Source organism: Camellia sinensis, chromosome 1 (genome assembly GCF_055761805.1).
Source record: "Camellia sinensis isolate YWXY chromosome 1, ASM5576180v1, whole genome shotgun sequence".
Taxonomy (NCBI): Eukaryota; Viridiplantae; Streptophyta; class Magnoliopsida; order Ericales; family Theaceae; genus Camellia; species Camellia sinensis.
The window spans coordinates 7,195,403-7,267,491 of NC_138961.1; the positions used below are offsets into that span (position 1 = coordinate 7,195,403).

The window sequence follows — 72,089 nt, forward strand, 5'->3', positions numbered from 1 at the left end:
TAATATTTAATGTAAATATTTTATTTTTTAGATATAATTAAAAAGTATAATATTTTTGAAAAAAGACTTCATAAAATTCATCAAATATGAAAAATATTTTAAAAAATACAAAAATTTAATACATTTTCTTATTTTATTGTATTCAATGATTTTTTAAAGATTTTTTATACAAAGATTTATACTTTTCAAGTATATCAAGATTAAGTGTATCTAAAAATTAAAAATTAAAATGATTAAAATATATTTTGAAAAATCATTAAAAATACAAAAATACAAATTGTGAACTCAAAAAACTATTTTTGAAAATTCCAAATCAAATAGGGTGATTAATTTTTATTTTATGGTTTGTGAAAGCAAGTTGAAAGTAATTTAAAGAAATTAATTAGCACATGTCGAATGGAGAAGAAGAATTCCTCTAATCAGTCCCATTTCATAGGGCTCAAAATTTAGTTTGATTTGATTTGATTTGGTTATGTAAAATTTAAATTAATTGAGTTCATTCACGAGAGCATCATGACTTTTTATTTAAGTCTGGTCCCTTTGTTATCTTAATCCTATTCTGATTAAAATTATATATATATATATATATATATATATATATATCTATATACTATAAGAAGCTCTTTCACTTAGGAAACAGTGTCAGCATGGATTGTTATTTTGCGTCTCCTGACGAAATTTTCCCTATGTTGCTATAGACAATTTGAAAACTCATTAGATTTGTTGGTAAATTCACTTCTTTGTTTAGCCACCCTTTGGCATGATGTAAGGCATGATTACATTTGAATGAAATTACTTCCTTAAATTTTTTACTTTGAGAATATTACATCTCCAATTTTGTTGTGTTATTGTAATTTTTGGAGTTTTGGAGGGTGTTTATAAAATTTGAATACCTTTAGTTTTATAGAACATACAATTTTTGCTTTTCTGCCTGCCCTGATTAAAGAAGTTATTATGGTCAAAGAGAACACCACCTTGTAAAGTTATATAGCCATTTCAACGGCAAACCATCAAAGAGATGAAGAGAAGAATAAGTCAGAGTCTGAAGTCCATTTAAACCATAAAAATCCATATTCGATTCCAATAAAAGAAAACCTTGTAGTTCTATAAATGTCTATTCCAAATATAAGGCATCATAAAATTCATCTAACAATAAAAAAAAATAAAAAAATAAAAAATAAAAAAAAGGAAATTGTACAACAAGACAGGAAAATCGTCACAATTTTCCATAATTCGAATTGTTACTTGCAGAGATACACTTCAAAATAGTTATAAGATTTAATGGCCGTTCTAAACACAAAAATTCAAAAGGTTCATCTTTTCTTTTGTTTTGGCAACAATCAAACAGAACATAAACAGATTTGGAGAAACATAACTGGAAAATTGTCACACATTTCATAATTCAAATGGCTATGTTTGCAAAAAGACATGGTCCCATTAGATCCGCGTGATCTAACCAAAGAGAAAAAGCAATCAGTACCAAATGTTTAAAAAACAAACATCACTTATCAGCTAAAGTGATAACCCTAACAATTAACCATAATGATAATTGATGACACATTCAAGGAAAAATTGCACCTTGTGTGATTCAGCTCATGAAGGGAAACAAAAATTTCAGACCAACAGAATTCTCAAAATCTGTTATCTACAGTCCTAAATCTCAACCCACAATAAAATGAAAGAGTCGAAAAAATTTTGGGGCAAGAAAAAGGGAGGGAAAAGCATATATATATATATGTATATATATATATATATATAGAGAGAGAGAGAGAGAGAGAGAGAGAAACCCATGCAAAACCCTGATAGAATAAACAGTAAACAGGAAAGGAATGAAGAATAGAAAGGAGAAAAATATTGAATTAAGTCTAAAATATAGAGGCTTTTCCCAAACTAAGCCTCTATACTAAACTATTTCCCAAACTAAGCCTAGTTTGGTCGAATTTCCCAAATTAAGCAGAAGTGCGTTTACAAAACACGCTTTCAGCATGTTTTTGACCCAGGCGGACAAAATAAACAAAATCATGAAAGCGTGGTTAGAAAACACGACTTTAATTAAGAAACCGCTGTTGCTATTAGCGTTTTTAGACTTAAATAATAGCGCGATTTGGAAACATACTTTGAACAGAAAACGTGATTTGTAACCACGTTTTTAAACCCTTCTTCTTCAAGCTTCAATTCTCACTTTCCCTCTGTTAAATCTCTCTATCCCCATTTCGAGAGCTCATTTCAAGGAAAACCTGAGTTACACTCACTGTCTGATGAAGACCCAAATGCGCAAAATGGTTTGAAGCCGAAATTGAGATCTAGGTCTGGTTCTTCTGTTTCGAAATCGTCGAATTTGTCTACTGGAATTGGGAATTTCTCACCTTTGAAGGAAAGCCCAGATGGGAAAATGGGTTCGAAACCAAAATCATGATTTGGGTCATTCTTATCCCCTTTTGATTCTCCATTTTTTTTTTTGGATTCTCCATCACCACCTAAGAAGAGTGCAGCTATTAGCACCTACCTCTTTCCTTTGGCCCCCCCATTTCTTTAAACCCCCACCCAACAAAATAAATCCCCCATTTTTTTCTTTAAACCCCTACCTTAATACCAACTATACCCCTCATATTTTTGACTCCTCATTATCATCATCTTCAAAGCAACCTCCCAGCGAAACCCTAATTCCATCAAATTCTACAATTTCCTTCAATTCAAACACACACACACACACACACATAGATATATATATATATATACAAAGATATGGTTGATGTAGCAGATAAATTAACTTATTTTCAAGCAATCACAGGCCTCCAAGACCTTGATTTGTGCACCGAAATCCTCTCCACCCATGGTTGGGACCTCGAACAACCCATCTCCAGTTTCACCTCAGCCGACAACAATCCCTCCGCCTCTTCCACCACTACCACCTCCATGACTGGACGCCATTGTCGGCGTCAAAGTAGTAGTAGTTCGTCCCTTCGTCAGTCAGTAGCACCGAAATCATCACCGATACTCTGAACTTAGTAGCGATGTAGATCTTCACTGAAGCCGATCTCTCTATTTTCTCTCTAGACTCTCTCACTGAGGACGACGACGATGAGTTTAGATTTGCTAGAGAAGATGAGAGGTTTTTATATTGGTATGGGTTTGATGAATAGGGGAGAAGAAGAATAATAAGGAGGATGAGAGAGACACATAATGGTAGCAAAATCGCCGGAGATGGAAAGCGAGTTCGCTGGCGGCAGTGGCAGCGGTGGTCACTGGTGGAGATGGTGGTGAAAAGGTTGGTGGGGTAGGGTTTGGAAAATTAGGGTTAGGGTTAGGGCTTGGGAAATTAGGGTTAGAATGTTAGGGATGAGGATAAAAATGTAACTTTATGTTTAGACAAAATTAGAATTAAAAAAAATAAAAAGAATGGAGGGTCCAAAGAAAAAAGATAGGTGCTAATAGTAGCACTCCCTAAGAAAACAGGTTGTTTATGGTTTTCTCCCAAAAGGGTTTCCAGGAAAAATAGCAAGGAAATTGGTGTTGGTGTTGGTGTGGATTGGGGGAGGAGGGGTTCTTGTCGGATTTAAAAGCGTGGTTACAAATCATGCTTTCTGTTCAAATCGTGTTTCAAAATCGTGCTATTATTTAAGCCTGAAAAAGCTAATAGCAACAGCGGTTTCTTAATTAAAGTCGTGTTTTCTAACCACGCTTTTATGTTTTTTTTTTATTTTGTCTGCCTGGGCCAGAAATATGCTGAAAGCGTGTTTTGTAAACACACTTCAGCTTAGTTTGGAAAATCTAGCCAAACTAGACTTAATTTGGGAAATAGTTTAGTATATGGGCTTAGTTTGGGAAAAGACCCTAAAATATATTTGCCATAAATTCATTCAATCATAGCTAAATTCATTGAATCATATGTCATCACTATAGTAATAAATATATTTGCTGTATATCAGATTGGTTGTCATGTTCCCCCATTAACCAAAGATTCTCATTTTTTTTGAATTTCTCTTTATTTTCCTTCACAACTGACTCCCATATTTTAAGGGGAAAAAAAAGCTCCAAAATAGCTTCAGCTGTTGTTTTTACCTTAGAAAGTAAGGAAATATTTGTAGCCAATTAATATTTGATTAAGTCTAAATATTTACAAGGAGAGTGAATTAGATCCCAAAAATTAGAATCTCCCATGCCACTATTATTCCTGTGTAACAACATTCAATAATTCAGGACATTCAAAAAATAGAAAAGGAGAAAATAGAAAGCAAACCCTAGATTGAGAGTTTTAAAAAGCTGTCCATCCCAAAATTAAGGACTAGTTCATCTGCAACTTTAAATAGACCGAAAATGATTAACCTCTAGTTTGTTTGTAAAAGGAGAGACAAATGGGAAGAAATTGCCACATAACTATTTACATTAAAATCTTTCTTTCAATTTTGCTTGTTTAATTGCCACAAACAGTTAAACAAACAAAAATGCTAGGATTTGGGCTTCATATAAGCAGATTAAAATGAAGTTGAAAAGGAAGACCATAATCATGGAATACATATCTAAATTCAATGGATAAACATATCATTGCATAGAAACCTAAATTCAAAATTCTGTTTCAAGGAGATGCAAATAGTGATTTGAATTTTCCATTTTCAGATTCTCAAATCAAATAATCATACGCTTCAATCAGATTGTACAAAAACAAACCACGCATGAATTGATCAAATACAAAAACATTAAGACCATAATCATCAACAATTAAATACGCATCTATGTTCAAAATTGATTGCAGAATTATAGATCTGAAAAAAATTATCGAATCGAACAAAAACTAGGAAAAGAGCAATCAGATGCTAACCCTTGGAGTTTTTTTTTTTTTGAACTGAACCCTTGGACTTTGAAGATTGATTCTTCTGATGCACTTCGATGATTGTGAATTTGCGAAACGCGGTTCACAGACTTCGATCTCCAAGCTCGAAATTAGAATCAAACGCCAAGCTCGGAGGGGTAGCAGCTAGCGGTGCTTGTGTGTTTGAGTGAGACGCCAATGGAGAGAGGGAGAGAGAGTGAGACGTATATAAAAATCTGTTAAAAAAAAAATAAAAGGAATATATGGACCCTATATTTGAGTGGGCAAACACATAATTATTTGTACGGCAGTGATAGGTAGCTCGAAACCGAGCGGTTCGAAATGGCTCGAATTCAAAAACGGCCTCGTTTTTTAGATGAAGGTGAAGCAGAACCAGAAGCAGGGGAGGGAGGAGGAGGAGGAGGAAGGCGGAAGGAGGAGGGACTGGAGGGAGAGGAGGAGGAGGGACTGGAGGGGGCCCAACATTTGGGGCTGGAAGCGGGGGCCGGGGGGCGGAGGCAAGGCAGAGCCGGCGATCACTGGTGCTGCGATGATCGGCGGCAGCGAGGCGACGGCGGTGGCGGTGGCGAGGCGAGCAGCGACGATCCTCTCTCCCTCTTTCTCCTCTCTTCTTCCTCCTCTCTTCTTCCTCTCTTCTCTCCCTCTTTCTCCTCTCTTCTCTCCCTCCTTCGAGCCAATTCGAGCCATTGGATTTGAGCTACGGCTCATTTCCGTTATTTGTATTAAAAAAAAAAAATCTAGAGTAAAAAATTTTAGACAAAAAGATTTAAGTATAAGTTTATAAATTATTTTTGTATTAAAAAAATTGGATTGAAGTTTTCACGACATTCATTAACATGTTGTGTAAAGTTATAATATTTTACAATATGCAATATATGTCATCTTAAGTGCAAATATTTTACGGCATATTTTTGTAAGTCGTAAAAACATACATTTTTTACGATATACTTTTACATGCCATAAATATATGAATTAATGACATACATAATATGTATGCTGTTATTGAAAAAATATTAACGGCTCGCAAAAAAAAAAAAATCATAGAATGTACTAAGTACGACATGCATTCGATGCATGCCATAAACATGATGCCGTAAATAGTTAATTTTGTTATATTGTGTAAAGAACTAATATTTGCTTATATATATATATATATATATAACAAATATAAATCTAGACATTATAAACGAGATCACTTATGCTACATATATATAATTTTTATCTCGAATTTTACCAAAAGACATCAATATCTGATCGAGATTTATTGTGCACATGGACCCTATTGTCACGACCCAAACCTGCCTCTATAGGTTTAGCACTGTAATCGGCCAATAATCCTTGGATTACCAAAGGCCTCTGAACAGATTAACACATAATCAGGGGCTGTGGAAGCAAATATATAAACATACATAACTCATAGAACTATGCAAACATATATGGGACGGATAATTAAAAACCTTAATAGCATACATGTGACGTCATTCTCATATACCGATAAAACAAAAGTGGGACTTAGCCCAATGCACAATTAAATAGTAACTTGTTCATATACCAAAAAGAAAACAATGACTTAGACACTTGGTCCACAAAACTTGACTTCTCAAAATGAACCTCCTCGGGAGACATGGTGACTGGCTGACCCAAAACTCTCCAGGCAGCAACTTATGCCTGGTCACGCGCCTTCTCACCTACATACATGATATAAACAGTGAGCGGAAGCCTAGTGAATAATAACAGAGTAAAGGGTTTAAATGCATGACGTCCCTTATTAAATTTAGGAAACAAAAACATATTCATATTCATATTCTTGTTCAAATCATATACAAAATTCAGAGTTCATACTTAATCTTACACGGTACATCCATTAGCGCTAACAGATCAAATACAGAGCATTAAGGATCATACTTTCCAGTTCCATAAGGAACGTCCGGGCTGGGAACAGATAACTTGTCAGTTCCCTAAAGGAACCTCCAGTGTAACGCCCCCAAAATCATATTATAAATACAACTCATAAGCAGAAGAATAACATAAATAAGATACATTCATCCATTAGAGTTCAAAGTTCGTTTACAAAGTGTTAACACATGCGATATATATTCACCAATGTTCATCCTGAATCTATGGCATGTATTACAATGTTGAGAGAAATGAAGCAAAACATATAGTCAGATGCCCTATAGGCTTACATCTTTCCAAGTCATTGCTTGGTTACACAAAAGTGAGCCTAACTCAATACAATTAAAGCCCTTGGCAAAAATATATATATAAATAATTAAATATATAAATAAAAATACAAACAAGGTAAAGAAGTCTTGCTTCCCAAAAGTCCCTCCAAACTACTGTCTTGGCGGAGGCATGTCATCAGCACCTGAAAATGTTTTTTCCAAATAAGGTGAGCCAAAGCCCAGTAGGAATCATTTAACACAATATATGAGGTTTAACAAAGATATAGAGACAATGTGCATATACAATGCCTATGACAAAATATTTACATTTTTCATAATCATATAGTACCATGTTCATATCTTATTCCATTTTCCTTCAATTCATTTCAATCCATGAGTCAATCTTATTATCTTTCAACAATCCAACTGAGACTACAACTCAGTTGTTATCTAATCAACACAATTACCACACTAACACTTCAATCTGCCATTTTACGGAAATTTCGTCTGTGAGATCGGCACTCATGTATACACAAGATTTCGGGACTTTCACCTTGGACACTCCGACCAACTTAATTTCAATGGAGTCCATCCCCTATCTCTTCCCAAACAATGGAGTATATCCCCTTTCTTCTCCCAAACATCATACATATACAATGTATTTAAACATAATCATATTCAATGACAATCAACAATAGATTAGTTTCAATTCACCTAATCCTCATGCAATTTCTACAACAATCATAGTTATCCTCCACCGATAACCCAATATTGATATTTCTAAACAGATATACAATCTTCTCAATAGATAAATTATTCAAATTTGCATGGGTAAGAGACAACACGTGTCCAACTCCACCTTTTATATCAATAATCATCCAATTTCACATTACCAATATTAATGTCAGTTATTTATACAAAATAACCATTTGATCCAAATAGGGAAAAACTCTCATTTTTTCAAATATCAACCCAAGTACCAAAATCAACTATTTTGACACAATATAACCTCTCTTTCAAACTCCATATCCAACTATTTCACATTCATCAAAACCCCTCTTTTTATTTCACACTTAAATCCTAAGTTTGTTCAAATTACTCTCAAATCCCACCATTGTTACACAATCAACAAATAGCTAAGTTAAAAACCATATGAAGGTGTAGAAAATCCCTACCTCAAGAAGAGAAGACGAGCAAAGCAAGGTTGAAACTCCAAAGATACCGAAACCCACTTTTGTTTGAATGAAAGGAGAGCCCACGATGTGCTCTATCTTTTTGTCAAAGGCACTAGGGTGAAGAACCCTATGGATCTGGGTGAAATAGAGGAGAGAAGATGAGTTCTAGAGAAAGAAACTGTCACGCCCCAAACCTGCCCCTAAAAGTTTGGGCATGACCTATTCAGAAACGGACGTGTAACCTGGTATACATAATCTACTGGGCCTTAATGGAAGCATAAAATACAAACATAGTATAGATACAAACGTACTCCATTGAGCTATTTCTATATATGCCAGGATCTCATACATCACATACACCATCAAAGGCAGACGAAGTTTAAAACTATATCCCTGGACATCGGTTATATCCACATACGTTTACAGTTCCAGCCCCATGATTGGGCGTATACAAAAAAAAACATGAAGTTATGTACATCAACCTTAGATGGACACTTAGATAACAAGCTAACATTATAACAACTTCACAATATGAATGGCTTTGTATAGTGCCTGGACACGTAAAGGTTGACAAAAGAAAGCGACGTCATGGTTAGGACTGACCACTTGATTGATGACCTACAAAAACAGACATAACAGAGAGTGAGCCGGGCTCAGTGAATAGTAATACATAAATAAAACAATGCTTAACTGGAAACATAATACATAACAATGCATATAAAGATGCAAAGTTCACATAGTTAGTCTGATTCTCTGCTAAGTACATGGCGGCCTTAGGTCCAATCTTGCAACATAAACATGATGGCTATAAGCCCTTGAACATATGGCATGAAGCCCTTGAAACATGATGGCACAAGGCCCTTGAAACATGGTGGGTAGAAACCCTTGAAACATATGGCGTAAACGCCCTTGAAACATGTGGCATTTAAGCCCTTGAAACATATTGGCGTGAAAGCCCTTGAAATATATGGCACGATGCCCTTGAAACATATGGCACGAGGCCCTTGATACATATGGCATTAAAGCCCTTACATCATGAGAATAGGCAGGGTGATCATATATTTACATTTCTTTAATCATTCGCATGGTGCATAATCAGCATAATCAACATGTACAATAGAATGCTAATGGCATTCGTTAGCTATAAGTAAACGTACTACTACTCACAGTGTTGAGATGACGTGTTACTTCCTCCCGGAGTGTGTCCTGCACACATTCAAAGCTTGCACATTAATTCCCTTTTCCTTCTTAAGTCATTTCCTAAGTCATTACACTTTGCATGAATTTACAACCATTTTAAGATCATCAGAAAAATATTCTAAAAATACCAGAGAGTCAAGCATGCAAAACTGAGTGAACCATTTTTCCAGCCCGAGCCGCACGTGCGGCCGGACCCTACGCTTGAGCGGCCATGCACCGCACGTGCGGTCCTCCCCCTCCGCTCGAGCGGCCGAAGACAGTATGCATTCCCAATTTTCTCTTCTTTGGCCGCACGTGCGGCCATGACCTCCGCACGTGCGATGGTGACTCCTGTTTTGGGGCAGCTCGGTTTCAACCCAAATTTTAACATCACCAAGGCAATTTACATGCAACCAAAGATGAAATTCATGCAATATATTAGCCTAACATCACCATAACATGAATCATCATTTGAATATCACAAGGTAAACATAATTAAAAGCTTGATCAAGTCACTATTCTTTCAAGTTTCATCCTTTAATTTAAATTCCTTATGTTCATAAAACATAACACATTGTATACATATATATTCCAAGGAGTTGGCATAAAAACCAAAGATTAAAGTAGAATTTCATCCAACACTTAGATTAGGTTTCAAAACAACCAAAGGAGGAATATACCCTCTTTAACCAAACATGAATCATGCATAATTAGATCTTACAACCCATGAACACAGCTTGATTACACCTACTTGGAGCCTTATTTCTTTTAGCTTCATAAACATATCCAACCCACACACACCATTTGAGTAAATAAGTGAATTCAAGCTTGAAGATAAAATTCTCCATTAGGTAACCCAACTAATTTAACACAAGAGACCACCACACACTTACTCCTTAAAGACAATAATGTGGAGAAGTTCTTACTTAACTTCAATAGAGGAAAATCAAAAGATCAAACCTACCTTAAGTTTTAGGATCTCTACAACCCCTTTCCCTTCCTCACTTGCTCCCTTGGAGACCTTTTCTCTTCCTTTCAAACCCTTATTTCTCTCAAAGTGGTATTTCACGTTTTTGATCAAGGCTCAAGAGGACATAGGTGTATATATTCATAAATAAAGGCATATAGGACAAAATTCAATAGTTTAATCATTCCGAAATTGAAATTTCGTAAACATGCTTAATATTACTTAAAAATTATGCTGATCACAGATATATAATCAATTTCAGATAATGAAGCTGTCAAGGCCTCCAATTTCTAATTCAACTGTGTGAATAGTGACAGATAATGTTCTTGTGAAACAGATAGACACCCTAAAACATAGAGTTCGTTTACTTAATCTTAATTTCTCGTCAGGTTTTACAGCAAGCATTAAAAGCACAAAATAAGGACGGAAAATATATCAGAAAACATGTTAGAGGGTCAGGTTATTACAGAAACTCAAGATCTAGGCTTTTGCAGAGTTTTAGAGAGAGAGAGAGAGAGGAGTGAAAAAGTAATGAAAAAGGTCATCCTCGCGATCTGTTATACACGCAGTCCGCTTGAGCGTGAAAAGTGACAATTGAGTGTCAGACATAATGTTCCGCTCGAGCGTAAGAAGTGACGCTCGAGCGTCGAATACACTCTTCTAGCATTTGCAGGTCTGTAAAAAAATACTGAGAGTTTGCAAATCCTGCTCAAGCGTAAGAATGGCTGCTCGAGCGGAGAAGAAAAATTGTAAAGCTCGCTCGAGTGCAAGAATGGTCGGTCGAGCAGAGGAGTAAAAATTTGGGCAACATGGGTTTAGAAAACCAAGCAACCAACCTATTCCAAACACACAACTACAATCCAAATGACTAATCCAAGGAACAACAAGGGTAAAAAGAGATGTATAACAACATTGAACCATGAAACCCGAGTTCGGAACATAATAAAATGTCGAGTCAAAACCGGAGTCGCTATATCCGGGCCGGGAACAAATAGCTAGTCAATTCCATAAAGAAACCTCCAGTACTGGGAGCAGATAACATACTTGCCAGTTCCATGAAGGAACCTCCAATACTGGGAACTAGTAACATACTTGAGCCACAGAATTGTTGCCACAAATACTTGTCAAAAATTAGATGATCATTCATTGTATAGAACATAACTTTTTATAAAACAGATCTTATTCCATCACACAAAAAATATATAAAGTTGAACATAACTTTACGAAGTTATTACTCACAGTTGGCTCCAATAGCAGATTGATAGAATAGATAACTGGATAGCCTATGGCACGCGATCTACACAATCACAGAATAGATGCACGTTGAAACACATTTTCAGTATTCATTTAATTCATTACATTTCGTTTGTAGTGTGTTTGTAGTCATTAATCTCCTTATTGTGTCTTAATTATGGCCTAGGAATGCCTAGGATGCAATAAGGATGCCAAAACATGTTGTTAACACTTAGTTAGTTATGCTGAAAACAGGGGTCTCGCTCGATCGCAATTTCCTTCGCTCGAGCGGATGTTCAAAAATGTGAGTGGCCGCTCGAGTGTAACTTCCTTTGCTCGAGCGGTCCATAAACTCTGCAAAAGTACTGGTTGTTTGATTTTCTCGCTCGACGCACGCTCGACGGTCGCTCGAGCGTGAGACTGAGGTCCTCGCTCAAGCGGTCTGCAAAAATCGTAAACTTCTGGGAGCATGCATTTTACGCTCAAGCCAACTTTTGGTCGTTCGAGCGGAAGTGCAAGATCATAGAGTAGTCGCTCAAGTGCAGGTTCTGTTGCTCTAGCAGAGAGACAAAATCTGGAATTTCCAAATTGCTCTTCCAAGTTCAAAACTCAAATTTAAAGCTACAAACACATCTTTTTGGACCCAAAGTTAAAGGAAACATGTGTAAATTTGCAAAACATCAAGAATTAAAAACTCATTTCACAAATTCAAGGCCCCAAAGTAGGTGATTTAGCCAAAAACAACCTATATGTATATAAATATATATATATATATATATATATATATATATAACCATGCATGAAGTGATATGCAATATTTTCTTTGAAAACATAGTCAATTGGGATGTTTGGCACTAAAACATGATGAATTTGTCGAACATAGCCAAAGTAAGAACTTGCATGTAAGAATTTCTTAGAAAACATGCTCAATATTCCATGAGATGCACATACATGCATGAATTGGTTCCCAATTCCATCATTTAAGCTCAATTCCACGTTAATTCACTCCTTTCACTTGACTACACATACTTAACACCTCAATTACATAACTAGAGAGTTGAGGTCTTACCTTGAAGTCTTAAATTGCAAGAATTCCTAATTGTTCCTCCCAAAATTCAAGTCCCTAGCTTAAGCTCAAGCCAATTCCTTGGTCTTCCTCTTATCTTTGGTCTCAAACACTAGCTCCCTCACTCTCTCGTTTTTTAGTTCAAGAATGAAATGAAGGTGTCGAAAAATGTATTCTAGAGCTCTCACATGCCTTATATAGGCTTGATTAGTGGTGATTAATTAAGGCCAATCAAATGAACATTAATTATTCTAATTTAATCATTCTGAATCGGATTTCAATTGAATCTACCATAATGTTCTAAAAATTCCAACTAACACAATATTCAAATCGATTTCGTGTTCGGATGCCAATAAGACCTTCAATTCACAGAACAAAACAGAAACATGAATAGATATTCCTATGATAGACAGATATAAACACAATTAATGCCATGCACATGTAAGTAACTTAGGATTTCATCTTAATTACTTATTGGACATATTTAATCATGGCTTAACAATTAATCATGGGTCTGGATTGTTACACCTATATTACACTCATCTAATCTCACACATACATTCCCATTTTTGACAAATTCTTTACCCATTTTATGGGTGAGTAGATTTATTGATTTTAGATTGACATTGAGTCTTTTTAAAGTGTCATTTACTTGTCAAAGCAAAAGCAGCAACATTATTGATGAAAGTAATTAGGCCCATTTCTGTGCAACCAGAAAAAAATATTAAGATTTTATATTATTAATTTAAATTTGGTGTGAATTTGAATCGCAGTCAAATTAAATTTTTGATATTTTTGTAGTTTATTTTTTTTAGGCAATTAGTTTGTGGATAAGGAATTATAGATGGTGAAGTCATTAGTAGCTTACTGACTAACAGATTTTTGGACATTAAAATAAGACTAGGACAGTTCTTGGATTAGGATTGGGTCCTTTTAAGGTTAATTGATTATTCCTAGTACAGTTAGAAGTAGCACCACTAGTCAATGATTTCTTAGTCAATGTTTAATAGTATTTTGGAAAAATTACTGTTCAGTGTATAAGAAGAAAAAAATTACAAAAATATAGTGGGTGTGACTCAAAAAACTCTAGGGTGCAACTCATAAATAACTGGGGTGCAAAGTGGCACCCCTCCCATGTTTTTGTAATTTTTTTTTCTTCTTATATACTGAATTGTAATTTTTTCTAAAACTTTTATGATGAAAAATGGTCAAATGAATAATGATATCCACTACCAAGCTAAAGAATAAAGTTTGTGTTCGAGGAGCGAATGCCTCGAAATTATTATTATTTATTTTTTTAAGGGTGGTTATGTGTAGGAGTGGGTTTAAGGTTTAGGGTTTACAGTTTTAGGATTTAACATTTAGGATTTAGGATTTAGGATTTGGGATTTAGGATTTAGGATTTAGGATTTAGAGTTTAGAATTTTATGATTTACCATTTAAGGTTTAGAATTTAAGATTTAGAGTTTAAGGCACACATAACCACCTTTCAAAAAAAAAAAAAAAAAAAACATGATTTGAGGCATTTGAGCCTTGAATCCTCGAGGCCTCTAGCACGGTTGCAACCTAAATTATGGTGGAACATGACTGTCGTCAGTATCATTCTTTAATCAATCCACAAAGAAACAAAGAAAGAAAGCAAAATCTCTGCCATGAAGAAAAGGGCTTCAAATCCTCTATCCCACTAGCTTGTACCAATTTTCTGTCGCATTATTCTTGTGCCACCACATGTAAAAGATAAAACATTATCAAATTTACATTTCAAAAAAATATGGTATAATTATACCAAAATTGTTATTGAATTATAATTTATTAATTAGTCAGATTGGTATAATTTATCCTAAGACTATGTTTGGATAATAAAATTTGAGTAAGAATTTATGAAATGATTCTTTTGCACTTTCTCACCTCACATTACGCCTCAAATCCTTAATCTAAAGAGAATCGTGAAGTAAAGTAAAAGAAAAAGGAAAAGAGGAAGAAGTTGCTTCACCTCTAAGTTGTGTACCCTGTTTAGTTTTGAGTTTTTAAAAATTATTTTTGAGTTTTGAATTTGTATACGTTATGTTATGGTGGATTTTTTTCATATTTTAATTATTATTTTTAGATACGCATAATCTAAATGTACTTAAAAAATACAAAATTTGTGAAGAAATCTATAAAAAAAAAAAAAAAAAAAAAAGAAGCAATAAATACAAGAGAAATACAAAAATATACTAAATTTTGGGTTTTTTTTTAAAGTAATAAGTTTTTCAAAGATTTTTTTTCGCAAATTTTGTACTTTTTAATTGTAACTAGATTAGATGTAACTAAAAAAAAAAATTATTTAAAATATTAAAAAAATACAGTAAAAAAAAATACACAGAAAACAAAAAAACTAAAATTTCTGAAAATGGGCCATAATCAAACGAGAGAGAGAGAGAGAGAGAGAGAGAGCAGTGATTTCAGTGATGAACTATGTGAGGGTGATGCTGAGAGAAAACGAGAAAGAGATGGGAGTAGGGAGTCTGATGAACTATGCAGTAGAGAAGTCCAAGGAATTGTCGGCGGTGGTAGGGAAAATGGGTGGGAATTTGATGGGTACGACGGAGGAGAAGTGGAAGGAATTGGCGTAGGAGATAGGAAACATGGGTTACTTTTTTTTTTTTTTTTTTTTTCATTGTCAAATCATCGAATCCAAACATTGATTCAAAAATGAAGATTCATCCACATGAAAGATTTTCACATAATTTAGCTTAGGGATTGATTTTGCATTACAGCAGAAGAGAAGACACACAATTTAAAAACAAAAGATGCTTGGCCAAAATGCCAAAACCAAAACCATATATATACATATTCTTGTTATTAGACCAACAGGATTGAACCACAGCTTCAAAAAGAAGAGAACAACAAAAGAAACCCAATCCCTGTCGAAACCCATAAGACCAAGTTGTTCATCTTCCACCCTTAAGACGATGGTTGCGGAAATAACTAGCTGGGTCATTCTCAAAATCTGCCCTAGGGATGTGAGAGGCCCCTCCTGATCCTGGTGCTACCATTAGTTTATCGTTACCCTTTTGTTCTTCTGAGCCAGATGATGATGCTAGCATAGCTAGGCCCGACCCCACAAGAACCACCCCTGCAACAGCAGCAGCAGCAACAGAAGCCACTGTCTTCTTCGGAGTCCCACTTTCACCATTGGAGGAGCTTTGGGTGCTCTCACTACTGCCCATTATGCCCAATAGTAGTTGTTCACTCTGTTTCTGTCTTTCAATTGCTATGTTATTTGTGATGAATTGGGAGAATGTAGAGAGTGGTTGGTTTATAAAGAAAAATATTCAGAGGAAACAAAGAATCAACCATGTTGATTATTTATTTTTATTTTTTTTAAGTGAAAAAAATTGATGTGACATTTAATTTTTTAAGTTGATGATAAATAATCATTTTGACTTTTATTTTTTTAAACTAAAAAATTAATTAAAAAAGTCAATTGTCAAACGACCGAGTTTTCAATAAATTTTTATTTTGAAAAATTAGAATTTACTTTGACAAAAATCAATATCAATTTTTTTCAAAAATTATTTTTGATCCAAAAAAGATAAAGTCACATAAAATAGTGAATATTATATTATTTTTTTACCGAACTATTTTATAAAAAATTTCATAAATAAATTTCGAAAATTCAACAAAATATTTTGAATTTATATGATTAAAAATTGTCAACAATAATAGTGATATCCACTACCAATCCCTTTTTCTTTTGCTTTTTTCTTAGGTAGTTGTCCACTACGAAACTGAATCATGGAGGAATGGTCTATCGTTTGTACCATTGTTTATGTATAAGTTTAAAGAAAAAAATATTTAGATTCATTGTAAACTTTTGAATAAAATTTTAAATAATTATAATATTAGTATGAGAAATTAAATGGAAAAAAAAAAAAGGGAATTGAGAGGACATATAGGAATTGTGGTATTGAAGGTATTAGGCATTTCTGGATTTTTTTTGCACTTTCAACTAACAGTTTAAAATAATTATATTTTTTTATCTTATTATAATGATAACATATACCACACTACCTCTATCAATTTCTTTATCCCATCTATTTATCTTATGGTATAAGTTATCCTGGATTAATTAACTTTCAATCCTCTACCTCTATCAACTTTCAAAAAACTTTCATTTTTAATTTATCCGGGAGAAGAGTTACCGTATAACTTATTTTTATAATTATATATATATATATATATATATATCTAATCCTTTATCTCATCTAATTTCATTTTATAACTTATCTCTCACAATCTTATCAATAATCTCATCCTAGTTAATACCATAAAAAATAATTCAACAGCCAAAGGTGACTTCCAAGTTCTTCGACTCTAAGCATAGGGAAAAGGAAGAAAAACAAGATAAGAGAAAAATAAAAGATGAAAAAGTTGATTCTCCTCTCCTTTTATAAAGTGCAAAATAATCCGAGTTGTGTTGTGGTTGCTTTCCTATTCCTAGAGAGAGAGAACTTGATTACAGTAGCAGAGTTAGAAATTTAACATAGAGGGAGCATATATTAATTACAATTTTGAAATTTTTTTCTCATAATCAACAATAAGGAGATATTACAAAATTTAAACATTCATTAACAAAACTTACGGATCAACAATTCTACGAGTAGTAATATATTTTTTTCCAACCAACAATAAAAAAATCTCCAATTTGAGAATAATCATATAAAAACAGAAATTAATAATTCAAGAGGGAATGGCAAGTCGTCACTTGGGGGAAGATAAAGAAATAGCAATATAGATAGTTTCGTCAAATGATGGAGTTCATACATTTTCTTTTTTAAACATAAGAAAGTGGTACTTTTTAAAAATAAATAAAAAATTCAAGATAGTAAGTTATGGTTATTTTTTTGAAAATTTAAAAATGCTAGGGTAATTAAAAATTTAAGGGGGCACTAATATAATTTTATAGGGGTTAATGGGATATACTCTATACATATATGGGTACTATAATAATTAGGGCAAATTACATATACACCCCTCGAAGTTTGGCTAAATTACAGATACCCCTGAGGTTTGAGAAATTACGAATTCCCCCCTGAATGCTATATTTGCATAAGAAATTAGGGGGTAATTTGTTATGAAATATAAACCTCAGGGGGTAAATTGTTATGAAAATACAAACCTCAGGGGGCGGGATGTAATTTCCGAAACCTCAGGAGGGTATCTGTAATTTAACCAAACCTCGAGGGGTGTATATGTAATTTGCCCTAATAATTATCAACAAATGAAGAGGGTCGTGTGCCCCTCCTAGGCCTTACTTCCCTCTGCCCCTGCCCTGGCTATTTACGATTTTGATGGGTTAGATGGTGGCATAGGGGAAGAATTTTTAGCTTGAGGAGCAATTTGATCATTTGATCCAAGTTAAACCTTATGCCATCCCCGCAGTGGCCCTTCTCATCCTCCTCTATTAGAGATATATACATTAGTAGTAAAATCCATTGTACTAATATATATTATATTTAATTATACCATTTTACAAACTTATATTAATATTTCTTATTATAATATTGAAAACTTTAGCTGTGTTAACAAAAGTGATGAAATTATTGGATTATGCTTAAATATTTTGTATTTAAAAATGTACAGGTATTAAATGATACAATTACAATATTTTACCTAATTAATTTACATAACTACCTTCATTCTTTCAACGTATTGTTTAAACATAAAGTAAGAATATTTGGGTTGGTTTGGAATGTTTTAAAAAAATGTACTTTTTGACTTATTGTCTTATATGGGTTGGGTTTGGGTTGGGTTTGATGTGATGGATTTGAGAGGTGATGTGATTTAAATAAGATGACGTGACTTAAATATGATAGTGACTTTTTAAATTTTTGTATTATTTAGTTTATGCCAAACCAACCCTTAGATTTAGGTGATGTTTGGACATGGTTAACAAAGAGTAAACAAACATTTTAGTTTAAAAAAGACAAAATAAAATAAAATAAAATAAATAACAACATTATTTTCATCCCTAACTGTATAAGCCAAAACATTATGAAATTTATATTTCAAAAAACTATGGTGTAATTATATCATAATTATAGTTTAATTATAATTTATTAATTAATTGGAAGAGATCAGTATAATTTATCCTAAGATAATATTTGGTTAAAAAATTTGAATAAGAATTTATAAAATGATTCTTTTATACTTTGGGCTTTCTTTTACCAAATACTCTTTGAATCCTTAATCCAAATATAATAATTAAAAAAAAAATCATAAAGTAAAGGAAATGAAAACGGAAACGGAAACGACGAAGAAGTTAATTCACATGATTTTCATAAAGTAAAGCAAAAAGGACATGGTTTTCATAAAGTAAAGCAAGGAAGAAAAGGAAAAGGAAAAGGAAAGGGAAAAGGGGAAGAAGTTGCTTCACCTCATGCCAGGATTCTCCCCATTGCATAGTTATAATGGAAGATTTTTATTATATTATTCAACGGTTGTAAAAATCTTATTTCAATAAATATAATAATTATAAATTCACATTCCTATTTTAGAGTCATAGGATATGTAATGGACATCTTCCATTGCAAATTTAGCATGGAGAGGATCGTGATCCCTTCAACTCTGCTTTTATATTGCCCTAAATGATTCAACTTGTATTAGCCTGTTTGGTTTCAGTTTTTAAGAATTGTTTTTTGAGTTTTAATTTGTATTTTTTTAATTTTATTGAACATTTTAATATTTTAATCATTTTTTTATTTTTTTAGATGTACCTAAAATGTAAAATATTTGTAAAGAAAATTATAAAAAAAAAATCAATAAATATAACAAAATATGAAAATGTACTTAATTTTTATATATTTTTTTTGTATTTTTTGCATTATAAAAATTCACAATATTATACTTTTACTACAACATTTTTTTAGTTTAGTGACATTTGAAAGTGCCACAAAACTATTCTTTTAATGACATTTTTTAGTCTTGTGACATTTTGAACAAGTGCCATTTATACCCGTACTACGGTAGATATTTGCAAGTGCTACTGCACTATCATGGCTGAAAACTTTCAATGACATTTTGATGTCATAATGGATACTATTTGGGACACTATTAAGAGCCATTAAAAAAAGAGTTTGTTGCACTTTAGTGACACTTGTAAGTACCATTACACCATAATGACTCAAAACTCGCAGTGACACTTTAATGTCATGGTAGACACTATTCGTGACGCTATCAAGTGCCATTAAAGAAGAATTGCAATCTTAAAAATACCACGATACGAATTTTTAATGACGCTTGTTATGTCACAATTGATATTTATAACTTCATAAATGCCACTAAATCCAATTCATTTGTGCCATTAAATGGATATAAGTGCTGTTGGAACTTATTTTAGTGACACTTTGCAAAGCTACTATTACTACTATAAAATGCCAATTATATGTTCTTTTCATTGACACTTTTAAAAGTTACAACTAAGCATGCGTAAATGCCTGTAAAAATTGAATCGATTTTATAAATAATTGAATATTAATTGCCACATCCCATATTAATTTGACATCCATTTATTTTGTAATATTTTCATAATAATAAATAAATATTACCACCATAGGATCATCACATCAAAAACAAAAAAAATTCAAACCACAATCAATTATTTATTATTGAAATATAAATTTATTTATATTGCAATAAAAATCCCTTGCCAAAATTATAAAATATTCTACCATACCAACAAAGTTAAAGCAAAAAAAATTTAAAAGAAAATTATTCCAACCATAAGTTTTGAAAAGTCATAGTGATATCCATCTTCCGGAGAGACAAATTATCAAAATAAAATCAGTTCCCAAATTCTCACTTGTATAAATATTCTCGGCTAACATTCATAACTTGCAAAATCTGCATCCAAAAGATAAACATAATTAGTTCACCACACTACAACAAATTATATAAAAGTAACAACCGGAAGTCTTTAGACCATATCAAACAATAGCTTAAAAAATCAATAACAACCAAAGGCATCAATCAACAACAATCAAAACCATGCCCATTATCAATATCATGATCCCCTAACCTCAACTATGTAAATCAAATGTAATTGTGAAAAATGACAATCAACTAATTACTTTCAAGCAATATTTTGAGAGAATCAGAAAGAGCCCATGTGGCAATAAATGATGAAGAAATGTCTTGTTGAAGCTTCACGAGAAAATAAAAATAAAAATAAAATTTTTTAAAAAAGCACAAGTTTCGTCATGTCATGATTTTGACTATATAGCACATTTTGTCTAGATTTAAGCAATGGAATTTAGGTCCGCAATATTCATTCCTTGGTTAATTGTAAGACAAGTTTTGCATGCTATTCTAAAATAAAGCTGGAAGTAATGTGATATATATGATTAGCTCCTAGTGGGTACTTGAGTAAGAGAGGTATCTTGTATCGATGACAATGACCATACTTGATGTCAAATTGCCATGTCAAGAGGACTAGAAGTTGTTGTAACCTAATCAAATTTGAACTGATTAATTTTACAAACACACACACATAGATATATGTATGTATATGTATGTGTAGGAAAACATTAATAACTTACAAATTCTATTAAAAAAATTACCTGGTTAGATGTGTTTGTCAAGTTATTCGTAGCATGCTCAACATGGGAACCTTTGGACCTTAGCTTCGAATTTTCAGCTTCCATAGCATAAATCTGTGGCACCTGGTTCCATAAAGACCACAAGCTTGCCAACAACAAAGCTTTCAGGCTTTTTTCCCCAGGTTCTTGAATTTGTAACCAGACCACCACTATCAATCCACTAAGAGATCCTGGCATCACCCACTTAATTCGCCACCAATCCATAACTTAGACCACATTCTTATAATGGCTACCAAATTATTAACTTCGAACTTTCTAAAGCGATTTTCAATATTACTAAGGGAGCTTCAAAGATGAGCTTTGTTCAAATGCAATAAACAGGGCTTGCAGTTATAGCTCAAAACAAAATATTTAAACAAAACAATATCATGAAACACTATAAATTAATGCTCATGGCTGCTCAATCTCAGTAGCCCCTGCTACAACGAAGCACTTTTAAACAACAAATAGGAAGAAACAATACAAGAGGATTGAAACAACAAATAAATATTACCAATCACACAAATAAAATTATATTATATTATAAGTGGGGTAGGAAAGAGAAAATCAGCAAATGAGATTACACAGATTAAACACCATTAAAAATAAAAATAAAAGTCACCTTGGCAACTTCTAAAAAAGTGTTTGTGCATATTTGTGTGTGTGTGTGTGTGAGAGAGAGAGAGAGAGAGAGAGAGAGAGAGAGCCCTGGCATTACATTCAACAACTCGGTGGCTGCCACTTGTACATTCACCATCTCATCCCGTCATTACCACACCAAAAAAAAAAATGTGGTTCAACAAAAATAAAAGTTCTGAATATATCCAAATTCCAGAGTATAAACTCAAAGAACATATATAATTAAAGTTCGACGCAAAGTTTTATTGAGATCAAACCAATACATATGCAAAGAGCCAATCAATCATCAATGGTGGCAAAGCTATCTAACCTAGCTAGGAGGATAACCAGATATTTATAATTGGAGCATTTTGTTGAATGATCTTAAAGAAAACTCATTCACATAAACAAATTAACATGCACTTCAAATGAAAAGAAAATCTCAAAATGTTATTCAAGCCCATAAATCAAAAGCCATAAATCATTCTGGAGTCTATCTCAGGACCGTGAGAAAAATGGAAAAACAAAGAACACATGGGAGAGTGTGGTGGAGAAAGAAACACAGAGCGTGCATGAAAGGGGAAATATGATACCAAGTAAGTAGGATGTGTGTTTTTTAAAATGAGTTGCTTACAAAATTATACCTCGAAAATTACCCCAAGAGTGAGGTAGCATTTTTTGTCTTCAATAATGCTACATATGCAGAAAAATTACCCACAATTACACTGGAAATTATATGTCAGTTGACTATACTAATTGTATATAATTTGATGTTTACACAAATCATTTTCATTGGAAATTCACAATGGGCACCACCAATGGATCAAGATTTACACCATCTACTACCAGCCTACCATGACAGTGAAATGGGAAACTAGAGTGAATTTGGGAAAATGGAGAAATCTTGAATCTGGCTATGAAAAAAAAACCCCCCCAATAAATTAAACGTTCCTTCAATCATTTTATTTCAATCATTGGTTCATTGATTTCACATAAATAAAAACACTACACCACAAAAAAGCAAACCCTAGATCTAGAGTGAAATGGGGAAACAGAAAAAGGGAGACATACAGAAAAACAGAGACCGAGAGGGAGAAAGATAGGGAGAGGAAGAGAAAAACCTCAATGTTGAAGCGATGCCATGCGAGACGAGCGAGCGGCGGTAGCGATGTGCGACTGTGGAAGATCGACGGCGAGCGATAGTGGAAGATCGATGATGATCCGTGAGAGAGAGAGGGAGAGCATGAGTCTCTGGTCTTGTTTTTGCTTGGATGTAGAGACTAATATAAACAAATATAAAAAACATAATAAAATAAAACATTAGTGAATTGCCTCCATATTTGAAAAAGTTTCACCAAAAAAATTGATATCATTGCTGACCAATCTCAATTTTCGTCGCCTATTATACCACTTTTGGTGACAAAAAGTATTTTGGTCATTGAAAATAAATATTTACCGACCAATTTTTTGGTCACCAAAGATAAAAAGTAAAATTAATTTTTTTATTTAGTGAATAAATTAATTTTATAGGCAAATATTACTATACAGCGACAAAGTATTTTGGTCGCCGAAAATAAATATTTGCCAACCAAACCTTTGGTCGCTAAAAATTAATAGCAAACAGTATGCTAGTTATACTAAATTTATTTTAGTAGGCAAAAACTGATATAGCACGACTAAAACAAATCTTAGTAGCCTAAAACACGAACTAATGCCAACCAAAAAAATTTAGTCGCATATTGTGGCATATTTAGCAACTAAATTTTTTTTTAGTCGCCAGTTAATAATATACTGTGACTAAAAAAAATTTAGTAGCTAAAACCTGAAACAATGCCGACCAATTTAATTTTTAGTCGCCTATTGTACAACTTTTGGCGACTAAATTCCTTTTATGTCATTTTGGTCTTTGTAATTTCAATTGAATCGATTTTAACCTTGAATTTTTTATTTTGTCTCAAATTGGTCCAATTGATAGCATTTTTTTTTATTACAAATGCAACCTGTCATCGTTTTAGGACTTAACCTTAACAAAATACTTGGTCAATTCAGTGACTTCACCTTAACCAATCCAGTGAAAATTTTCTATGAAAGACCATAAAGATGTTATTAATTCGACTAATTTGACGTAAAATCTAAAATTAAGTGTTAAAATTGAATCAATTAAAACTATATGGAACAACAAAATGTAAGTATTATTGATGTAATTTACTCAACAATTATAAGCAATTGAAATAAATTGAGATAAATCGGTAAATTCAGAGTCAAAATCAGGTTAATTGAAGCTATATGGACTAAAATTCAAGAAACTTTATCATTGTACAAGAGAGTAATTTGAAATTTAATTTTTCCTATTAAGTCATATAAAGTCGCTAATCAATTTTGTACATATGGCAAGTACAATTAAAAAAAACATGTTATATTGAGTTTAATTTATTTGTTTTTATTTATTTTGTGCATTTTAAAAATTTTGAAAATGTATTGCCATTTTTTGTTTTTCCAAAAATGCCATTAGATAGCTTGGAAAGTTTTTGGCTTAGTGGCATTTCTCAAAATGCTATAAAATATTTGTTTAAGACACTTTTCACCTAATGCCATAAAAAGTAACTTGCACCTATCTAATTTAGTGACATTTTTTTATAAAATGTCATTGCTACTAAAGTTTAGTGGCATCTGTTGATAAATGTGTCACTAAAACAATTTATTGTGTCATTCTTTTATAAAATGCAATAAAATTGATGCGACATTTCTTTATTAAAATGCCACTAATGCCTTATATGTTTGTAGTTTTGTGGCATTTTTTTAAAATGGGTCATCAAATATTATTTTTGTGACATTTTCTAAAAACATGCCACTATAGCACTAGTGTAGTGCCACTAAAGTGTGTTTTTGTTGTAGTGTTGTGACACTTGTTTATTAAAATGTCACTAGAGCCTTTTATGTTTGTCGTTTTGTGACATTTTTCAAAAACGTGCCACTAAATATTATTTTTATGACATTTTCTAAAAAGATGCCACTAGTTTTTTTTTTTTTTGGTACATCCAAAAAAAAAAAAAAAAAGATGCCACTAAAAAGATGTTTTGGTTTGGATTTTTCTTTTTCTTTTTCTTTTTTTTTTTACCAGCACTTCCAAAAAGATGCCACTAGTATAGTGTCACTAGAGTGTGTTTTTGTTGTAGTGTTTCTAAATTTATCTAGATTATGTGTAGGAGTGGGTTTAAGGTTTAGGGTCTAGAGTTTTAGGGTTTAGCATTTAGGATATAGGGTTTAGGATTTGGGATTTGGGGTTTACGGTTTAGGATTGAGGGTTTAGGGTTGAGGATTTAGCATTTTATGGTTTACGATTTAAGATTTAGGATTTTAAGATTTAAAATTTAGGGTACACATAATCACCTTTCAAAAAAAAAAAAAAAAAGAAAAGAAAAACCCAAAACAAAAACAAACAAAAAAGCAAAAAAGAAAAAGAAAACATGATTCGAGCCTCGAATCCTCGAGGCCTCTAGCACGGTTCCAAACTAAATTATGCTGAATATGACTATCGACAGTACCATTCTTTAATCAATCCACAGAGAAACAAAGAAAGAAAGCAAAACCCCTAGCATGACGGAAAGGACTTCAGATCCCCTATCCCACTAGCCTGTACCAATTTTTTTTTCGCATTATTCTTGTGTCACCACGTGTAAAAAGATAAAACATTATCAAATTTATATTTCAAAAAAATGTGGTATAATTATACCAAAATTGTTATTGAATTATAATTTATTAATTAGTCAGATCGATATAATTTATCCTAAGATTGTTTGGATAATAAAATTTGAGCAAGAATTTATGAAATGATTCTTTTGCACTTTTTCTCCACACATTACACTTCAAATCCTTAATCTAAAGAGAATCATAAAGTAAAGTAAAAGAAAAAGGAAAAGGGAAAGAAGTTGCTTCACCTCTAAGTTGTGTACCCTGTTTAGTTTTGAGTTTTCAAAAATTATTTTTGAGTTTTGAATTTGTGTGCGTTAGGTTTTCATGGATTTTTTTTCATATTTTAATCATTTTTTTTAAGATACATATAATTTAGATGTACTTGAAGAATACAAAATTTGTAAAGAAATCTAAAAAAAGAAGCAATAAATACAAGAGAAATACAAAAATATACTAAATTTTGATTTTTTTTAATTCTTCGAATTTAATAAGTTTTTAAAAGATTTTTTTAGAAAATTTTGTACATTTTAATTGTAACTAGATTAGATGTAACTAAAAAGCAAAAAAAATTACTCAAAATATTAAAAAAACACACTGAAAATAAAAATGCACAAAAAACAAAAAAAAAAAACTCAAATTTCTAAAAATGGGCCATAATCAAACGAGAGAGAGAGAGAGAGAGAGAGAGAGAGAGAGAGAGAGAGTAGTGATTTCAGTGATGAACTATGTGAGGGTGATGCTAAGAGAAAACGAGAAAGAGATAGGAGTAGGGAGTTTGATGAACTATGCAGTAGAGAAGTCTAAGGAGTTGTCGGCGGTGGTAAGGAACATGGGTGGGAATTTGATGGGTACGACAGATGAGAAGTGGAAGGAATTGGTGTCATGATCCAAATCTGCCCCTAAAATCATAACCAACCAGTAATCACTTGATTACATTCGGCCTCATAGAAACATACAGAATAAATATAATAATGGGGCCATAAACAGAAGTATACAACAAAAGAGAAGTCGATTGAGTTGTGCCAATATGAGCAAAATTATAAAGTTAACCTCATAGCACATTCATATCATATACATGTCCATGCAAAAATGTTAGTACCATAAGAAATTTATACATATTGTTTACAAACCCAAGACCATAGTAGCAAAAACAAAATGAAGTCAAAGTATGGTGTGAGTCAAAGGCAAAACTCCATCTTGGAGGCATGACTCAACAAGCTCCTGAAGCTGACACTGAGGATGGGCTCCATACTGTGGATCACCTACATGTGCACACATAATATTGGGTGAGCGAAGCTCAATGAGTAATAATACAGTGAAGTACTATAAACAGATGATTATAAAGTCCATAATCATAATACGGAAAGGTCTTGAGCCCAATATGACACGAAACGGACTTGGGCCCATCATGTAAACAAAATGGCCTTGGGCCCATTATATAAACAGAAAGACCTTGGGCCCATTATACAAAAAAAATGGCCTTAGGCCCGTCGTATCAGAACGGCCTCAGGCCCACGAATGTACAGAACAGTCTTGGACCCACATATTAATAGCTGTTCAGAACGATCTCGAGTCCAATCACATATGATTATGTCATTAACATAATGGCCTCTTTAGAACGGCCTTGGGCCCAAACACATCATAGCATAAACAAAACGACCTTAGGTCCATATTACACATGTCATATAACTTTTACAAATTTCATTCATTTCGATCAAAACATAATGTTGGTACAAATCATCTTTTATGGCTCAAAGTAATCAATTAAGATCATGTCTTTAAAATACTATTACTCACAGTGTGTTTGATCTCGTGGTGTTTCCTCCAACACACGAACTACATAAACATTTCACACACATATTTGGTAAATCATTTGTTCAATTCGTATACTTTTCTTTCATAATTCACAACCTTTTTAATGAGTTTCTAATCATTATTTCACTCCCAAAAGGTTTACATAAAGTTGGGAATGCGTCTAGAAGGTCAGGAGTATCGATACAAGGAAGCAGGGTTTTCTCCCCTGCTTGGCTGCATGTGCGGCCGGTCCAACAGCTCGAGTGGTCTGGCTCCGCTTGTGTGGAAGTGCTAGCCGCTCGAGCGAGCAGAATGCAGCTCACCAAATTTATGCATGCTCTGCTCATGCAGAGCTCGTAGCCGCACGAGCTGTCTGGGCACACCCAGATAGTCCGAAAATGGCACAAAAATGCAAACTTTCCAAACTCATTTCCAACCTCAAATTCATGCAAAACCAACCCAAAACATGATATACTAGCATGATTCAAGTGTAATTCCAACTAAAATACATCAATCTTGTTCCAATATCAAATTCATGGTCTTATTTGTTTCATTCATTCATACATTATATACAAAAGTTCAATATATATACAAACATGGTGATTCTTCCAACAATTCTTGGTCATATGAACCATCTAGGGTTTATTTCATGGATTAATCACAAGAACGAACTCAAATCAAGCAAAAATGAAGAGATTAGAGTTGAAATTACATACATTTAGCTCTAGCTAATCCACAACTCCAAACCCTAGCTTAAAATTCCCAATTCCTTCTTAATTCTATGACAAAGATGAGTTAATAAGGATTGTAAGTAAATTAACATACCTCAACTCAAATCTAAGGTTTGCCCCTTGATTTTCTTCAAAATCCCTAGTTTTCCTCTTCCTTTCTCTTTCACTCTCTTGAGCTCTCTCAACCAAGAATGAAGAACATAAAGCTAAACACATATATAACCCAACTTATAAAACGTGATTTAATTATTACGAATCGTAATTTTTCAAAATTTCACCGTAAGCTCTATAAATCATGCTAATCATAAATATGAAGTCAGTTTTGGTTTATCGCGTCTCTAAGACTTTTAATTTTCAGTTTAAAGTTCTAATTGCAATAGATATTCCTGCATTCAACGAATATTATTCCAATTTCACATAATTCATATACTTAAACTTGTAAATTCATATCAAATACATAATCACACGTATAGTTAAGCATAAGATGAGTTGGGTTATCACAGTTTTCTCCCCTTTAGGAAGTTTGGTCCTCCAAATTTATTTAGCTCAAGTCGAAAACAATTCTGGATATTGTTACCTCATTTCTTCTTCCCGTTCGTAAGTGACTTCACTTCCGTCGTGTTCCTTTCATTCGACCTTTACCATTGGGATAGTCTTGTTCCTTAGTTACTTGACTTGCTGATCAAGAATTCGAAGAGGTTTCTCCTCATAAACCATATCGTCATCTAGCACAATTTGATGATAGTCAATAACATGAGAACGGTCCCGAAGGTAGTCTCATAACATTGATACGTGGAACACATTGTGCACTTGCTTCATACTCGGTGGTAAAGCAATTCGATAGGCAACTGGACCCAATCTTTCTAAAATCTGAAATGGCCCCATGTACTGGGGTGACAATTTCCCTTTCTTCCCAAATCTTACGTGCCCTTTCATTGGGTGACTTTGACAAAAGCATGATCTCCAACTTCCGTCCCCAATGCTTTATGTTAGCTTTGCCAAAATCTCGACACAAAACTTAGAATCACTATCCGATACAATGGAAACCAGAACACCGTGCAATTGAATAATTTCGGCAATGTACTTAGTAACAAGTCTATCAGCATTATAAACAGTCTTCACAGACAAAAAGTGAGCAGACTTAGTCAATCTATCCACAACGACCCAAATAGAATCCACACCTCGGGGTGTTTGGGGTAAGCCCTCAATAAAATCCATAGTTATGTGCTCTCATTTCCATTCAGGAATAGGGAGAGGTTGAAGTAAGCCCGCCGGTCTTTGATGTTCCGCTTTCACTTGTTGACATTAAAGGCATCTTAAGATAAACTCTGTAATTTCCCTCTTCATATTAGGCCACCAAAAATCTTGCTTGAGATATTGGTACATTTTGGTATTTTCGAGATGCATAGCAAATCTGGACTTATGAGCTTTTTTGAAGACTCTTCCTTTAATTTCAGGGACATTTGGAACACACAATCTTCCCTTGAATTTCAACAATTAGAGCTTCCAAAGAGAATCCTGGTCTTGGCTATGTTTCCAGCTCATCGCGAACTTTTTTGAGAAATTCATCCTCCAATTGCCTTTGTTTAATTTCCTCAATGATAGCCGGTTGTGCCGTCATTGCAGCTAACATTCCATCTCGTTCATGTGGTACAATTTCCACTTCCATTCTTTCCAAGTCAACTAATAGTTTGTTCTGCTCCATAAGCAAACATGCTAGATTTCCTGTTGACATTCTACTAAGGGCATCTACTATCGTGTTGGCTTTGCCGGGATGATAATGAATCTGCAAGTCATAATCTTTGATAATTTTTAACCACCGTCTTTGCCACATATTAAGCTCCTTTTGAGTAGAGAAATACTTGAGGCTTTTGTGGTCAGTGTAGACTTCACACATTGCTCCATAAAGATAACGTCGCCATATTTTCAATGAAAACACCACTGCAGCTAATTCCAAATCATGCGTAGGGTAATTCTTTTCATGTGACTTCAATTGTCGAGATGCATACGCAATTACTTTTCCATTCTGCATAAGTACACACCCCAATCCCTTATGAGAAGCATCACTATAAATAACAAACCCTTTTGTACCTGACGATAATGCGAGGTCCAGTGCTATTGTGAGCCTTGTTTTCAATTCTTAGAAGGCGGACTCCCTCTGTTTTGTCCACTCGAATGGAACACCTTTTTGAGTCAATTGAGTAAGCGGCAACGCAATCTTGGAGAAGTCTTTACAAATCTTCGGTAGTAGCCTGCTAAACCCATAAAACTTCGTACTTCTATAACATTAGTAGGAGCAGGCCAATTCACAATAGCTTTTATCTTTTGCGAATCAACAGACACACCATCTTTGTTAATCACATTCTCCAAAAACACAACTTCATTCAACAAAAATTCACATTTCTTCAATTTTGCATATAAATTTTTGTTTCTAAGTGTTTGAAGAATTAATCTTAAATGCTTTTCATGTTCTCCTGTACTGTTCGAATAAATGAGGATATCATCAATGAATACTACCACAAACTCATCCAAATACGGTTTGAAAATTCGATTCATAAAAGCTGCTGCTGCATTTGTAACCCCAAATGGCATGACTAAAAATTCATAATGGCAGTACCTGGTTCAGAAGGCGGCCTTCTCAACATCCTTTGCTTTGACTTTTAACTGATGGTACCTGGATCTCAAATCAATCTTAGAAATCACTTATGCCCCCTGTAATTGATCAAACAAGTCATCAATCCGAGGTAAAGGATATTTATTCTTCACAGTTACTTTGTTAAGTTCTCGGTAATTAATACACAAATAGAGAGTCCCATCTTTCTTCTTCACAAACAAAACGGGTGTGCCCCACGGCGATGTACTTAGTCGGATGAACCATTTATCAAGTAACTCTTGCAGCTATACTTTCAATCCCTTTATTTCTACTGGAGACATTCTGCATGGAGCTTCTGAAATCAGTTGAGTACCCGACACAATATCAATAACAAATTCAATCTCACGGTCTATCAAATCCCCTGGCAATTCCCTAGGAAATACATCTAGAAACTCACTAGCAATCAGTATATTTTCAACACTCACATCGGGTTTTTCTACATGCAAAATGCTACACAAATAACCCTTACAACCTTTCTGAAGTAGTTTACAAGCTTTCATAGCTGAGATCAAATAGGGTGGAGGGACTAACCATGTCCCACAAAAGTAAACTCATCCTTTCCCTGTGGGTGGAAAATAACTTATTTGGACACACATTCAATGGTTACATGACACTTAGTTAACCAATTCATCCCCAAAATTATATCAAAGTGTACCATATCAAGGGGCATCAAATTAGCACATAATGGAATATCTCCAAGTAAGAGCTCACATACAGGATAAATATAAGCACATAACATATAGTCCCCAAATGAGAGAGATACGCTAAACATATAATTCAAGGGTTCCATAAATCTATCCAAATTAGGAGCAAATGTTTTTAAAACAAAGGAATGAGTGGAACCTGAATCAAGTAGCACATAAGCAAGTTGGCCATTGATAGAAAGTGTACCTAAAACCCCAGCATCTAAATTCTGAACATCACCCAGAACAAGAGCAAAGACCCTCTCTTGCCTAATATTGTGTTTAACAGTTGTAGGCCTTGCTGAGGTCTTCGTTGCAGGGGTGGAGCCAGCTGAACTAGCAGTTGGTCTATTTCATTTTTGTTACCCGAACATAGGGCAATCTCTCACCACATGTCCCATTTTCCCACACTTAAAGCAAGCTCCGGTTGCATGATAACAAACTCCTTGATGCTTCTTTCCACACTTCGGGCAAGTTGGTGCTAAATTGTGGGTAGAACCCAAAGCGCTGGAAGTTCCCAAATTTTGTTTCTTATTTTGTGAGGATGCCAACCCTTTATACCCATGAGAACCCTGCATTTTTTCTTTCCAATCCGAGTACTGGTTGCGATTAGCCTGATTACCTTATGATATGATGGCCTTATCCAAAACATCCACACATTTCTACAACTTCAACACATTGATCTTTTCAAGAATAAAGTCCCAAAGTCCTCTCTCAAACTTCCTCACCTTCTTGTAGTCCGTATCAACCATGTGTGGTGCGAAATGGGCTAGCTCGATGAGTTGTGCTTCATACTTGTTACAGTTTTGTTGCCTTGCTTTAAGTTTTCAAAATCCGTCACCTTCTTGTCTTGAATACACTGTGGTAAACACTTCTCATAAAAGACCTTCAAAAATTGAGCCCAATTCATCCCTTGATGTTCATCTCGAACAAGTATCTACCAACAGCGTGCTTCGTCCTCAAGTGTAAAAGCAGCAAGCAAGACTTTTTTGTACCTCCATATATGGAAAGACCTCAAACAGTTTCTCTATACCAAGCACCCATGCCTCCACCTTCAGTGGATCAATTCCTCCCCTAAACAATGGTGGTTTCAACTTTTTAAATTCCTTTGTTAGCACAATAGTTCGGTCGTCAGCTTCTTGGTCTTGTACTACCGGTGGTGGCACAGGCATTGGTGGCAGTGGTTGTTGTCGTCGTTGTTGTTGTTGTCTAAAAACCTCTACCATAGCCATGATCATTGCCTCTACTCTATCAAGTCGTGCGAAGGTTGAATCCTCCCCATCTTCTGCCCTTGTTCTCACCATGATCTAGAGGAACATACATTATAACTTTCACAAATAATATGCACATAAGTCACGTTTACAATGCACATTTTCATGTCATACTTGATTATAAATGCATTATGTATGCAACTTAGACCTTTTCTAAACTCCTTATTACTTAATGGACTCGTGTGTGAGATATTAACTCGTGCTCTGATACTACTCTGCATTACCCAAACCCGCCCCTAAAAGTTTGGATCATAACCGACCAGTAATCACTTGATTACCTTCGGCCTCATACAAACATACAGAGTAAATATAATAATGGGGCCATAAACGGAAGTATACAACAAAAGAGAAGTGCATTGAACTGTGCCAATATAACCAAAATTATAAAGTTAACCTTATAGAACATTCACGTCATATACATGCCCATACCAAAATATTAGTACCATAGGAAATTTATACATATCGTATACAAACCCAAGACCATAGTAGCAAAAACAAAATGAGGTCAAAGTATGGTGTGAGTCAAAGACAAAACTCCATCTTGGAGGCATGACTCGACAGGGTCACAAAAAAAGCTCCTGAAGTTGACTATGAGGATGGGTTCCACGCAGCGGATCACCTACATGTGCACACATAATATTGGGTGAGCGAAACTCAATGAGTAATAATACAGTGAAGCAATATAAACAAATGATCATAAGGTCCATAATCATAATACGGAATGGCCTCGGGCCCAACATAACATGGAACGACCTTGGGTCCATCATACAAACAAAACGGCCTTGGGCCTATTATACAAACAGAATGGCCTTAGGCCCATTTTATCAGAATGGCCTCAGGCCTACAAAGGTACAAAACAGCTTCGGACTCACATATTAACAACTGTTCAGAACGATCTCGGGTCCAATCACATATGATTATATCATTAACAGAATGGCCTCAGGCCCACATATTATACAAAATGGCCTCAGGCCCATAGAACGGCGTAGGCCCAAACACATCATAGCATAAACAAAACAACCTTAGGTCCATATTGCACATGTCATATAACTTTTATGAATTTCATTCATTTTGATCAAAACATAATGTTGGTACAAATTGCCTTTCGTGGCTCAAAGTAATCAATTAAGATCATGTCTTTAAAATACTATTACTCACTGTGCGTTTGATCTTGTAGCGTTTCCTCCAGCACACGACCTACACAAACAATTCAAACACACATTTGGTAAATCATTTGTTCAATTCGTATACTTTTCTTTCATAATTCACAACCTTCTTTAATGAGTTTCTAATCATCATTTCACTCTCGAAAGGGTTAGATAAAGTTGGGAATGCGTCTAGGAGGTCAAGAGTATCGATATAAGAAAGCAGGGTTTTCTCCCCTGTCTGGCCGCATGTGCGACCGGTCTAACCGCTAGAGCGGTTTGGCTCTGCTCGTGTGGAAGTGCTAGCTGCTTGAGCGAGTAGAATACAGCTCACCAGATTTATGCATGCTCCGCTCGTGCGGAGCCCATAGCCACACGAGCAGTCTGGGCACACCCAGACAATCCGAAAATGACACAAAAATGTAAACTTTCTAAACTTATTTCCAATCTCAAATGCATGCAAAACCAACCCAAAACATGATATACTAGCATGATTCAAGTGTAATTCCAACTCAAATACATCAATCTTGTTCCAATATCAAATTCATGGTCTCAACTTTTTCATTCGTTAATATATTATATACACAAGTTCAATATATATACATACATAGTGATTCTTCCAACAATTCTTAGTTGTACGAACCATCTAGAGTTTATTTCTTGGATTAATCACAAGAATGAACTCAAATCAAGAAAAAATGAAGAGATTAGAGTTCAATTACTTATATTTAGCTTGAGTCAATACACTACTCCAGACCCTAGTTCAAAATTCCCAATTCCTTCTTAATTCTATGACAAAGATGAGTTAAAGACAAGGATTGTAAGTAAATTAACATACCTCAATTCAAATCTAAGGTTTGCCCCTCGATTCTTTTTAAAATCCCTAGCTTTCCTCTTCCTCTCTCCCCAACTCACTCTTTTGAACTCTCAACCAAGAATGAAGAACATAAGACTAAACAGATATATATCCCACCTCATAAAGCATGATTTAATTATTACAAATCGTAATTTTTCAAAATTTCACTGTAAGCTCTATAAATCATGCTAATCATAAATATGAAGTTGGTTTTGGTTTTGGTTTTGGTTTATCGTGCCTCTAAAACTTTCAATTTTTAGTACAAAGTTCCAATTGCAACAGATATTCCTACATTCAACAGATATTATTCCAAATTTACATAATTCACCTACTTAAACTTAGAAATTCATATCAAACACATAATCACACGTATAGTTAAGCATAAAACGGGTTGGGTTATCATAATTGGTGCCAGAGATAGGAAACACAGGTTTGGATTACTTTTTTTTTTTTTTTTCATTGTTAAATCACCGAATCCAAACATCGATTCAAAAATGAAGATTCATCCATATGAAAAGATTTTCACATAATTGAGCTTGGGGATTGATTTTGCATTACAACTGAAGAGAAGACACACAATTTAAAAACAAAAGATGCTTGGCCAAAATGCCAAAACCAAAACCATATATATACATATTCTTGTTATTAGAGCAACAGGATCGAACCACAGCTTCAAAAAGAAGAGAACAACAAAAGAAACCTAATCCCTGTTGAAACCCATAAGACCAAGTTGTTCATCTTCCACTCTTAAGACGATCGTTGCAGAAATAACTAGCTGGGTAATTCTCAAAATCTGCCCTAGGGATGTGAGAGGCCCCTTCTGATCCTGGTGCTACCATCAGTTTCTTGTTACTCTTTTGTTCTTCTTCGCCAGAAGCCACTGTCTTCTTCGGAGTCCCACTTTCGCCATTGGAGGAGCTTTGGGTGCTCTCACTACTGCCCATTTTGCCCATTAGTAGTTGTTCACTTTGTCTCTTTCTTTCAATTGAAAAACGTAGAGAGTTGTTGGTTTATAAAAAAAATATTCAGAAGAAACAGAGAATCAACCATGTTGATTATTTATTTATTTTTATTTTTTTAAGTGAAAAAAATTGATGTGACATTTAATTTTTTAAGTTGATGATAAATAATTTTTTTGACTTTTATTTTTTTAACTAAAAAGTTGATTAAAAAAAGTCAATTGTCAAGCGACCGAGTTTTCAATAAATTTTTAATTTGAAAAATTAGAATTTAGTTTGATAAAAATCAATATGAATTTTTTTCAAAAATTATTTTCGATCCAAAAAAGATAAAATCATATAAAATAGTGAATATTATTTTATTTTTTTACTGAACTATTTTTAAAAAAATTTCATAAATAAATTTAGAAAATTCAACAAAATATTTTGAATTTATGTGATTAAAAATTGTCAACAATAATAGTGTTATCCACTACCAATCCTTTTAAAAAAAAAAAAAAAAAAATTATGAAGTAGATGTTAACTATGAAACTAAATTATGGAGGAATGGTCTATCGTTAGTACCATTGTTTATGTAGGGAATTTACAATTCAGTATAAGTTTAAAGAAAAAATATTTAGATTCATTGTAAACTTTTGAATAAAATTTTAAATAATTTTAATATTAGTATGAGAGATTAAATGGGAAAAAAAAATAGGGAATTGATAGGATATATAGGAATTGTGGTATTGAAGGTATTAGGCATTTCTGGATTATTTTTGCTCCTTCACTAACAGTTTAAAATAATTATATCTTTTTATCTTATTATAACGATAACATATACCACACTAACTCTATCAATCTCTTTATCCCATCTATTTATCTTATGGTATAAGTTATCTTGCATGAATTAACTTTCAGTCCTCTACCTCTGTCAACTTTCAATCAACTTTCATTTTTAATTTATCCGAAAGAAGAGTTACCGGATAACTTATTTTTATAATTCTATATATATCTAAGCCTTTATCTCATCTAATTTCATTATATAACTTATCTCCCACAATCTTATCAATAATCTCATCCTAGTTAATACATAAAAAATAATTCAACAACCAAAGGTCACTTCCAAGTTCTTCAACTCTAAGCATAGGGAAAAGGAAGAAGAACAAGATAAGAAAAAAGTAAAAGATGAAATAGTTGATTCACCTCTCCTTTTATAAAGTGAAAAATAATCCGAGTTGTGCTGTGGTTGCTTTCCTACTCCTGGAGAGAGAACTTGATTACAGTAGCAGAGTTAGAAATTTAACATAGAGGGAGCACATATTAATGACAATGTTAAATTTTTTTCTCATAAACAATAACAAGGAGATATTACAAAATTTAAACATTCATTAACAAAACTTATTGATCAACAATTCTACGAGTAGTAATATATTATTTTCCAACTAACAATAAAAAAATCTCCAATTTGAGAATAATCATATAAAAATAGAAATTAATAATTCAAGAGGGGATGGCAAGTTGTCACCTGCAGGAAGATAAAGAAATAGCAATATAGATAGTTTCGTTAAATGATAGAGTTCATACATTTTTTATTTTATTTTAAAAAACATAACAAAGGTGTACTTTTAAAAAATCTATATAATAAGGGAAAAGGGTTTTTGAAAATATACATTTGATATTAATAGCTGAAATGAATCTTAAGTATATATCAACGGTTGAGACTGGTTTAGATGAATGATGACTGTCGCCTAAATATACCCATCTATCCAGGTGAGACCCCATACCCCTCACCTTCTTTCTCTATCTCTTTCTCTCTCACTCTCTGTTAATAGAAGCAAAAAACCCACCCTCTCCATCACTACTGATTCTTCTCCACGTCTCACCTACCCCACATTCTCTCTCTCTCTCTCTCTCTCTCTCTCTCTCTCTCTCTGTTCTTTTTCTTGAACAGAAGCAAAAAAACTCACCCTCTCTTTCACAACCGATGCTCATCCTCCTCCTCCTCATTCGTCATGCTCCTCTTTATCAACCCTTCGATTTCAATTCTCTTCATCGACACCCACCCTCTTCGCTACCGACACTCCTCCCCTTCCTCCTTCATCACGCTCCACTTCATCGCAAGGTAAGATTCCCTTACAACCCTTCTCAATTTCGATATTGTTTTTTTCCCCTTTATTTGCTCTTGTCTTCGTCCGTTGTTTTTGCTCCCTTTCTCTGCCTCTTCCCTTATCTCTCTGTGTTTGTTTTTGTGGTTGTGTTTGTTTTTGTGTTTCCATTCTTCCATTCTTCAATTCTTCGATTAATTATCATCGTTAAAATAGCACCGGTACCCAATTTGTCTACATATCATCGGTACCCAATTTCTTGCTCACTGTAGAACTGATGAGTGTTTTTTTTTCTCCCTACAATCTCTTTCCCATTTTTTCTTGACACCCAAGTGGAAGATTAGTTCAGCAGCATTGCCATCAATGACAAGAATACAACACTGAATCCACAATTCACATGGAATAAATTGTAAATAAAAAGTTACTAACTCACCTTTTTTACTCTGATTTTTGCTCATCCCCTTTCGGTGCTTTCTTCTTATTATTTGGGTAGAAATTCTCATAATCTACAAATAGGAGACCTATAAAAAAATAAAACACAAAAAAAATTGGTCATCTGTCCATAAAAGCCATTCAACAAAGAGAAAATAAACAGAGTGGAAATTCTTACCCTTCCCTCCCTTTCTCTATTTCTTTTTGGCTCTCATTTCTGGAATAGCTATGTTCACATTTTCTAAAAAAAATTAATTGAGTAATTGAGTAAAAAAAGGAAGACTAATTGAGTATGAAGTTCGCATGTTTACATTTTCTGCGATAGCTATGTTTACAAAAATGCTCGTTGACTTCTTTCAGGTAAATTTTATTCAATTTTCTTTGTTCAATTTCAAAGCTTTGGTGTTGTGAAATGTTCTATTTTGGGGTTGTTGGCAAAATTGAGGGTTTAGTTAGTTTCCATTGTCTCTCGGCTTTTGTTGTTTCCTTCTTTCCCCCCATCAGAGATCACTCCGGTAAGTTATTTCTCTCAGATTTTGTTGTTTCACACTTCTCTTTCTTTCTCTCTCAGCTTTTATTGTTTCAGCCTTTAATTTTATGGTTTGGTGTGTTATTCTTATTGTTCTTTTAATGTTACAGTAACTAATTATGCCAGCAGGAAGTGAGACTGATCTCATTTCATGTTTGGGCTTTGAGAGCATCTCCTCCCGTGAAATTTATATTTTAAAGTTTCCTTTTCCTCTCCCATTTCTGCCTTTGTTCTAAATGAAGAATTATGTTCGAAATTAAAATTACAGCGCTGCTAGGAAATTTACTAACTGGAATACAGGGAGAATTTCCTTTGCAGCAATTCAAACGATGTTGTTTTTCCTTCGGCTTCCTTCGAACTCGCACTCGCAAGGTAAGACTTCGAACTCACTCCATTTCTCTGCTCTTCATCGCTGTGTTGAGTTGTTTGAATTGTTGTTTGAATTCTGTCTAATGTGAGTCCTTGATATTGGTTTGGAATTTTAGCAAAAATCTGACTGCAGTGCCATTTATTAAATTCCCTCTCCTCTATTGTTGGTAAAAGGTTGGATGGAATTGTGTGAAGGGGACTTGGAATTTTGGAGGGGAAACAATACATGTATAATATTATGATAAAATTAAAGGAACTTCTAAAATGCCTTTTATTTTTATTGGTAATACATTAGCCTTACGACTAAAATGGCTTTGTTGCAATCTAATAGCTACGTTTCAAAGTTAAATAATTTTGTTTATGTAGTGTTGATTAGTTATATAAACTGTTTATTCAGGCTTCAGTTTTAGGGTGATTTTTTGAATCAATCATCCTTCACAATTAACTGGTTTTTCCCTTTTTCTATTCTTTATCGCTGTTGTTGGTTGATTATTCTCTGAGACCGAAATAGTAGACCTGATTGAACAAAAAGGGCAAGACTTGGTGTATAGCTTAAGTCTAAAATAAAGGAAATAGATATTGGAACTAAAATACATATATTATATATATGTATAGTGCTTTCAATAACTCATGTTAATTGACATCTACGAGTCCTTGGAAGCTATCTCCTATGATCAACAAATCCTTATTATCACTTTCATTGACATCTGTGAGTCCTTGATATTGGTTTGGAATTTTAGCAAAATTATATTAGCATTAATTTTTTGGTTATATAAACTATTTATTCAGTCCCTCTCCGATCGAGCCTGTACTCCTTTCTTCCAAGCTCCCTGTGTGTCCGATCGACCTGCGAACACAACGGCGGTGAGCTACCCGGCGGTGTGTGGCCGAAAAACCCCTCCGACGGTCAAGTTAGCACACACTCAGGGATAGAGAGAGAGAGATGAGTGAGTTTAGTGTTTAGTGTATCTCACCAAATGATCATTTGCCTCCGCAGACACGCTTATATACCTTCTGCGCCCCAAATTTACTCCCATTAGTCTCTCGACACGTGGTGCTGCTATCCCGTCTGTCAGCACAAATCAAGCAATCATCACCTAACCAAACTGTCAGGATATCTTGGCGGAGCTCGACAGATCGGCGGAGTCACCTCGGCCTCTCCCGGCCATGCTGTGCCGCATGCCCGAATGCTCACTAGCCGAGCTCCATACCGACCGAGCTCACTGCATTCCGGCAGAGCTGCGCTCGAAGTAGGTCACACGGGGTAAAACAAAGGCCTTCATGCCGAGCTAAAGGTGCAAGCCTTCTTGCCGAGCAACGCAAGTCGCACGGTTCCCACCTGTGCAAGTTCAAATAGCTCGGTCTTGGTCTTTTGGCCGAGCAGCCCCATCTCCGTGCAAGCCCAAAACTATCCTGGCCCAAACACGCTCGGCCTTCAACTTGCCCGGCCCTTGCCATGGCCCATTTCCAGCTCATAAAATCTCCCTCTCAATTGCCTCTTAATTCCGTCCACACAAGCGTGACTGGGATTACATGATCCAACCGGGGTAGATTCTTCCTCGGTCCTCAGTTTGCAAGTAGTTAACCGTGCTAGTCGACATGCCTGGTTCCAAACTTGCCCGGTCGACGCCTCATATCGCCTTTCTGTCTCTTAAACTCTGACGCCGCCATTAATTGGGACACGCGTCGCCCGTTTATTGGCCTTGAGCAGCCAACCCTCACGTCCCTTCATATTCAAAAATTTTGGCGGTCTCTCTCTCTCCCATATATACATCATTTCTCTCTTCATTTCATTCTTACTGACTCTCCTTCAATTCTTGACATTCCAGAGCTCCAGAGCCTTCAAAGAGCCTCCTTCTTCTGTCTTGCTGCGTTTGTGCTTGAAGACTCACCTCCAACCCCATTCTGGTAAGTTCTTCGACCCCTTTATTGCCATTTCATGTGATATTCTTCGTTTTAGGACACAAAAACCATAAATTTTAGGGTATAGCGCCCCAAAACCTTCTTATGCCCCTTGTCCTCCTTGCTGTTCTTCAGCCTTAGTGATGAACACCTGAAGATCTGGGGCCGACTGAGCTCCAGGTCTTTTTTTGATCTAAAAAAACATTAGGACCAAGCAAATTGCTAGTTTTAAGAAAACTTCTGTACAAACCGAGGTAGGCAGAGTACTTAACCAGTTGACCGAGCTAATATCTGGTCCGTTTGACCGGTCGTGCTTCTGAATTTACCTTCATGACCGAGGTGGTTTGGCACTCCATCAGACCGAGCTAAAGTCAAGCTCGTTTTGCGCGACCGCGCTTCCACTTACACTTACCTTCCTTTTCCTGCAGAGTCCAAGGGGACCACACCAACTCCGAGGCTCTCTAAGACCGAGCAGCCATCAAGCAAAAGTTTATGCCATACCACCTCAACCAAGCTAAAACTAGCTGGCCACACATGGGGCGCTACCGTTTCCTGGTTGACACCCCGATCGCTCTAGCCGCGTTCCGGGAAGAATACGATATCCCGGATGACGTTCATTTAGAGCTCGGCGTTGAGGACATAACCCCATGGGGCAGATTAAACCAGTGTCCCTTCACCGTGCTGTCCATTATAGAAGGGGGCCTCCGCTTCCCGGTTAACCCGCTAATCTGCGAATTCTTGCGGCGCACCGGGCTAGTTCCAACCTAGGTCTCAATCAACATGTACAGAATAATCCACGGGATCTACGAACTGAACAACCGGCTAGGAACCAACCTAGGACTAGCTGAGATATTGCGCCAGTATACACTCGGGCATATAGGCGATGGCCTTGCCTACTATTTCAAAATTAGATCGGGTAAGGAGAATATAGTGACCGGCACCCCAGACAAGGACTTGCACGACGATGACTTTTTCTGGGTGTCTGGTAACTATGAAACAGCCGACGTACCGGGCAGGTTTATCAGCAAAAATTACGGCGAGACATGTAAGCCGCGCTAACTACTCGGTTAATTATCTTTCTTCACTATTCTGTACTTAGCATTTTTTTCCTTTCTTTGCAGTAATCGAAGCCTTGCAAGCCCACTATCATTATCCCAACGAAGCAGCCATCAGAACCGTGCTCCGCTACTGCAACCGGGATTACCACGAGCTCCTCGATTACAAACCGACATACCGATATTCAGCTCCACGCCGGAGTAAAGTCAAGGACTTTCTTCGCGCTCCATCTCCACCTCCCGATCCCACATTACCAGACGTGCCATTCATCCGGTTGACCAAGGCAGAAGAGATGGCCAAAAAAAGCTGCATCAAGAACCTCATCACCGCCACCTCCACCGAGATACCGAGCATTCCGACCCGCTCTCCTGCTGCCGGGCAATCTAGCGGAACCGTGGTCGCATTAGCGTCTCCCACCACCGGGCTGGCAAAAGGCCACGTGCAGACCCTTCCGCCGAGCTAGTTGCGGAGCTTAGCACCGAACAACCAGCCGTGATAACTGAACCCCCAACTCAAGCACCAGGGTAAAGAGATCCCAGCGACCGCCTTAGTCAAAGGTGATAAGGAGCACCTATTGGCCTTTGATCTGACCAAGGCCTTACTGCTGCCGAGCGACGTGGTCGGCAGCGACCACGTGCCGGACACCCAGCTGGTGAAGTCTTCGGTGAAGTCCATGACCAGGGCAAGAACTTTGCACACTTTTCCTAAAAAAGAATTTTCCAAGTGTTTGCTCGGCTATCTCCCTAATCGAACCTTCTTCTTGCAGGCTATCCAGAAACAACACTTGGTCTTGGAGTGCATTCACCGACTCCGGCAGAAGGCCACCGACTCTGCCAACCAGGTGGAACAGCTTCATGCCTAGTTCGGCCGGTCCAAAACATCACTGCAGATAGCGAACTGTGACAATTCTAGGTTGCTCGGCCAGCTTGGAACCGTCGAGAAAGAAAGGGACGCGCTCCGGGCCGAGTTGGAGACTTTGAAAGAATTAAATAAGAAGGAGCTGGAGGACGCCAACAACGCTGGTTTCAAGGAAGCCGAGGAGAGCTACACCAAGCAAGTCCATGCCACCCAAGACATTTTCTTCAAGGCGGGATGGAAGGCTGCTTGCGAACAGCTCGACCGAGGACTTGGGACCGACGAGTTGCCTTTCTGCCGACGTACCTTGTGCCATATGCCAACGACATCTTCAATGCGTTGCAGGCTGAGGCTGAGGAAGAAGAGGCGGAGGATGCCGAGGAAGATACCGAGGGTGGCAACCACACAATGCAGCCCGGTCAGGAGCAAACCGGTGTCCAGGAGACCACAATCACGGTCGACCTGGAAGCAACCGCAACCGAGGATGAATTCACAAACCTTTCCCCCTTAGTCTAGTTTTCTTTGTCTTTCTTTTTGTTTGAAAATGTAACCGGGCTATCTGCCCCTTCTCTTGTAATTATTTTGCACATCAATGAAAAAGTTCAATTTTCATCAAGTGTTTGCACGGTCTTCAAGCTAAATAACTTCAGCCGGACAAAATACTTCAGCAAAATGAACCATCTTGTCTAACTTATTTAACCGGAAGAGACATCTCGGTTTGAATCATAAAGTTGAGTAAATCATCAACTCAATCAACTGGAGTAAAACATCTCGGTTGAAGTTTCACAAAAGTTGAATAAATCATCAACCGAGTCAACCGGATTAAAACATCTCGGTTGAAAATCTCAAAGTTGAGCAAATCATTAACTTAGTCAACCGAAATAAAACATCTCAGTTGACATTCACAAAAGTTTGAGTAAATCATCAACTCAGTCAACTGGAATAAAACATCTCGGTTGAAATCTAAAAGTTGAGTAAATCATCAACTCAATTAACCGGAGTAAAACATCTCGGTTGGAATCTCAAAGTTGAGTAAATCATCAACTCAATTAACCGGAGTAAAACATTTCAGTTGGAATCTCAAAGTTGAGTAAATCATCAACTCAATTAACCAGAGTATAACATCTCGGTTGGAATCTCAAAATAAAAAACAACAATCTAAATGCTAAAGCAAAGATGAGACACTTCTATTTTATTGACAAAAAGAATATTACATTCTGATGTGTGAGACAAAAAATTCCTTTGCACAAAAAGAACACAAAAGCTAAAAATAGTACAGTATGAGGTTGGCCGCATTTCATGACCGGCGTATTCCTCTTCCTTCCAAGTCCTCCAAGTGGTATGCCCCCTTGCCCGCCAGACCGGTTATCTTGTAAGGTCCTTCCCAATTTGCCCTTAGTTTTCCTTCTTCTGGCACCAGGGTGTTGCCCATGACCTTCCTTAAAACCCAGTCGCCTACTTTGAACGGTCTGGAGTGCACCGTCTTGTTGTATTTTCTTGAAAGCTCTTGTTGGTAGGCGACAACATGGATGAGAGCCTTTTCCTGGCGTTCTTCCACTAGGTCCAATTCTAGGGCGATCGCTTCAGAGTTCAGCTCGGGCTCAAAACTTTCACTGCGGATGGTGGGCATGCCAATTTCCAATGGGATGACCGCCTCCATGCTGTACGCCAGGGCAAAAGGAGTTTCCCGGTGGATCGCCGCGGGGTCGTTCGGTATGCCCAAAGAACGCTTAAGAGTTCCTCGGCCCATTTTTCCTTGGCTTTCTCAAGCCTTTTCTTCAACCCATCAAGAATGGTCTTGTTTGATGCTTCGGCTTGACCGTTAGACTGCGGGTAAGCCAGGGTAGAGTTATAGAATTCAATCTTCAAGTCTTCGCAAAATCCTCTGAATAGGCGGCCGTCAAATTGGGTGCCGTTATCAGAGATCAGAATTTTGGGGATGCCAAACCGCGTTACCACGTTCTGCCAGACAAACCGTTTTACATCCTTCTCCTTGATCGTTTCCAAAGGCTCAGCTTCAACCCATTTGGTGAAGTAGTCTGTGGCCGCGATAAAGAACTTTCGGTTGCCTGGTGCTGTTGGGAGTGGTCCCACTATATCCAGCCCCCACATCACAAAGGGCCAAGGGCAGGTGAGGGGAAAGAGTTCTTTGGCCGGTTGGTGAATTTGGTAGGCAAACTTCTGGCACTTCTCATATTTGCAAACATACTTCTGCGCGTCTGCTTGCATGCACGGCCACCAATATCCTTGCGAGATAGCTCGGTAGACCAAAGATCTGCCCCCTATGCGACTACCGCAGATGCCCTCGTGAATTTCGTAAAGGAAAGCTTCCACATTGTTTGGATGGACACATTTGAGATAGGGACCAATGAAGGACTTCTTGTATAAAGAGCTAGAAGGAGAGAGCCAAAACCGCTCTGACTTCACTCGGACTTTATGTGCTTTCTTCTTATCGGCTAGAAGGGTCCGCTCTTTGAGAAAAAGGATAATTGGGTCCATCCAACAAGGACCTAGCTCGGTGCAGAGTACTTCTGTCTGCTCGGCTTCCTCAATGCTGGGCCTCAGAAGGAATTCAATCAGGAGAGGACTGGGAGATGTGCTATCGACCATGGAGGCGAGGCCGGCTAATTCATCTGCTTGCCCGTTTTCTTCATGGCCAATCTATTGGACCCTTATTGCCTGGAATCGCTTGATATGGTCTCTTACCAGAGCTTGGTACTTCACCATTCTATCGTCTTTAGCTTCATAAACCCCAGAAACTTGGTTAACCACAAGTTGGGAATCACTATAAATCATTAGCTCGGATGCGTGCATCTGAAGCGCGCTCTTGAGCCCAGCTAAAAGCGCCTCGTACTCAGCCTCATTGTTTGATGCCGGGAATTCAAGAGTGATAGAGTGTTCAATGGTCAGTCCGTCTGGTGAAATCAGAACTATGCCCAGCCCGGCACTGTGGCGGTTAGAAGCCCCATCTACGAAAAGTTTCCACATTTCGCCCACATAGAGCTTCCAACATTCTGAGGGGTCCTAGGAGGCGTGCAGGTGGATGGGCGTGTGGTCGCTCGGCTGTGCGGTGTCAGGTTCAATGCTGATCGGTTCCACTTCTACCTCGCCTGGCGATGCGGCACCGGACAGAGCAGGTTGGTTGGTAATACCCAACTCCGTCGTCGCATCGCCGGGATGCAGCGTCGCACTAGCTGAAGGTTCTTCGGCGGGGCGCGCAAGTTCCGCGTCGCCAACATCGCCTTGCTGTGTTACGTCGGTTAAATCTGCACTCACCTCCTCGGCTGCCACCGCCAGATCCACTGGGCAGACGGGATGAATCCCGGGTGAGAATTCAGCAACAAAATCGCCCAATGTCAAGGCCTTTATGGCAGTGCGTGGCTGGAACTTGACGTCAAATTGTCCCAATTTGACCGCCCACTTGAGAATTCGACCGGAGAAGTCCGCTCGCTCGAACAAAGCCTTGAGGGGGAACTCGGTCAAAACGATAATTGTATGAGCATGGAAATAGTGCGCCAACTTCCTGGAGGCCATTATTAATGCCAACGCAAGTTTTTCCAGTGGCAAGTATCTCGACTCTACTGGTAGCAAGGTTTTACTTACGTAGAAGATAGGGAGGTGCTTGATTCCTTCCGACCGGACAAGCACCGCACTAACTGCATGCTGAGAAACGGCTAGATAAAGGTAAAGTTCCTCGCCGGGCTTCGGTGTTACCAACAGTGGTGCTGAAGACAGATACTCCTTGAGCTCGGCCAAAGCCCGATCACATTCTTCATCCCATGAAAACTTTGATTTCAAAGCTTGAAAGAAATGGTGGCAGCGATCTGATGATCAGCTTATGAATCGGTTAAGCGCAACGGCCATTCCGGCCAGATGCTGCACGTCCTTAGTCGAGCTTGGCTTCTTTAATTCTTGTATGGCTCTGATCTGTGTGGGGTCTGCCTCGATGCCTCGGTTTCTGACTAGGAAACCCAAGAATTTTTCAGATCCCACGCCGAAGGCACATTTAGACGCATTCAAGCGTAGCTTGTGCTGTTTGAGGATGGCAAACATCTCGGCTAGGTCGGAAAAGTTGTTTGCTTGATGCTGGCTTTTAACCATCATGTCATTGATATAAGCCTCCATCGTCCAGCCTAGCAGAGGAGCAAACATTTTGGTCACCATCCTTTGGAAAGTTACCCCGGCGTTCTTCAAACCAAAAGGCATGACGCGGTAGCAGAAGAGTCCCCTAGGAGTAGTGAAAGAGGTGATCTCTCAGTCGGGGCCATGCATTGCAATCTGATGATAGCCGCAGTAGGCATCCAAAAAACTGAGCCTGTTATGCCCGGCCGTGAGATCGATAAGCTGGTCTATTTTGGGCAGAGAAAAGCTGTCTTTAGGGCAAGCTCGGTTGACGGTCTTGTAGTTGACGCAAACTCGTTACTTCCCATTCTTCTTAGGTACAACGACCGTGTTTGAAATCTACCAAGGGTAGTGCACTTCCTGAATAGCTCGTGCCTCAATCAAGTTCTTCACCTCTTCTACAACTACCTCGGCATGGTGTAGCGCCGATCTCCTCGTTCTCTGAATAACCGGCTTTGCCCCAGGAAAAACATTAAGGTGATGGCAAATAAAACTTGGATCGATGCCGGGCATGTCGTAAGGCGACCATGCGAAGACTTCGATATTTGCCATCAAAAACTCCACCATCTCGGTCCTTTCTTGGGCGGTAAGGCTTGATTCGAGCAAGAAGAACTTGTTCAGGCTCTCTGTGTCAATCCGCACTTCCACCAACTCTTCAACGGCTTTGTCCTCAGCCTTGGTGCCCACGTCGTCAAGGACTCCCCGGTCTTCCGGTCCTTCAATCATTTGGACGAAGCCTTTGGCAGCTCGGCTCCTGTTTACTGCCACGAAGCATTGCTTCGACGTGACCTGATCGCCCCAAACTTTCTCAATTGCCCCATAGCCGAGGGAAATCTCATCACCTGGTGGTAGGTCGACGCTACGACTTGCATAGCGTGAAGCCATCCCCTTCCAAGGATCAGGTTATAAGTAGACGACACTTGCAATACCTAGAACTCCACTTGCTTGACCACGGATCCCGCTTTGACTGGCAGAATAATTTTTCCCAAAGGCCACTCTGGTTGAGAGTTGAAACCAACCAGTGGTGAAGTTGCTGGAGCCAAGTCTGTGTCTCGGAGTTTAAGCTATTTGAACGCGTCGTAATACATGATCTCGACCGAGCTTCCTTGGTTGATCAAGATGTGCTTGACATCAAATTCCTTGACGCGGAGTGTGACCACTAAGGCATCGTTGTGCGGCGTCTGAATTCGCTCTAAGTCCCTAGTAGAGAAACTGATTATGTCTTTCTCTTCGGTCTTCCCCCTCTTGATCGCGGGCTCGACCGACAAAACTTCCCTCATGTGTTCTGCCTTCTTGATCATACCCCGGAGCTCGCATACACGCATCGGCTTCACTATGCCGTGGATGACATTAACAACTCCTTGTGGGGGCGCCTCCAGGTCATCTGGTCCACGCGGGTCAACCGGGGCTTGATGTGCAGCCTTCACATCCCCATCAATGTAAAGGTCCAAGTGTCCGGCCGCGACTAGCTCCTCTAAGTGTTGCTTCAGAGGCAAACAGTCCTCTGTCCGGTGTCCGCGCTCCTGGTGGAATGTGCAGCGGCATCGCGGATTGAAGCCTTTTTGCTCATCGCCTAACTTAGCAGGAAACCGGACGTAATCCTCGTCACGGATTTCACTAAGTATGCGATAGATTGGAATCTTAAAGATCGTGGTGAGGTCCGTCTGAGCTTTCAACCTTCTGTTTGCATCAGCTTCGTCGTCGCGGGGGTATTTATCTCGGTCATTCCGCCGACCCCTACCTCGATTTTGACGATTTGAACCTCAGTCAGATTCCTTGGCGCGATCATTTGAATGGTTGGCCTGTAATGCCCTCAAAATAATAACATTCATTGACATATGAAATAACCATGACCTTCTATTCATCAGAGTTTCATTACAAATGAATTACATGTTAACAACAAAAGCAAAATGCCCTACAGGCTTACAACTTTCCAAGTTAACACTTGGTTACAACGAAATGATGCTAACTCATCTACACATTAAGCCCTTGGCTTGAATACACATGTAATACATCAAAAGAAACTAAACAGCAAAAAATCAGCTCGCATCTAGCCTCCCAAGCTATGTCCTTGGAGGTGGCATGCTACTTGTACCTGAAAATGATGTTCCCATATAGGGTGAGCCACAGCCCAATAGAAATACACTAAACCAACCATGAACAATGACTAAAAGATTAGCAATTGATAGATGGCCAACACTGATACATCCACATAAATCACATTTTATGTCATCCGACTTATAAGTCCAAGTTACTTTTCATTTTCCCTTTTTCAACAGATAAGCATATTAGCTCTATCATCATTTCAACAGATATGTATAAAAACTATATCCCACATTCACAGATAAGCATATAAGCTATATCTCCATTCTCAACAGACATGTATAACAACAATATCCCACATTCACAGATAAGCATATAAGCTATATCCACACTTCACAAAGATAAGCATATTAGCTCTATCTTCACTTCTCTAGACAAGCATATGAGCTGTATCTACGGAGTTCATCCCCTATCTTCTCCCAATACTATCCGGTTTAGAGGTACATCCCCCATCTTCTCCTAAACCGCGGAGTACATTCCCCATCTCATTCTCTACACATAACGTATACAAACACATTGGTTCTATATACAATCACTCAATACATATAGTTAATGTATTCTATCAACCGTCAATTTCCATGACACATTCCATTGATTAGTTTCCATTTGCCTAATCATCATGCATTGTCTATAACAATCACGACTATCCTCCACCGATAGCCCAAAGCAATTATTTCTAAACAGAAAATAAATGCACAATTGGATATTCAATCAACATTTCATTTCGGTGAGTGATAAATAATTCAACTACACCCTTAAACCCCATGCATTCCCAATCTCGACAATTCCATTTCATTTCCTCATTTCTCACAATTAATTATCCCAATTAATCAATCAATGTAATTAGGTCATTTTTCATAATTTACATTACAACCCCTTAGGTCCCATTTTCATCAATGATTTAACATTTATTCCATTTCTCTATGCCAAACATGCATCTAGGTTTATTATAAATAAAACCCCAACTTTTGTAAAATAACACAAAAGCCCCAAACTTTCACAAAATTACCAAACCAACCCCAACATCTCAAAATGCCAAAATTTAAAGACAAAATCCATAGAGAGGAGTAGGATATCCCTACCTCAAATCCGGAGTTCCAAGAGAGAAGATGACAAAACCCAACGTGCTCCAAATCCTGAAATTTTCTGATTAAAATGTAGCCCTCGACGATCAACAACTTTTTTGTAAAGGCCAAAGATGAGCAAATCACTCCTACTAGATCAAAACCTAGAGAGAAGGTAGAGTTCTAGAGTGAGAGGCTCAACAATGGTGTTTTTGGAAAAGTAGGAAAGAGAAGAGAAAGTGAAAAAGTGATTTGAAAAGTCAAAACACGGAACTTAAACTCAGTCGCCCCGCTCGAGCGTCAAACACCCCGCTCGAGCGTCACTCACAGACTCCCGCTTGAGCGTCAACAATCCCGCTCGAGCGGCGGATACACACTCCCAGAACTTTTATAGAACTAGGTCTACGCTCGAGCTTCCAACTCCCCGCTCAAGCGGCACTCACACAACCCCGCTCGAGCGGCCAATCCCACGCTCGAGCGTCCAACACTGCACAGGAAATACTGGATGGGTGCAATTTCTGCTCGAGCGTCAAAACCCCCGCTCGAGCGGACAGGTCAAAATCTGGGCAACTAGTTTTGGTTTCTAAACTCAACCAACCTGTAACAAACCTGCCCAACACATCCTATAACTCAAATACGAAGTAAAAAGGATGTAAACAAGATAATAATCAACTACCAACATCCACGGACACGTGTCTGGATCATTGTACGACAAGGTTAAATCCGGGATCGCTATAACCTCCCCCCCTTAAAGAATTTCGTCCCCGAAATTAAGCACAAGTTTTTCAAAAACAAGTTTTCCTCCATTTTAAACAATGTTACATTTTAACATTCAACAATCCGACCCATTATCGGTCATTCCATCCCTTTAACAAGGGGCATCTCACAATATGTAAGCAACATATGTACTTTTAACATGCATCACCATTACGCATTTCCTTTTCAATTTCAACAATACATACAACATATATAATGTTACGTTCAACTTCCATATGAGGTAAGTTCCAAAACATACTTCCAATAAACCAAACATTTTCAATGTTTCACAACTTAAGACGTATATAAAAGCTCTTAAGTTCAACAATAGTTCAAAATTCAAATACAAAATTACATATCAACAAACAAGTCCGAATATTTCTCACGGACCTCCAACTCACGTCCCAAGTGGCTTCCTCCACTCCGTGATGTTTCCACAAGACTTTCACCAAAGGAATGGTCTTGCCACGTAGGACCCGATCCCGCCTATCCAAGACCCGAACCGGTCTCTCCTCATACAAGGCATCCTCATCTACCTCTAAATCGGTCCAATCCAATACATGTGATGAATCTGGCTCATATTTCCGAAGCATACTCACATGAAACACGTCATGAACTCCGGACAACTGCGGCGGTAAAGCTAACCGATAAGCAACCTCGCCAATCCTCTCAAGGATCTCAAAAGGACCAATAAATCGAGGGGATAACTTTCCACTCTTCCCAAACCTCATCAAGCCTCGCCTAGGTGATATTTTCAGAAAGACGTGATCGCCTACCTCAAACGCCAAAGGCCTCCTCCTACGGTCGGCATAACTCTTTTAGCGACTCTGGGCTGTAACAAGCCTCCTACGGATAAGCTCAACTTTCTTCGTCGTCTCTCTAACCAACTCCGGACCCAACAAAGGTGCATCACCCACCTCGGCCCAACACATTGGAGACCTACACGGTCGACATACAAGGCCTCAAACGGTGCCATACCGATACTAGACTGAAAACTGTTGTTGTAGGCAAACTCTACCAAGGGTAAGTGCCTCTCCCACGTCCCACTGAAGTCCAGGACACAACCCCGAAGCATATCCTCGAGGATCTGAATAGTACGCTCGGACTTCCCGTCAGTCTGAGGGTGATAGGCCGTACTAAAGGTCAACTTAGTGCCCAAGGCACTCTGCAAACTCTGCCACAACCTAGCGGTAAAACGAGGATCTCTATCTGAGACGATTGTCACTGGGACCTCGTGCAACCTCACTATGTCCCGAATATACAAGTCGGCAAGATGATCTACCGAATCTCTCACGCGCATAGGAATAAAGTGTGCCGACTTACTCAACCGGTCTACAACCACCCAAATAGCATCACTACCCCGCTGAGTCCTCGGAAGACCTACAACGAAGTCCATAGTGACATGCTCCCACTTCCACTCGGCAATAGGCAAGGGTTGCAACAAACCCGCTGGCCTCTGATGCTCGGCCTTCACTTGCTGGCAAGTAAGGCACTTCGATACGAAAACAGCCACATCTCTCTTCATACCCTGCCACCAAAACTGGCGACCCAAATCCCGATACATCTTAGTGCCTCCCGGATGCACCGCAAGACGTGAATGGTGAAACTCTCGGAGTACTTCCTCTCGGCAAGACTCCGGCACAAACAAACGGTCTCGGTATCTCACACTCAGGTCAGGATACACTGTCAAACCCTTCTCAACCTTTCCATTGGAGATCTTCTCTCGGATGGATTTTACCTCAAGGTCACCTCTCTGTGCCTCTAACACTCGTGTCACAAGTGTAGGCTGCGCAACAACAGAAAACAAGGCCGCAGCCTCAACAGATTCACTCGGAAGTAAATCAAACTCCCCAAGTGCACCCAACATCTCCCATTCTCGGATGGCAATACTAGCTACATCGCTAATGGATTTCCTACTAAGGGCATCGGCCACAACATTGGCCTTTCCCGGATGATAATGCAACTCAAAATCATAATCCTCAATGAACTCCATCCATGTCCTCTACCTCAGATTCAAGTCTCTCTGTGTAAACAGATACTTTAAACTCTTGTGGTCCGAGAACACCTCGAACTTCTCACCATAAAGGTAGTGCCTCCAGATTTTCAAGGCAAAGATCACAGCCGCTAACTCTAGGTCGTGTGTAGGGTAATTCTTCTCGTGTATTTTGAACTGACGTGAGCCATAAGCTACCACTTTCCCCTCTTGCATCAACACACAACCCAAACCCTCTCGTGAGGCATCACAATAAACCGCATAACCCAACCCTCTCTCCGGAATAATCAGAACCGGAGCGGTGGTCAATCTAACTTTCAGCTCTTGGAACGACTTTTCACAAGTCTCACTCCACACAAACTTGACTCCCTTCCGAGTCAGTCTAGTCAACGGTGACGCTAGCCTGGAGAAATCTTTCACAAACCGGCGGTAATACCCAGCCAATCCCAGAAAACTGCGGATCTCAAACACACTCTTAGGCTGTGCCCAATCCTGCACTGCCTCTACCTTGGATGTATCAACAGACACTCCTTCCCCGGATACCACGTGGCCTAAGAATTTGACTTCCCTCAGTCAGAACTCACACTTCCCAAACTTGGCATACAGCCTATGGGCTCTAAGCAACTCAAGCACCACTCTCAAGTGTTCCTCGTGCTCCTCCTCAGAAGGCGAATAAACAAGAATGTCGTCCACGAAAGCGACTACAAATCGATCCAAGAATTCCCGGAAGATCCGGTTCATCAAGTCCATAAAGACTGCCGGTGCATTGGTAAGCCCAAATGGCATCACCAGAAACTCATAATGGCCATACCACGTACGGAATGCCGTCTTGGGAATATCCTCCTCCCTGACCCTCAACTGGTGGTAACCCGATCTCAAGTCTATCTTAGAGAAACAACGGGAACCCTTCAACTGGTCAAACAAATCATCTATACGGGGCATAGGGTATTTATTCTTAACCGTAGCCCGATTCAACTTCCGGTAGTCTATACACAATCTCAAGGCACCATCTTTCTTTTTAGCAAAGAGGGCCGGTGCTCCCCACGGCGAAACACTAGGGTGAACAAAACCCTTATCTAGCAATTCCTGGAGCTGAACTTTCAACTCAACCAACTCTACTGGAGCAAAACGGTAAGGTGCCATAGAAATCGGCGCTGTGCCGGGCACTAAATCAATAGAGAACTCTATCTCTCTATGAGGTGGCAAACTAACGAGATCCTCGGGAAAGACGTCCGAGTACTCACAAACTACCCTCGGCAAAACAACCTGGGTTTCATCACACTCACCACTCTCAAAGCTAGCAAGTAGACCACTAAGCTCACTTCGCCCTCGCGAATCATACCCCGGTGGTAAAACACAACCAACCCGGTCTCCCAAGAAATGGAACCACTCCCCGCTCAAGGTACATAACGTGACCCTCTGGTGGTAGCAATCGATAACAGCCCGGTATGACGATAGCCAGTCCATACCCAAAATAACATCAAAACCCTTCATGGGCATGACAACAAACGGAAAAGGAAGCCTATGGTCGGTGACCTCTATATCACAACCTCTAACACCTTGTTTCAAGATCAACTCACCACCCAAAGGCGATACCACACAAATAGGAGATGCTAACTGTGCTAACTCCAATTCCAAAACAGATGCAAATGCAGCAGATACAAAAGAATGAGATGCACCCGTGTCAATCAACACACTAGCAACCGAGTTGCAAAACAGAAAAGTACCTCTCACTACCGACGGAGCCGGTACCAAATCCTGCGCGGTAACAGCATACACGTGCCCTGTGGGCCCCTGATCCCCCTGCTCACCTCTAGGAGCATACGACTGCTGTACTGACTGGGATGACGAAGCCCCCTGGTTGGCCCTCGAGGCCTGCACAGACTGAGCTGGCTGAAAACTCTGCGTCTGCCTAGAACCAGACGCTCCCGAAGTGGCACTCAACTGCAGGCAAAACCTCTTCAGGTGCTCGGGCTGTCCACACTGATAACAAGACAAGGGCTGCCCCCTGCCCAAACTCTGACTCTGCGGTCTAGCTGAAGAAGAAGCAGCTCTTTGATCCCCATCCTTCTGCAGGCAAACTGAAACCTTGTGACCCAGCTGGCCACACTTGTAACAAGCAAACTCCCCCTGATTGCCTCTCCCCGAGCCTGCACTCGGCACTGGAAAGGTCGATCTAGAAACTGCACCCTGAGGCTGCTGAGGGTTATAACCCCTCTGTCTCCTGTCATCACCGTGACTATCTTGGCCCCTCTTGGAGCCTCTCTGCTCTTCCTCCTCTTCCTGCATCATAATTTCCATATGAGCAGCAGCATCTACTAGGTGTCTATACTCTCAGATGTAAGATCCACCAACTCTCAACTTGAGGCCCCGCCTCAACTTCCGCTCAAACTCATAGCAACGACGTTCCTCAGACGCCACCAGTTCAGGTGCAAACCTGGACAGACTGGTAAAAGTAGCCTCAAACTCGGCCACTGACAAGCCCTGCTGTTTAAGCCGGCTAAACTGATCCCTCAGCTTCTCCCTAGCTGCTGCAGACAAAAACCTCTCCTGAAAAGCATTCACAAACGCCTCCCATGTACCCCCAACACGAGCCTTCTCGTACTTCCACCATTGACCCGCATCTCCCTTCAGCTGGAAGGATGCCAAGGTCACTTTCAGTGCTCCGTCCTCGATGCCAAGCATCTCGAACGTCTTACTCATTTGCTCTAGCCACTCATCAGCCTTCAGTGGCTCCTTCGGATCCCCGATAAACTCATCCGGATTAGACCGAAAAAACTCCCTCTTCAAGAAAGAAGGCCCTGCCTCAGCTGCCTGATTCCCAGCCCTGAGAATACCCAAAGCCCCTGCTATCTCTCGTGCCAAGGCACTCATAGCCTGTTGACCCGCTGGCTCGACCACGTTGGCCTGACCAACTCCCTCCTATACTGCCGGAACCTCCTCCAGTAACGGTACTTCCTGCCTCGTAGGCCTACCACGCCTAGCACCTCTTCCTCATCCTGACATCCTAATAAAGGTAACACAGAACGTTAGCACATTCACAATGTGCCAAAACTAAACACTCACGTCCTAATGCACGGACAACAGTAATTCACTCCACGTAAGCACATAAACACATAAGCACTTACGAATTTCATCTCCAGATAATGATAGTCCCGAGGCATTACTAGAGTTCCGGTTAGAAACAGCATTGATCAAGTGCTTTTCCAACAAGACTCCCAGAAATCCAAGGATCCAATCAACATCCTAGAAATCAAATCCCATGCCCAAATAAACACATAAGCATGTTATCAATTAAACACATAGCATGTGACACTACATCTAAGTCTCTACCAAGCGAGACAAACCCATTGTGATACTAACCACTTCCCACGTACCCAAAGTATTCGAACCCGGTATGCTCTGATACCAAGTTGTAACGCCCTCAAAATAATAACATTCATTGACATATGAAATAACCATGACCTTCTATTCATCAGAGTTTCATTACAAATGAATTACATGTTAACAACAAAAGCAAAATGCCCTACGGGCTTACAGCTTTCCAAGTTAACACTTGGTTACAACAAAATGATGCTAACTCATCTACACATTAAGCTTTTGGCTTGAAGACACATGTAATACATCAAAAGAAACTAAACAGCAAAAAATCAGCTCGCATCTAGCCTCCCAAGCTATGTCCTTGGAGGTGGCATGATACCTGTACCTGAAAATGATGTTCCCATATAGGGTGAGCCACAGCCCAATAGAAATACACTAAACCAACCATGAACAATGACTAAAAGATTAGCAATTGATAGATGGCCAACACTGATACATCCACATAAATCACATTTTATGTCATACGACTTATAAGTCCAAGTTACTTTTCATTTTCCCTTTTTCAACAGATAAGCATATTAGCTCTATCATCATTTCAACAGATATGTATAAAAACTATATCCCATATTCACAGATAAGCATATAAGCTATATCTCCATTCTCAACAGACATGTATAACAACAATATCCCACATTCACAGATAAGCATATAAGCTATATCCACACTTTACAAAGATAAGCATATTAGCTCTATCTTCACTTCTCTAGACAAGCATATGAGCTGTATCTACGGAGTTCATCCCCTATCTTCTCCCAATACTATCCGGTTTAGAGGTACATTCCCCATCTTCCACTAACCGCGGAGTACATCCCCCATCTCCTCCTCTACACATAATGTATACAAACACATTGGTTCTATATACAATCACTCAATACATATAGTTAATGTATTCTATCAACCGTCAATTTCCATGACACATTCCATTGATTAGTTTCCGTTTGCCTAATTATCATGCATTGTCTACAACAATCACGACTATCCTCCACCGATAGCCCAAAGCAATTATTTCTAAACAGAAAATAAATGCACAATTGGATATTCAATCAACATTTCATTTCGGTGAGTGATAAATAATTCAACTACACCCTTAAACCCCATGCATTCCCAATCTCGACAATTCCATTTCATTTCCTCATTTCTCACAATTAATTATCCCAATTAATCAATCAATGTAATTAGGTCATTTTCCATAATTTACATTACAACCCCTTAGGTCCCATTTTCATCAATGATTCAACATTTATTCCATTTCTCTATGCCAAACATGCATCTAGGTTTATTATAAATAAAACCCCAACTTTTGTATAATAACACAAAAGCCCCAAACTTTCACAAAATTACCAAACCAACCCCAACATCTCAAAATGCCAAAATTTAAAGACAAAATCCATAGAGAGGAGTAGGATATCCCTACCTCAAATCCGGAGTTCCAAGAGAGAAGATGACAAAACCCAACGTGCTCCAAATCCTGAAATTTTCTGATTAAAATGTAGCCCTCGACGATCAACAACTTTTTTGTAAAGGCCAAAGATGAGCAAATCACTCCTACTAGATCAAAACCTAGAGAGAAGGTAGAGTTCTAGAGTGAGAGGCTCAACAATGGTGTTTTTAGAAAAGTAGGAAAGAGAAGAGAAAGTGAAAAAGTGATTTGAAAAGTCAAAACACGGAACTTAAACTTAGTCGCCCCGCTCGAGCATCAAACACCCCGCTCGAGCGTCACTCACAGACTCCCGCTCGAGCGTCAACAATCCCGCTCGAGCGGCGGATACACACTCCCAGAACTTTTACAGAACCAGGTCTACGCTCGAGCTTCCAACTCCCCGCTCGAGCGGCACTCACACAACCTCGCTCGAGCGGCCAATCCCACGCTCGAGCGTCCAACACTGCACAGGAAATACTGGATGGGTGCAATTCCCGCTCGAGCGTCAAAACCCCCGCTCGAGCGGACAGGTCAAAATCTGGGAAACTAGTTTTAGTTTCTAAACTCAACCAACCTGTAACAAACCTGCCCAACACATCCTATAACTCAAATATGAAGTAAAAAGGATGTAAAACAAGATAATAATCAACTACCAACATCCACGGACACGTGTCCGGATCATTGTATGACAAGGGTAAATCCGGGATCGCTATATGGTCTCCTGTCCGACCACGTGCACCTTGCCAGCAGACCTCTTGTCTATTGCTACCGGAGTTGCCTTCGTGGTAGATGCTGCCACATCATCTTCTACTTGGATGTGCTCATTGATGCGCTGCATTCGTTGGCCCATGGATGTCAGCTGGTGCATGGTAAGCGAGTCCCGCAGTCTATGTCCAACCGGGAGACCACGCTTATATTGTGTGATTGCCAGGTTGATCGGGCAATCCAAGATCTCGTTGAAGGTTTCCTAGTATATGGAGTTGTATTCCTTAAGCGTGTCGCTCGGCTCTATCTTGACACTAAGAAGGTGGTCAACTTCCTTTGTTGTTTTGGTGTTGGTTTTGAAACGTGTCACAAAGGCTTCCGCCAGCTGCTGCCACCTTTCGATACTTTCCTTCAGCAGCCTCTCAAACCATTTCAAGCCCAGCTCGCCCAAATTTGACAAGAAGATAAGGCACATAAAAGCGTCATTCTGCCTATGTCTGGCCATGACCTGTCGGAAGTGGTTTACATGCATGTATGGATCGGTCTTCCCGTCGTAGAGCGTAAACTTGGGTTGGTAAAAGCCCGCAGGGAGCGGCGTTGTTTCTATCTCCAAGGAGAAGGGAGTGGCATTCAGTCTCGCCAGATCTGTGTCTAGAAGAAGGGGCACAGCTGGGCGGGGTGGCGGCATTACGACTTCTTCACTGGCATGACCCCCATAAGATAGCCGCTGGAGCGCCGGCACCCGATGAGTCTCTCGCCGGTGTGCCCGCTCCTTCAAGACTGCCCGCAAGTCCTCTGAGCAAGCGAAATAGGAATACCTCGACGTCGTCGCTGGACGTAAGGGCTGATAGGTACTATCTTGCGCGCTAGACCTCTTTTCCGGCGCGTCGGACTCTCCAACCTTGTAACTTCTGGTGATTGAAAGGGAGGGAATGCGCCTCTAGCTCTGACAGCCTGAACGGCATGGTTGGGTGCGCTCACTGTGGTCTCCCACTCCAGCAACACCCTTCCCTTTGACGTGTTGCTTGAGATCTTCCATCTCTGCCGCCGTTTTTCAGATGACGGCGTCTTGGTCCCTCAACTTGTGTTCCAGACGTCTGGCGTGCGATTCTCTCCGCTGCCGATGACCGTCTGGACTCCGAGAATGACCAAAGCTTCTTCCGCGCTTATCCCGTGCGTCTCTTGAATGTCCTCTTGGAGAAGTCTTCAGGTCCGCCATCGAAGGAATGGCGGGGTGTCCTCTCTGTCTGGCTGACTCCGGGGTAACTCCGTCGATGGCGGACATCGGAATCTCGTCGTTGTTTGCCATGGACGGCGATCAGATGAGCTGGGAAGACAAGGTTTTGTCTATTAGATTTCCACAGATGACACCAATTGTACGGGGAGCAAATATTCCAGCGAGCCCGTACTCATTTCTTCCAAGCTCCCTGTGTGTCCGATTGACCTGCGAACACAACGGCGGTGAGCTACCCAGCGGTGTGTGACCGGAAAACCCCTTCGACAGTCAAGTTAGCACACACTCAGGGATAGAGAGAGAGAGAGAGAAGTGAGTTCAGTGTTTAGTGTATCTCACCAAATGATCATCTGCCTCCGCATGGGGGGCGCAGACACGCTTATATACCTTATGCGCCCCAAATCTACTCCCATTAGTCTCTCGACATGTGGTGCTGCTATCCCGTCTGTCAGCACAAATCAAGCAATCATCACCTAACCAAACTGTCCGGATATCTCGGCGGAGCCCGACAGATCGGTGGAGTCACCTCGGCCTCTCCCGGCCGTGCTGTGCCGCATGCCCGAATGCTCACTAGCCGAGCTCCATACCGACCGAGCTCACTGCATTCCGGCAGAGCTGCGCTCGAAGTAGGTCACGCGGGGTAAAACAAAGGCCTTCATGCCAAGCTAAAGGTGCGAGCCTTCCTGCAGAGCAACGCAAGTCGCACGGTTGCCACCTGTGCAAGTTCAAGTGGCTCGGTCTTGGGCTTTTGGCCGAGCAGCCCTATCTCCGTGCAAGCCCAAAACTATCCTGGCCCAAACGCGCTCGACTTTCAACTTGCTTGGCCCTTACCGTGGCCCATTTCCAGCTCATAAAATCTCCCTCTCATATAGTGCTTTCAATAACTCATGTCAATTGACATCTGTGAGTCCTTGGAAGCTATCTTCTATGATCAACCAATCCTTATTATCACTTTCATTGACATCTGTAAGTCCTTGATATTGGTTTGGAATTTTAGCAAAATTATATTAGCATCATTTTTTTGGTTATATAAACTGTTTATTCAGTCCCTCTCCTCTGTTATTAAGTCCCTTCAAACTCGCACTCGCAAGGTAATTTCAGAATTTTTTTTCGGATTATCTTGATTACTCTTTGTTGTATTTTTTTTAGTCAGATACAATGTGTTATCTCCTCTATTATTGAGTTTATTTATTCCTTTATTCCTTTATTTATTCCTTTAGTCAAATACATTGTGTTCCATTGCGAATAGCATTTAGATAGCCAAATTTTGTTTAATGCAGTTGGATTCCCATATAAATCTGTATATGATTTCATTTGACTGGATTTGTTTTTGGCTTAAGGTTGTGTCTGTTTTTGTTTTTGGCTGTCTTGGGTTAGCATTTTTAGGTACAAACGACGCTCCTCCTCCTTCGGCTCCCTTCGAACTCCCACTCGCAAGGTAAGACTTCAAACTCGCGGTTGTGTTTTTCCCTTTTTGAATTCTGAATTTTGAATATTTTGAATTTTAAATTTTGAATCTGTAATTTTGAATTTTGAATTTGTTGTTTAAATGATTTGGATTTGTAGTTTGAATTCTGAATCCTGAATGACTTTCTTTATTTTGAATTTTGAATTTATTGTTTAAATTATTTGGATTTGTTGGTGATAGTTGCAAGTCTTATACTGCAATCAAGGACTCACAAGTGAGTTGCTGTGCTGTTGTATTTTTTGTTGGGTTTGTGTTCAAGCCTAATGATGTTTGTGTTGTTTTCTAGGGTCAATTACTCAAATCTCTTTTGTATTTGCTTGCTTGAACTGGTTTCTTTGGGTTAAGGATTCCTAGAATTTGAGATACTGTGCAGTCTATTGTGGAAAATTAATGGAAACAAAATACAACTTTGATGGGCTAAAGATATTTGAGTGACTTTTCAAAAATAGTTTTGGATTTAATCATTAAAAAAGATGACATTGAAAATATTATTAATGATTTCTTAATGGGGGTTATCAAAATATAATTATCACTTGGCTAGTTCTGTTTTGAATTTGTAATTCTGAATTTTGAATACGTTCTTTAAATTATTTGGAATTGTTGGTGCATGTTAATGGTGATAGTTGCAAGTCTTATGCTATTCATAGTCATCACTTGCATTGCTTTTGAATGTTTTTCTAAGAATAGTGGCCCAAAATTTGCACAATTTTCATTTATGTGTATTATATTTTGATCTCATTATTAATTATATCGTGCCTTTAGGCACGAGCATACACTAGTAAATAAATAATTAAAGATAGTAAGTTATGGTTAATTTTTTTGAAAATTTAAAAATGCCAGGGTAATTAAATATTTAAGGGGGCACTAATATAATTTTATAGGGGTTAATGGGATATACTCTATACATATATGGGTACTATATCCAGTGGCGGAGGGAGTGAAGGCTCGAGGGGTCACGTGGCACCCTTGGATTTTAGGTTTTTAAAATTTTTTTTTTTGTAAACATAAAAAAAATATTTTAAATAAAAAAAATTACAAAAATATTATTAAAGTGAAATGTCAATAACATTTTAAAAATTATGAGAACAATAATGGTGGTTTTAATTGAAAATAAAGAGATTACTATAAACTATATTATCTATGAAATTTTTTGAATGTAACGGTGATATCATTATTATTGACATGCAAGTATAAATAATCTCACTATAAAGATATGAAATTTATTGGATTGTTAGTTACATTTGACATGTGAGGTTCACTCTCTATGTGTTTATGTATTATTAGTTGGTGATATTACATATCAATGATGACGTGATATTACCATTATATTGAATTTTTAATCAAATTTTGTATTAAAAAAATTGTCATTATATAATTTATTTTAAGACTTACATCCATATTTTTTTTTGTATTATTCATGATACGCTAGTTACAAATAACATTATTTTTTTATGTTTCTCAAAATCAATAGTAAAAACTTGCATGAAATATTTTGTAAAAATTTTTGATATTGTAATTAATAAGTACCCCATCTAATTTAATTTTCTGGTTCTGCCACTGACTATAATATTTATCAACAAACGAAGAGGGTCATGTGCCCCTCCTTGGCCTTACTTCCCTCCACCCCTGGCTGTTTAGGATTTTGATGGGTTGGGTGATGGAGTAGGGGAAGAATTCATAGCTTGAGGAGCTACTTGATCATTTAATCCAAGTTAAATCTTATGCCATTACCGCTGCGGCCCTTCTCATCCTCCTCTATTAGAGATATACGTTACACCATTTTACCTAATTAATTTACATAATTACCTTCATTCTCTCAACGTGTTGTTTAAACATAAACTAAGACTATTTCGATTTAGGTGATGTTTGAACATGGTTAACGAAGAGTAAACAAACATTTTTGTTTAAAAAAGACAAAAAGCAAAACAACATTATTTTCAACCCTTTAATTAACTGTATAAGTCAAAACATTATGAAATTTATATTTCAAAAAACTATGGTGTAATTATAACATAATTATAATTTATTAATTAATTGGAAGAGATCAGTATAATTTATCTTAAGATAATGTTTGATTAAAAAATTTGAGTAAGAATTTATAAAATGATTATTTTATACTTTAGGCTTTCTCTTCACAAAATACTCTTTGAATCCTTAATCCAAATATAATAATCTAAAGAAAAAATCATAAAGTAAAGGAAACGGAAATGGAAACCACAAAGAAGTTGCTTCACATGAATTTCATAAGGTAAAGGAAAAAGGACATGGTTTTCATAAAGTAAAGCCAAAAGGAAGAGGAAAATGAAAATGAAAAGGAAAAGCAGAAGAAGTTGCTTCACTTTGGACTAGGATTCTTTCCATTAGATAGTTATAATGGAAGATGTTGATTATATTATTCAATGGTTGTAAAAATATTATTTTAATAAATATAACAATCATAAATTTACATACCTATTTTAGAGTCATAGGATATGTAATGGACAGCCTCCATTGCAAATTTAGAATGGAGATGATCCTAATCCCTTCAACTCTGCTTTTATATTGCCCCAAATGTTTCAAGTTGTATTAATTTGTTTGGTTTCAGTTTTTAAAAACTACTTTTTTGAGTCTTAATTTGTATTTTTTAATTTTTATTAAATTATTTTAATATTTTAATCATTTTTTTTTTACTTTTTAGATGTACCTAAAAAGTAAAATATTTGTAAAGAAAATTGTAAAAAAAAAAATCAATAAATATAACAAAATATGAAAATATCAATAAATATTAATTTTCATATATTTTTTTTGTATTTTTTGTATTAAAAAAATTTACAAATATTATACTTTTTAAATTTATTTAGATTATGTGCATCTATAAAATGGAAAAAGAAAATTGATTAAAATATAAAAAATATTAAAAAAAATATGAATTGAAAACTTGGAAAAAAATAATTTTCAAAAATCGAAACCAAAAAAAAGTATACAGAGAGAGAGAGAGAGAGGGGGGGGGGGGCAGTGATTTCAATGATGAAAGTGATTTACTTGTCAAAGCAAAAGCAGCGCCACTAATTGATGAAAGTGATTAGACCCACTTCTACCTAACCAGAAAAAAATATTAAGATTTTATAGTGTTAATTTAAATTTGGTGTGAATTTGAATCGCACTCAAATTAAATTTTAGATATTTTTGTTGTTTATGTTTTTTAGGCAATTAGTTTGCGGATAAGGAATTATAGATGGTGAAGTCATTAGTAGCTTACTGACTAACAGATTTTTGGACATTGAAATAAGACTGGGACAGTTCTTGGATTAGGATTGGGTCCTTTTAAAGTTAATTGATTATTCCTAGTACAGTGAGAAGTAGCACCACTAATCAATGATTTCTTAGTCAATGTTAAATAGGATTTTGGAGAAATTACAGTTCAGTGTGCAAGAAAAAAAAATTACAAAAATATAGTGGTTGCAACTCAAAAATAATTGGAGTGCAACTTTAAATTGCACTCCTCCCATGTTTTTGTAATTTATCCATCTTGTTTTTATAATTTTTTTTTTCTTTATATATACTGAACTGTACGTTTTTTCTAAAATTTTTTTGATAAAAAATGTCCACATGAATAATGATATTCACTACCAAACTAAATTATGGTGAAATTTGACTGTCGACGATATCATTCTTTATCAATCCACCAAAAAACAAAGAGAAAAAAGCAAAACCTCTGTCACGAAGAAAAAAGTTTCGGATCTTCTATCCCACTAGCCTGCACCATTTTTTTGTCCCATTATTCTTATGCCACCACGAGTTTAAAAAGATAAAACATTATCAAATTTATATTTCAAAACAATATGGTATAATTATTCCAAAATTAGTATCTAATTATAATTTATTAATTAGTCAAATCAGTATAATTTATCTTAAGATTATGTTTGAATAATAAAATTTAAGTAAGAATTTATGAATTTTTTTTTTTTTTTTGTACTTTCTCTTCACAAATTATTCTTCAAATCCTTTAATCTAAAGAGAAAATCATAAAGTAAAAGAAAAAGGAAAGGAGGAAGAAGTTGCATCACCTCTAAGTTGTATAGTTGTTTGGTCAGAGAGAGAGAGCAGTGATTTCAATGATGAACTATGTGAGGGTGATGTTAAGAGAAAAAGAGACAGAGAAAGAGATGGGAGCTGAGAGTTAATGCAGTAGAGAAGTCCAAGGAATTGCCGGCTGCGGTAGGGAACATGGGTGGGAATTTGATGGGTACGGCGGAGGAGAAGTGGAAGGAATTGCCAGTAATGTGGCAGGGACTTTGATGGATAAGGTGGAAGAACAAATCCAACATTTGATCCAAGTTTCTAAACCTTATATCATCCCCGCCACCGCCGCCATCGTTCTCCTCATCCTCCTCTATTATTGCGGCAGATTGTTTATCACAATAATGAGATCTCTCTTTTCCTATTTTGGCTGCGACACTGTCTCTGGTGGGAAGGTAATTAAGATGATGATAGCTCCCGGAACCAGAGGGGCTCTTGTGATAGTCAGGTCTGTCTTTGAAAGCAACCCCCGTGGTTACTTTCGTGGTCTCCGAGGAAAGTAGTCGTGATGAACATGAACATGAAATTCTCTTGGAATAATAAGCCTTTTATGTACATGTTTGAACTATGTATGTTTGCTCTGTCAACTGTATTTCTTATTTTCCATGCACACCAACCATCCAACCATGTGGAATGTTTTGTATCAACTCTTTGCTCAACAGATGTTTGGGGTTTGAAGGATTCAGATATTTTTGCAATATGTGATCAGAAAGAACTGTGTATGTGTTGCTTTATTTTCAATATACTCAGCTATAGGTTTGGATTACTTTTTTTTTTTTTTTTCCCCTTGTCAAATCACACAATCCAAACATTGAATCAAAAATGAAGATTCACCCACATGAAAGATTTTCACATAATTTACTTTAGGGATTGATTTTGCATTACAACGGAAGACACAAAATTCAAAAACAAAAGATTCTTGGCCAAAATGCCAAAACCATGCATATTCTTGTCTTTAGACCAACAGGAACGAACCATAGCTTCAAAAAAGACGAGTACAACAAAAGAAACCCAATCCCTGTCAAAACGCATAAGACCAAGTTGTTCATCTTTCACTCTTTAAGACGATTGTTGCGGAAATAACCAGCTGGGTTTCTCTCAAAATCATCCCTGTTGATGTAAGAGTCCCCTCCTGCTCCTGGTGCTTTCATCAGTTTCTTGCTACCCTTTTGTTCTGAGCCAGATGATGATGATGATGATGACGATGACGATGATGATGATGATGCCAGCATAGCTAGGCCCAACCCCGCAAAAGCCATCCCTGCAACAGCACCCGCAACAGCACCCGCTGTCTTCATCGCCTCTTCCCTCTCTCTTCTTCTTTTTATTGATGAGTACAAATTACAACATAACTTTAATAAAACAAAGCAAAGCAACAAGCCACAAAGCCGGACCAAGAAGCCCATTATGCCCAGTAGTGGGTGTTCGCTCTGTCTCTTTCTTTCAATTGCTCTGCTATTTGTAATCGATTGGGAGAATGTAGAGAGTGGTTGGTTTCTAAAGGAAAATATTGGGAGGAATCAGAGAATCAATGGTTAAGGATTTTTCCTTTTCAAAAGGAATGATTCCCTCGAGGGTGATGCCCGGGTCCGTGAGATTCACGGTGGGTTTATTTCGATAATTTAAATTGTTTATTTTTATCGGGTCTTTTGTATGTATTACATAAAAAAAAAATTAATTCGATTTAATAATCATAACATATTTAATTTATCGCATTTATCTCTATAAAAATAGACAACAAATGTATTTTTTTAAATAAATCATTTATTTTTTTAATGACAAATGCGATAAATTAAATATGTTATGATTATTGAATTTACCTAATTTTTTTGTATGCATAATATATTCTAAGGGCCTGACAAAATGAACAGTTTAAATTATTAAAACAAAGCTACCATGGGCCCGGACAAACTAGAGGGAAGCCCATCCGTTTTTTAAATTTTTTTATGAGTTTTTCATTTGTATTTTTTAATTTTTAGTGAATTTTTTTTAATATTTTAATCAATTTTTTACTTTTTTAGATTATTTAATATAGAGACACTTAAAAGTATAAAATTTGTGATTTTTTTTTCAATTCACTAAATATAAAAAAATATAAATATATTTTCGTACTTTTTTTTATATTTATTGAATTTTTTAAAATTATTTTACAAATATTTTATTTTATTTTTTTTAGATTTCCTAGTTGCTTCAACTCTAAACATTGGGAAAGGAAGAAGAAAAAGATAAGTGAAAAAATAAAAGATGAAAAAGTTGATTCACCTCTCATTATTTCTCTACATTCCCCCATATATATATATATTAGGGATGACCCGTGCCCGAAGGCACTGCCAACAATATTTTTGGTATCACGTGCTACAAAACTCAATGGTAATAAATCAATTCAAAATGGTAATATCACTCCGACTTAAAACTTCACAAATAAGAAACTGAAATTGCTTCGACACATTGAATTAGCGAAAGCATTTATAAATTTCAAATAGCAAATTTCAAAATGGAAGTCCAAAAAATGAATTATATATTTGAATGTAGCATATGCAAAGAATCTAGAAATATTTGCTAAACTTAAAGTCTAAATAGCAAATTTTAGATTTTTATCCACGTCAAAATGGCACATCTATACACTATAGCAAGTTAGAATGGGATAACTTTCAATAAAAAAATGTTATTGAATTAGTATCATAACTGGTAACCCTTTCGCTTTATCAGGTTTAAATTCCTTCAAATAAAGGTCAATGAACATTTTGATACAAAAGTATCGTCCTAGCTAACCCAAAAATAAATAAATAAATAATTTAACATGAGAGAGTCAACCAATGACACACCGGTAGAAGCAACGTAATCCAATATTTTCAATATGGATCAATGACCTACAACAAAATCACTCGCTTAAATTCGCTTCAAAAAAACCAATAGTTATGAAAAATTGCATCAAAATCATATGAGAAATTGGAAGAAATTGTAATGAAGGATAATTGCATCAAAAGAAACTGTAGTATGAAAAATCGCATCAAAATACATATGAGAAATAGAAAAATCAATAGCTATGAATTAAGAAGAATTGAATATAACTATTATGGTCAATTGAATTATGTCATTCAATGGCGAAGTGAGAATAGACATATGTATGAATTACTAAAGTAAACAAATGAATAGAAAAACAAATAATAATATAGATAGATCAATTGAGAATGCCGATAAATCTGTTGGAAATGGTTATAAATTCTGGGTAAAATCAGAATTTTATCCTAAGTTTGGTCTATTTTTTAGGTGGGCCCCGTGCGTCGATTTTCACGGGTCAAAGTGGTAACGCGTTCTATGCCGCGTTGTGATTCACATGGTATATTTGGTTGCTCAAAACTATTACCAAGTGAATGGGAAATTGAAGCCAAAGTGTGCTCCATGGAAATGGAGTTTTGGTGGAAATTCCTTAAGGTTGTACATTGGCTTGTCCCACATTGATTTGGTGGGAGGTTTTGAATGGGTTTATAAGGCTTGGGTTTGGTACTTGGGGTGTGCCCCAAGGGGTACCCAAGTGTTTTAGAGGGAGAGGTTATGGGCAAAATGGGATAGACCCATTGGACCCAAAAATCAACACACACGCACGCGCGTGCCGCCGCCGCTGTCCTTCCGGTCGGGCAGGCTGGCCTGGGCCTGGGCGCGGGTGCGTGGTGTGAGGTTGAGTTGGGCTTGTTTGGCCCAATACTAATCTTTTTGGGCCAAAAACATTTGAATATTAGTTTTATTTTTTGGTGGTTTTATTGTACATCCAAACAGGGTCCTTCCCGAAATAAACCAGCCTGAACAGGGCCCTTCCTGTTTTGTTATCTATTTGATATATAACCCAACAGATTCAAATCTGTTTGAATTCAAAGCCAACAGGTTTCATACCTGTTCAATTCAAAACCAATAGCCACCTTTACATCTACAAATAGACTAGCCTCCCATTTGGATTTTAATTCCAATTTTCGTACTCCATCCTCTGCTATAAATCTCTGCATTGTGCTGCATTTATTTTCTGAAAGAAAGAATGTAAACACTTAGTGTGTTCGTAAGACAAACAATTTGTAGTGCTGCTATTGTTTGTAGTAGATCATTTCATCCTGAGAGATAGACGTCCAATTTCTGAAAGCACCGTGGAGAGGACGAATCTGTCTTAAGGACACAGTGTCAAACACTGGACTTGATCAGATTATAATTCGAAGAAATTAAATCAAGTAAGTTATTTAATTTATTTTTAGTGTTTTATTATTTATTTAAATCAGATTTTAATTTTTTTTTTGTAACAAAATAAAATCTGTTATTTATTTATTTATTTATATTTTTATTTTGAGTTTGATTTTTGAAATCAAACAAATTATCTCATTTCCTTTATTTCTTTATATTCTGGTTGTTGTTTAGTACACAACAGAATTTAATTAATTTAAATACAGTGAAGATTGTCCTACAATCTTAAGACAGACCGTTTTTGGAATCTTCATTGTATTTAATTTTTTGTAATTTCATAAAGACATATTCTGGTTGGAAAAATAAATAGTGTTTATGCTATTTGACAGATAGTAGTAATATACTGTCTCTTTTCTTTGACAACTAGTAGTAATATACTGGTGTCATTAACAATTGCAGAATATTAATTTGTGTTATAGAAAATTATTGTGATATTTTATTTTTCTAGTTTTAGTAACAAGGAAAATAAAATTATTTTGTGTTATAATTTATTTTCTGGTTTTAGTAACTAGAAAATTAATTTGTGTTTTAATTTTTTCTAATTTTTGTAATCAGAGATTATGGCTACTGCAACTGAAACTGCATCTGGTAGTGGTACTCCTATTGTTACACCAACACCGATCCAGAGCCATGTTCATGTACCAATCAATCATGGAGAAAAACTGGAAAAATTTAACGGTACCGAGTTTAAGAGATGGCAGCAGAAGATGCTGTTCTATCTTACAACTCTTAATTTGGCCCGGTTTCTCCATGAAGAGGCTCCAGCACTTAAAGAGGGTGAAAGTGATCGGCAAGTTGTTGCCGCTGTAGATGCTTGGAAACATTCAGATTTCCTATGCAGAAACTACATCCTCAATGGCCTTGACAACATGTTGTATAATGTATACAGTCCTTTGAAGTCAGCAAAAGAATTGTAGGATTCTTTGGAGAAGAAATACAAGACAGAGGATGCCGGCACGAAGAAATTTGTCGTCGGTAAATTTCTGGACTTTGTTATGGTAGATTCCCAAACGGTAATTTCTCAAGTTCAAAGTTTTCAAATAATTTTGCATGATATTCATTTAGAAGGTATGTCTCTTAGCGAGTCATTCCGAGTCGCTGCTTTAGTGGAAAAGTTACCACCGGCTTGGAAAGATTTCAAAAATTATTTAAAACATAAACGCAAAGAGATGACCATGGATGAGTTGATTGTAAGATTAAGAATTGAGGAAGATAACCGAAAGGCTGAAAAGAGGAATGGGAAAAATCCCATTGAGTCCAAGGCTAATGTGGTTGAACAAGTTCATAAACCACATAACAAAAAGAGGAAATTTACTGGAGATGGTCCTAAACAAGGTGACAACAATGGCAACAAGAAGTTCAAAGGAAAATGCTATAACTGTGGCAAGACTGGACATCGAGCTTCTGACTGCCGCCGCCTTAAGGAGGATCATGGAAGTACAAGTAAGAAGACCACCAATCAAGCCAATGTAAGAGAATTGGATTACATCTCTAACGGAGTGAATGACATCAACCTCTCTGCTGTGGTGTCTGAGGCTAACTTGGTTGGAAATCCCAAAGAGTGGTGGGTTGACACTGGAGCAACTCGTCACATTTGTGCGGACAAGAAGATGTTCACTACCTACAATGAGGCTGTAAATGGTGAACAACTTTTTATGGGAAATTCTTCTACTTCTACTGTGGCTGGACAAGGGAAAGTGATCTTGAAGATGACATCAGGGAAAGAACTGACCCTCAACAACGTACTGCATGTACCTGACATCCGGAAGAATTCAGTTTCGGAGTCTTTGTTAAGTAAAAATGGTTTTAGGCTTGTTTTTGAGTCTAATAAATTTGTATTAACAAAGAGTGGTATGTATGTTGGTAAGGGATAATGAGTGATGGTGTCTTTAAGTTGAATGTAATGACAGTTGTACCGAAAGTTGCTATGAATAAGAATAACACATCTTTTGTTTATATTCTTGAGTCAAATTTATGGCATGGTAGATTAGGACATGTGAATTTTGATGCTTTGCGTAGATTAATTGGTTTAGATTATATACCAAAGTTTGAAATTAATCCTAATCATAAATGTGAAATTTGTGTAGAAGCGAAACTAACTAAGGCTCTATTTAAATCGGTTGAAAGAAAAACCGAACCTCTAGAATTAATTCATACTGATGTATGTGATCTAAAATTTATTCAATCTAGAGGAGGCAAAAAGTATTTCATAACATTTGTTGATGATTGCACAAGGTATTGTTATGTTTATTTACTTAGAAGTAAAGCTGAAGCCTTAGAAATGTTTAAACTCTACAAAACAGAAGTTGAAAATCAACTTGGTAAAACCATTAAAATGGTTAGAAGTGATAGGGGTGGTGAATATGATGCACCATTAAATGAATTTTGTGCACAACATGGCATTATTCACAAAACTATAGCACCTTATTCTCCACAGCAAAATGGAATTGCTGAAAGGAAGAATAGAACCCTAAAAGAAATGATGAATGCCATGTTACTAAATTCAGGCTTACCACAAAACTTGTGGGGGGAAGCAATATTGTTTGCTAATTATGTTCTTAATAGAATACCCCACAAGAGAACCAAAAGCATTCCTTATGAATTGTGGAAAGGTCGACCACCTTCCTACAAATACTTAAAAGTGTGGGGGTGTTTGGCGAAAGTTGAAGTTCCTGTTCCCAAAAAGA

At 37.4% G+C, this 72,089-nt stretch overlaps 1 long non-coding RNA gene across 2 annotated transcripts; it reads right to left on the minus strand.

The window, feature by feature from the left end:
* Positions 1-20,261: 20,261 nt before the first annotated feature.
* On the minus strand, positions 20,262-23,134 carry LOC145791377 (uncharacterized). Of its 2 annotated transcripts, XR_014331136.1 has the most exons (3): positions 22,977-23,134; positions 21,220-21,441; positions 20,262-20,503 (listed from the first exon to the last, which is right to left on the minus strand). It is a non-coding gene; the product is annotated as an uncharacterized LOC145791377 (long non-coding RNA). The 2 variants fall into 2 exon arrangements; XR_014331134.1 differs by lacking the exon at positions 22,977-23,134 and having other exon boundaries at positions 21,220-21,949.
* Positions 23,135-72,089: the final 48,955 nt, after the last annotated feature.